This window comes from Colius striatus, chromosome 9 (assembly GCF_028858725.1).
Source record: "Colius striatus isolate bColStr4 chromosome 9, bColStr4.1.hap1, whole genome shotgun sequence".
NCBI classification, from domain to species: Eukaryota; Metazoa; Chordata; class Aves; order Coliiformes; family Coliidae; genus Colius; species Colius striatus.
Genome location: NC_084767.1, coordinates 18,454,313 through 18,525,523, shown reverse-complemented (window position 1 = coordinate 18,525,523; position 71,211 = coordinate 18,454,313). Strand labels below are relative to the sequence as shown.

Genomic DNA, 71,211 nt, shown 5'->3' with positions numbered 1-71,211 from the left:
ATTTGTTCGTTGTTAGTATCTATAGTCAAAGAAAATCTCACCAAATCTTTAAACTTCAAGCTGCAATAGCACTTTGTAAAAACAGTGAGCATCCAGCTGCTGTGCCAACTTTTACAATGTACAAAACTACAGAGCCCTTACAAAATAATGTACAAGTCTGTTCTACGGAACCTGCAAAAGCCCTTTCTAGGAAACAGTGTACCTGTGACAAATTACCAGTATTGACCTATATTGGAGAATGGTGTAGAGGAAGATTCAGGCACAGTCATCGGGGGTGATGACATCAGCCCACGTGCTTTTCTGTACGCTTAGTCAGAGGTGCATGGAGATGTGCAAAGTCGGAGAGGTTCCTTTGGCCATATAGAACAGTGCCAGAAGACATGGGGGAAGGATGGAACTCTATTCCAACATGGCAAAACAAATGACATGTTAATGAGATGAGATTAGTTTCTCTGAATGTTGTGCTAACCTTGTGTTGTTTGTAAATACTGAAAAAATCCAGATGTTTCAGTACGTAGCCCAAGTTGCAAGTGAGCCCACCTCCACAGCTGCCATTGTTGTCCACTATATGCAATCACGTAGGAAAGTGTTTGCTTTTTCTGTAGCGATGAGGTGACTGGAAATTAGGTGGCAAAGTACAGTTGGATCAATGGTCTGCTGTTGTTCTGCAAGTTATTGACTTGCTCTAACACTCAACTTCCCGAGATTTAATTGATTTTTGGGATGCTCAGTCTCTGGAATGAGCTGCAAAACTGTAAATCTCTTCCATGCTCAGTAATATTGATATGTTTACTCTTCTTCCAATGACATTTCAAAATGTGTGTAACTGTAAACGTATGTTTTCTCCTGGAACTACCAAGACTTACTATTGGCCGATCTTGATTTAATAATTACGTTTCATTAACCAGCCTCCTGAGGGAATAAAAGAGTAACAGAATTGTTCACATCAGAAAGTTAGTGGATCTTACACAGGTTGTATTTCCAGTCTCTTACGGAAGATTTGCAGATGCTTTGTCATAAAATCCCCAAATACAGATAACAACTGCTTTTCTGTACTGTTAATAAAACCTTTGCAAGGTCTAATCAAGACATGGAAAATGCAGCAATCTAATGAGTGGTTTAACAATTAACTTTGGGGTGTATCCAAATTCCTGCTGCTGTGAAATGGACCTCTTTATCCAAATTCCTGCTGCTGTGAAATGGACCTCTGAAAAAGTTGCTCTGAGCCATGTAAGACTTGCCTGGACACGTTCTACACAACCTGATGTAGGTGGACCTGCTTCTGCAGGGCGATTGGACTAGATGATCTCTAAAGTCCCTCCAACCCCATAGAATCATTCTATGATTCTGTGTAAGAGTTTCCAGGTTTTAGGCAGATGTAATGTCATGGGTTTTATCAGCTTGTCATGAAAACGCAAAGATCGAATCTGCATTGGCATTATGTCAATAAGAGACATTATCAGTGCACTGGAAGGAGGAAATAAGTCCTTAATCATTGTCAGTTCACACACATAAATCAGGAAAGATCCATGATCTAGACCTGGCAGACAACACAAGACCTGGCAGTACACAAACCAGTTAGGGATATTTCACATAATAAATGCAAAAAAAATCTAATTATTGATGACAATATGACTGACCACTTTCAGCAATGAGTGTAGGAATCAGTCTTTTTCTTCCAAATGCATTGTGACTTGGAAGCAGCCTTGTGCATGCTGGGACAGAGACGGGGAGGAAGGGACTGGAAACTCTTCATTCCCACTGGTGGTGAGCTGATGATGCTGAGCAGATACCAAGTGGCAGCTGGTGGTTTCTGTTTCTAGAGGAGGGATGCCACCTATGCAAAGTATGTGCACAGAGAATGGAACTTCAGTTTTTCACAAGTACATGTGGATTTATATATGAATATCTTTCATGAAATGAACCTTCACACTCCAAGAAAGGAACCACCAGCATAAAATCAGAGGTGCTAAGGGGTTCTGGTAGCCAAGGGCAATTTTATGTTTACCTGGGCAATTTTACAGGTTTATGGTAGTCTGGCATGCAAGTGACCTGATAATGGATTACATAAATATGACCCTCTTCTTTTTTGCTGTCTGTGTAATGAAACCTTTCAGTACTTTTTATACCTTATTGCTAATAAGACCAAAGGTGAACACTCAGAAGCTTACCTTAAGAGTGTTTTCCAACCTAAATTATTCTATGATTCCTAAGCAAGAAAATCCTGAAATGAAGTGCCATAAATTGATCTCGTTACATTGTGCTTTCAAACATTCCATAGATATATTTTGTGCACTTTTTCCCATGAAAAATCCATTCATCCCCTGCTTTACTCAGGACAGACGTTTCTTAGACTGTAGCAGTTGTAGCATCTTCTAGCTTTTATGTAGTGTTTTGTAATTTAAAAATTCTTTCAGACAGTTATTTCTTATGCAGGAGTTTTTATCAAGTAAAACAAGGGAGGTTCTTCTCCCTCTCTACTCTGCCCTGGTGAGGCCTCATCTGGAGTCCTGTGTCCAGTTCTGGGCTGCTCAGCTCAAGAGGGACAGAGAACTTCTTAGAGAGTCCAGCACAGGGCCATCAAGATTATCAGGGGAATGGAACATCTTTCATATGAGGAAAGGATGCAGAACTGAGGCTGTTTAGTCTGGAGAAGAGGAGACTGAGGGGGGATCCCATTAATATTTACAAATATCCAAATGGTGGGTGTCAGGAGGTTGGGACATCCTTTTTTTCTATTGTAGCTAGCAACGGGACAAGGGGTAATGAGATGAAGCTGGAACACAAAAAGTTCCACTTAAATATAAGAAAAAACTATTTCACTGTGAGGGTGAGGGAGCCCTGGCACAGGCTGCCCAGAGGGGTTGTGGAGTCTCCTTCCTTGAGGTCTTCAAGACCCACCTGGACTTGTTGCTGTGTGACCTGATCTAGGTGGACCTGCTTCTGCAGGGGGTTGGACTAGATGATCTCTAAAGGTCCCTTCCAACCCCCTACCATTCTGTGATTCTGTGAATCCCAGCCAAGTTACCTTGTGCAGTACCAGTACAGTTAGAAACTCAGTGACCTGCACCGTCTAAAGTCATAGAGATTTCAAACAAAGGTCAGTTTTATGTTTTCAGTTTTACTAAGCAACTTTTTTTATTTAGTCCTTTTTTCTTTTTTTAGAAACTACAGAACTGACATCTGTAAGGTAAACTTTCAGTCAGTGTGGAAAATTTTGACCTGATGATTGAACACTGACAAATCTGTTGGCAAAAGAAAATATCAGGCTGCCCGGTAAAAGGGAAAAGCTGCATCTTTCAAGAGAGCGTTATGAGAGAGCATCACATCCACTTGATAAAACCACTGAGATTCAGAAGAGGGAAAAAATACTTGTGGCTGTGTGGGAGCTGGTGATGCAGCCCAGGACACTCAGCAGCCAGGAAGCCCCAGCAGAGCTGCCTCCCTACTGATGTCCCAACTGCTCCCTGCTTTCAGCCGTTCTTTTGTATTGCAAATCATATTTACTCTTTATCCATCTTTTCATGGAAATCCCTAGACAAATCAAAATAACTCTCTTACAGGCAATGTTCTCTTTTATAGGCAGTCCTCAGAGGACAAAGGTCTTCCAACCTGTTTTTCCCTGGTTTATTCAAGTTGTGGGCATTTAGCTATCAATTCCCACTTTGTGCACTTGTCAGTGTATGATGAATATCTCTTTTGTTGTAATAGCTTTCGTTTCCTTACTGCTAGGAAAAAGAAATCTCATTTTTCTGTTTCAGGTGGCTGATTGAAAAGCAATGTGAGTGATATTGGAGAAACCACCATGGTTCCACCACTGGTTTGTTTTATAATTGACCAAAACCATGGGTGAAACTGAGAACAGAGATCCTGTGAGGACAGCAAAACCTAACTTTACCCCAGGGACATGTTTCTTCTTCTCATCTGCAGTGAGCAGTGACCAGGCTAGTCACTGAGCATGGCTGCAGGCAGCACTTGCAGACAGGTTTTCCACCATCAGCAATGTCTTAGTGACAAAAAAACCCACAAAAAACCAGGAGCCAGAGGATAAAGAGCCCTGGGTGAAGTTTGTGGAGCAAAGTGTCTCAAAGCACTCTGCGGTTCCTCAGCAGCTGCAAGAGCCATGCCTGGAAGTTAAATCACATCCTTTGGAAGTTTCTGACGTTTCCAAATCAGCTGAGAGGAACATCAATGTTTGTAATTGCTATGCTATTTTTTTAATGAACAAAACAAAAAAGAGATTGTTTACCTCTCACCCATTTCAAACAAACAAGACGTTTTTCTCCCTGTGCCTCCTGGATTGCTTTCCCCACAGAGCTGTGCATAGGTATACGCTGAGCAGGCCAACATGTGTGGTAGCATCCCTTGGCTTCCAGCAAACGGATGGCAACAGCACAGAGATGAGAAATCAGACATATATCTCAGAGTCAGGTTACTCAATGGAGAAAAAAACGGAGAGATTTCAGACTGGTATGAGGATTTCAGCCTCATTTGGGTGCTGAAAAGTAGGTTTCTAGGTCTCATTTTATCGTCTAATAAACTATTGCATTTCAATCCTTCTCAGCCTTGGAAAAAGACAAACAAGTCTGGTGAGTAAGCATGTTAAAGAATGCCTTTATCACTGTTAGCCAGAAGTGGTCACAGGAAGTACAACATCCTTTTTGCTCCAGTGCTGCTGGCTGGCAGCTCCAGCTGCTCCTGCTCTCTCCTCTCTGTAAGGGAGAGGGACACATTGCTCTCCAGGGAATTGCTTGACCTGGCTTAGGGAAGCCCTTGAGGTCTCTTGCGTGCTTAAAGGGAGCTGTTTTAGTATTCAAGAGATGTTTTCAAATACTAATGTAAATGGTAAGTCAAAGCCACCTATGGTTTTTCTTAGACCTTCTGAGTTTTACACCTGTATCATCGGTCCCCAGAACTGCAGCATTCCACTTCAGCCATCAGCTGGATGTGTTTCTGTTTCTTTACTAGGAAATTTTGAAAAATCTAAACCACAATATTGACATGCACTTGTGTAGGTACACAAAAACAGAAATACCGCCTGAAACTCTCAGTACTACAGTGGGGAAAGACCTAAACCAGAATGTACCTGTTTGTGTTTCTGCTTTTCTTTCATAGAAAGTACACCAAAATAATTCATGGGTTTTCCTGATAATTTTACCCGTTTTTCATTTTGTTAACCACTTCCTCCTTTCGGGCCCACGGACGTTCCTTCAAACTCTGCTTGTCAGCCTGAAGCTGTATTGTTAATTCCTCTTTTAAGAGAATCGTCACCAAAACACATGTGAATAAGCACCATCCCATGCAATAATTCAGGTAACTGCTGAAAACAAAGAAATAGGAGGAAATAAAGCTTAATTTTGAGGTTTCTCACTACTCCAGTCACTTCCAGTGGCTCTTAGATGTTGAAATCTGTGTTGATGTTTCAGCACTCTGAGCCCAGTGTTTGCAGAAACAATTACCACTGCTTCTGCAGGAGTCTTCAGTTTGGGGTATATAACCTGAGACAGTCTCTGGAAAATCACTCTTTGTACTAAAATTGACATAAGCAACATTTGAGTGCCTGCAACTTCACTTTCACTGATGACCTGTTTGTGATTATGGATTTTCAGTGGAAGATAGGCTTTGAAAATGTGAGCATGGAATTTGGAGCCCTCTACACAATGCCTTTTTTCTTTTTGTATATCCCAGTCACCTCCAACAATTTAGAATTTTTATTAGCCTTTGACACAGCCTTTCCCACAACCAAGTTGATGGGTGACATTGATCATGGGCTAAGACTCATGTAGAGCCCTTTGCTATTTTTAGTGATATTATGTTCCCATGTGCACATCTGTGCTTACCAACAATGAAATTCTGTGCCGTTTTCTTGCTCAGTCACTCATAATTGCGAGATCCTATCAGGACACATCATAGTTGGCTTCAGAGGGTAATTGGCATCACTCCATGCCCTTCTCACATTACATGCATCTAGAATGTTAAGCAATACATGTCTTGTGTACTGTTAATTCTGGCTTCCAACTCTGCTGTTGATACATTCTTGTGAATAACTCCTCCAAAGTAATTATTTCATGCAATGGCATTTTCCCTTTGACTGCAGCAATCTGAAACCCTTACACTCTGGCTTTATCTCCATCCCCTTTCTGCACATTCAGTTCTGCATCTGTCTAAGATTCACTTCTGTCCCATCCATTTTATTAGCCATACAATGTATTTTACTCCCTTGTCAGATATATTCTTTGATGCAAAATATTAATGAGATATTTACTATTTCACAGACACTTTTGCTGTTATTTTAGTAAACCATGATCTGTTCTTTCCACATGACACAAAGGGGCTCTGCATTGATGCTCCTACAGTACTTCTAAAGTGCTTGCCGCTTACAGGGTCAGCTCTGGTATTCATACCTTTTCTACCTTTAATTTTGAACAGTTTTCTAATTCTTAACCTTGCTATTATAAAAATTCCTTGACCTATCCGTTCTATGATTTTCAATTAAACCAACACAAATCGGCAGCTGGCAAGAACGCAAACGATACCACAAGCCCTTACGGACCGACTTAAATCGCTCATTGTCTGCAACACAAATGCGTCTTTAAATGATCCTCCTCTTTCAAACGCTCAATTTCAATGCAAGCCAAGTATTTAAAATCGTGAACAAATGTATGCGGTAGACAGTAATAAGATGTCATATAAAAAGCATTTCAGCCCGTGCTCTCAATGGGCTCCTTCTGTAGCTCCTGGAGTTTCGTTGCTTCTACCGGGGGCGGCTCCGTCCCAGCGCCGCGTGTCTGTCTGCCCGAGCCTCTGACAGCAGATGGCAGCTTCCTCTAAACCAGAGGCACAAAAAGCATTGCTACAGCAGAAAACAAAGCAGAAAGCTCTCTTGTTGACAAGGTCACATCGTTGATCAACGGCAAAAATCGACCATGAGGGCATCTCTCGCCTAGGTTAAGAAGCGATGTTTGTTCTCTGTGCAGCATTTACAGCTCGAAAGGAGCCTGATTGCTTTTGAAAACGTGCGATCGATACTTTAGTGAATCGCCGGCATGAACGGCCTATCTCTTCAGAGCCACTGCACAACCTCACCGCCGGCACAACGCCACAGTACTACCATTAACAGCTCTGCATTAGCTTCCCGTTCACCTGCCTCCTGGGGGGGCTCGTATCCATGGGCTGGGAAGAAGGGAAAAGGAAGCACCGGTAGTTTGACAGTGTATAACCGTTATGGTCTGGTGAATCCTCCTCCCAACATCGGTGTGTTATCTTTTAAAATGCCACTGAGGAATTCCCATCAAAATACTGTGAAAGCATGGAACTTCCATGTGTGCTAAGGTATTAGATTTGTTACGTATTCACTTTGGAGGTGTGGCTCATTAGCCACCAGCTGAATCACAATACCTGTATTTCTCCAGTACTCAAATCCAAAGATAAGAACTGGTGTCTAAAGAAAGCACAAAGGTCATTACAATGTCTGTTTATATTTACATAAAGGGGTTGATGCTTTACTGCCAGTCTGATAGAGGTATAACATAATTTTCTTCAACAGAATGAATCCTTACTGATCACAAGCATAAGTGTGACCAGAGCTTGCTCCTGTTTGTTAACAATATCTTTTTGGATCAAGCTGAAAGTTTGTCCTCTAAGCCAGAAGAGGTTAAGCTAAATATCGCCTCATGTGACTTCAGCATAGCTGGCATGAAGGGTTGTAAGATTAAATACGTTCTGTCCAGCTCTGACATCTTAATTAGCTCCATAACAACCTGTCGTGGTTTAGGCCCATCAGGGAACAAAAGACCACGATTAGCCTCAAGTACCAAAGACCTGAGGACTGCCAAAGGGCAGGGAGAGCTTAATTGCACTTAAGGTTCAGGACAAAACAGAGCAGGCTACTCGGCTTGGGAAGAAACAGAAAATAATTTAATCCAACACCAACTAAAGCATAACCATAAAACCCCAAAACATAACCAACACAAAGAACAAAGAGTGGTACAACAATGAGAGTCCAACCAGCCCTTTAAGACCACATTCAACCCACTCCTCCCATCTTCCCGGGCTCAGAGCCTTGATCCCAGTGTTTTTACCTCGTCCCTCCCTGAATGGCCCAGGGGGGCAGGGAGTGGGGTCTCTGTCAGTCTATTCCTGATGGCTTCTGCCACTTGTCTCTCTCTCAGGGCAGGTGGGCTCGGCACCAGTCCTCCCTGCACCTCCATCGGGTACCTCACACACACGGCAGCCCTGCACGGGCTGCTCCGATGCGCATTTATCCCAAAGGCTGCAGCTCCTCTCCGCCTCTCATGTGGGGCTGCTCTGTGGTGCACAGGGTCCAGCATGGCCTGTGCCATGGCCGCCTCCTCACACAGTCTCTCACCTGTCCGGGTGCACTCACACGGAGCTGCTGAGGGCTCTCAGTCCTGCCATTGCCCTCCATGGGTTGCAGGGGTACGGCTGCCTTCTTACCATGGCTTGCAGAGGGGTCTCTGGTCTGGTGCTCCTCCTTCCTTCCTCCTTCTCTGACTGTGGGGTCCATGTGGTCACCTCCATCTTGTATCACTCTTACACCTCCTGCCAGCACTTCAAATTCCCATCCCTCAAACACTGATGGCAGAGGCGCCAGATTGGCCCAGCCAGGCCAGACGTGGGTCTGAACCCAGGAGCCGGGGGAGAGTCTGCAAACTCTTTACCAGGTCTTCACTGCAACCCGCTCCCCGTTACCAAGCAAAAACAGCTCCTTGCTAAACTATGACACAATCATACTAGAACTACTTGTTTTCTCATTTTTGACAATGTAGGAATAATAGGACTGGGATTTGTTGTTTTTCAAAAGCTTTCTAAATTCTTGCTTTGTTTTTGCAGCTGGAGCCCCTGACTGAGACAGCACCAGAGCAGCAATGGGACTCACGATCTCCTTGCACAAGCCAGTCAGGAGAATTTTGGAGAGTTCATGATGATGAATTGATGGTAACAGAAACCCAAGGAATAAAGTAAAGCACTATGCCATTTCTAATATAATACCTGCTGTTACTTCTGTATCCTAAAAATTAAATGTTCCATTTTTCCTCATATGCATCAACTGATTTTTCCTGTGAATAGTTGAGCAGAGGTTTTGTCTCCAGCCTTTTCCTTACAGCCATGAAGATTTTTGGCACTAAGGTTGTTCATCTCAGCCAACAGTCACACATAGGTTAAATTTTATTAAGTTACTGAGACATACTTGAAGTTTGCACTTGGTAAATTGCTTGAGACTCCAAGAATTATAATTTGTGTGTATATGTATATATATATATGTATCTTCCAAATTAAATGTCTTTGCTATGGAAGTTTAACAGATAAAAGACAGTTAATTAGTGCTATTACAGTATGTAAGAGCATACAATAGGTACTTTTTATGCCAAGTTTCTTGAGTCAAACATCAAGAGACAGCTCTTGCTGTAGAAAGTTTTTAACTGTCAGAATCCTGAGGGACACCAACAGTCCTGAGGGTATCAACAGCCTTTGATGACCCTGGCAAGCCTCACCTGGGCTCTCACTCTCACCCTTCCCATGGACCCAGAAGCCTGTTTAAGCTCAGTCCCAGGTGCCTTCCTTCCTGTCTATTTTTTAGGAGTGCTGATCTCTAGCTTAGTCGCATTCATCCTTGTACCTGTCCCTAGGTCCTGTTGATTTGGACCCCAGCTTTGTACCCATCTCAACACCACACCTGATGGTCTGGGGCCACTCTGAGGTCTGTCACAGAATTACAGAATGTTTGGGATTGGAAGTGACCTCTGGAGATCATCCAGTCCAAAATTCTGCTAAAGCAGTTTCACCTCAATTAGGTTCACACAGGAACATGTCCAGATGGATTTTGAAAACCTCCAGAGAATGAGACTTCGCACCCTTTCTGAGCAGCCTGTGCCAGGACTTCCTCACCTGAACAAATAAGATTTCTTTGTGTTTAAGTGGAACTTTTTGTGTTCCAGCTTGTGCCCATTACCCCTTGTTCTGTTGCTGGACACTACAGGGAAAAAGTGTCACCCCATCCCCTTGACATACATCTTTTAGGTACTTATAGGTGTTGATGAGAGTCCTCCTCAGTCTTTTCTTTTCTAGCCTAAACAGCCCCACATCTTGCAAACTTTCCCCATAAGAAAGATGGTCCAGTCCCATGATCACCTTTCTAGTCCTGCTTCCTGTACTTGAATACCCTGAGATTGCACCTTGGCTGGTGAGGTCAGTGGTGTTCTTGTCCTTGGCTTCTAGCTCCCTGTACCTTAGGGATCAGTTAGCCCTCACTGCTCCCTGACTGTAACTCCACACTTGCCAGTAAGGTAAGATACATGCTGACAGAGACACAGTTTAGACAAGAGCTGTTAGAAAATCAAAATGCTCTCAAACTAATATGAATAACCCTAAAGTCCAGTAAACTTTATGCATCTTTGTAGTGGTCAGAGGAAGTAACTAGTTCTATTGACTGGAGGGAAGATTTATGCTTTGACTTCAAAAGGTTGACTTTGTCCCTTCATTTAGCCAAATTATCTTTCTCTAAATCTCCAATATCAGACAGATAGGCAGAGTTGGCACCATACAGCATGCTTGTACAGTGTTCAGCAGCCATTATTACTGTTCTCTTGCCTAGGAGCTGCAAAATAGACTTATAGTAATGTCAGTCTTGTCACTTTGTCTTGTCACTTCATCTTTTCTTGGGCTGTCAAATAGCACTGATCTGTAAATATATCTTTTGCTCATCCTGAACACACATGCTGCCATCCAACCCTCAGTCAGAGGCCCATGTGCACAGCATGCACCTAATTTTGTCTTCCACAGGCAGAAAATAATGAAATGGCTAAAGGAGACCGAAGCAGAAGTGGAAGACAGGGACAAGCACAACTTTCAGGGTACCATGTTAGTCAGTGTTGCTGTCTCTAGCATGGGCAAGTAGCAAGGAGCAGAGTGAGGAGCCCAGCGCAGCGGTCGGCGGTTCACTGGGGCGCAGAATCGGGTCGGTAAGTCGCAGCCACCGCCGGGCCGGCCGCTGTCCGTGGTGCTGCAGGCGGCCGAGACGCCGGGTGGGCCGCGCCCGGGCTCCGGCTCCGGCCTCGATCGGCTCCTGAGTTCGTCCTGAAACTGTCCCACAGAAGGTGCCGACACACCGGAAAGGGCTTCGTATGTGCTATCGGGACCGTGAGTCCTCAGGACGAGCTGAGGAAAAAGTGGAAGGCACCCGAGGAGCTTTACAGAAAAATAAATTCTACCTCGGGTGCATTTTTGCATTGTGGGTCTAAAAAAGCTATCAACTTTCATCAAGGGAAAGTACCTTTCCCCTTCCACAGACATTTGGCACATTGTAAGCTACGATTTTAGTAGGTGAAACTTGAAATCAGATTAAATCCCCAGGCAGCCAATTCAGACTCACCTGTATTATGACGTGCCGGAAGAAGGTAAAACCAATACCTCAACTGCAGGAAAAGCCATGAGGTGAAAAAGTTCACATCTTTCTAGCCCTGGGGCAATCCAACCATGAGACGGAAAGCCACAGATGTTGCAAGTTTCACTGTTGCCAAAATTAATTATTTCTAAATTGATGACTCACCAAAACCATATGCTTTTAGACATAGAAATTGGATGACTGTGGTAGATTTCTGTTCTCTGCAATTCACTTTCAGGTACAGATAAAAAGGTATGTGGCTTCTCCCTGCACTCAAACAGCAATGATGCTCGTTGTAATGAGAACTGGTTGACCAATTCACCTCTAAATAAAGGAAGACTCAAGGAGTAAACTCAAGGTGTAAATACAACCTTCAAAGCAAGGTAAATTTAAACAAACAAACAAACAAAAACCTCCATCCCAGGAACAGAAAACAAGAAGCTTTGAATAGCAGCAAAGAGAAGAGAGAAGGGGAGGTTCTGCTCCCTATCAATCACAATGGGACATTTTGGAACAGGGAAGGTTATTTTTCGCTAGCTCACTTGTCAATAGATAACACAGAGATCCAAAGAGACACTGAGAGATGATGGGAAGAGTTAAAATGTCTTTGTCATCAACACAAAAGGAAAGATGAAATAGTATCCTCAATGGGCATGATCTTACTTAGCAGAGCGTTGCATAGATTTCCTCAATAAATGCTGAATTACACAAGAAAAGAATGACCTCCTTAAAATCATAATTCTGCAATGAAATAATAAAGAGAGAGGGCAAGGTTATCATGATAAGCCTCCAGAAGGACAGATAGAGCTGCTGCTGAAATGTGGGGGAATGCTGAGTCACTCTGCATTAAGTGCTACCATAGTAACCATTTACCAGCTGGTTGAGAATAAGAAGAGACTGAAACCCTGAAATAAAAATCAGATAAGTTGCAGCCTGAAATATATTGCATATATTTTTTAAAGATTTCACAGATTGGAACACTTTCTAAGGGTTTTTTTTTATATTACTGTTACTTGGGGCAAACAAATTACATTGGAACAGATGCATAAAAGTATTCAAGAAAGAAATAAGAAGCTCATATTTCTTCTCTGCTAGACTAATGTTATTGCACCTAATTGTGAGAATAAGTAGGAGACACCTTGGATTTGTTTATTCACAGGTATGTGGTATAGAGCATATTCCCTATAACACAGTCCAGGCTGTGAAGGAACACAGAGCAGAGAATTTTTCTGGCAGTAAGAGGTTTCGGGGTGATTTTGAAAACTTAACAGAGTTTAGACAGGGGTATAAGCTCAATTTTTTCTGATGTTGTCCTCTGCTCTGGCTATTAGGAAGATTCCTATTGGCTCGTGGTTGAAATTGATTAAATTGATGAATTGATGGCTGAATGTATGGCTTCTGCAGGGGAGACGGCTCTGTGGAGTAATAGCAATTGGGGGAACTTTTGTGACTCACAAGATTCTGGGTGGTTTTTACTGTGGAAAACTTCATCAGCATCATGACAGATGTCTATCACTGACACCTCCAAAGACAAAAATCTCCACTACTATCATCCTAATCACTCAGTGAGAGATCCTAAAGTGGCTGTTGTTGAGGTGTGAACAACTTCAGAAAATGGAATAACTGGGCCTTTTGATAACCAATTGGGCCAAGTTTGCCTGGGGGTATAGTGTACAGAGAAGCAGAAAGCTATCAAAGGTTTTAAAGTCAAGAATTAGAAAAAGGTTCATGAGAACTTCACAGAAAGGCAGGAAGTTTGTGGTGAAGCACGGGAAGTCACTTGTCTTTCTTTAATCTACATAGAGATTGGAGTAGCTGCTGTGGGAGATGATGAGGTTAGGAAAGTTCCTCTTTGCAGATCAAGGCAGAAGCCTTGCAGCTCCCCAAAGCAAGGACATGGAGGACCACATGACATTTGTTGTGCCAATGCTCTTCATTCCTATGTTAGATGGAGGAAAGGCATTTTCAGGACTCATTATGGAACTGTATGTGCAAATCTGTTTGCTGCAAACTTCTTTAGTAGAGTTTTGAGGCCTCATCCATTTCTCTCAGCTTCCCTAAAGGAGTATTGTTTAAAAAGATCCATCTCCTGAAAGACCAAGAGATCTCACATCACTAGCACAACTTAATTTGATGTGTAAATGAGTTTCAGTATTGTCATCTCAAGCTAACAGAGGTTTTCAGGAGCCCAGAAGCAGGACTCAGGGAATGACACAACTGGTTCAGGGAGAATTCTGTGCTTGCTTTTACGTGGGGACCATAGGATCTGGGTAGCCTGCAGAAGATGACACATGCTAACAGCCTGCCAACACAAAATTTGCTGCTGAGAGGAAGGTAGAAACTGAGGTATCGATAAAGAGAAAGCTGCAGGAATAGGCTAGACAGAAGCTCTTAAGTAAAATAGATTGTGCAGTATTTAATCTACAATCTATTTTACTCTGAAGTAAAATAGATTGTAGCAGAGATTATTTTTCCAAGTCCCGTTTCATAGCTGCTTTATTTGATTTTATGACATTGGGTGTAGCTGAAATCTCAATTACTGTAGAGGCGTTTACCATGAGAAATTGTAGTCTGAGGAACCAGATACAGTTGTCCTTGTTTTTCAGCTCACTTGTTAGCATCCTTAATGTTGGTTTCATGTTTTGAGGCCATGGATTGTGGAAGTCCAATAGCCCTTGAGTAAATTAGATGTGAGAATGTTCCAAAAGCTTTTCAGCATAGTACTGACACTGAAGCAAGTGGCATCAGTTTTAGTCAGCTGCTAGTCCTCTCTATGCAGGAAAAAATTTAATGTCCTTTTCATGGTGAATCAGAATGAAACCACATTGTGAAAAACGTTTGCTATGAAATGGAAATTCTTCACTTACATCAGCTTCATTCTCATCTTAGAAAACCAAAAGCCTTTGTCTTCAAAAGAAATAAGTGCCCTGGACAGTTGTAATCATACCTGAACTAATTCCTGGTATAGACAAGGATTTTTTTGGTGTATCTTGGTCCATACACCTAAGAGTTAAAAGTTGCATATCACAGTTTTGAGCAAGCAGTTCTGCTTGCTATGCAGATCTGCTTTGTTAGTCACTCAAAAAGGCTGGGAAAAAAATTACAATCTGCCACCTCTTGCCACTCCTGTCCTGTTTACTGACACTGTGATGGCAGAGGGATGCAAGATATGAGCTCACTGGTGCAGTCCTCTTAAAGTCTTCTTTTGCAAAGCCCTTGTACTGTGGAGCTCAGGGATCAATTTTCTACAACCAGTATTTTCAAGGAAAGATGGAACTGCTGATAATTAAAACCTGCTATTCCTCCCATGTATTTAATATCACACACAGTGTTTTTCCTTTCTTTAAGTAGCTATTAACTGCATTTTAAGATGTTACAATATGTAGAAGTGATGCCTGTCTTGCAGAATCAGCTGATGAAGCTGTTGGTGTTTCAGCATCTCTGATGGTCAGGGGTTTTAGGACTGCTCCTGAGCAGGTCACGGTCCAGTGTCAATTTCATTTCCCAAAGGCCAGATTAACATCCACTGGGGAGTAAAGTTTCTCCCTTTCTCACACTCTCCCCTGCTGATGCTCTTGGCCGTTCCAAGGGGGAGGGATGCTCTTGCATCTGACCATCACCTCACACCAGCATCGCCCCTTTTCGGAGGGAGTTGGAGGGCTGGGAAGGATGGGGAGAGGAGGAGGAGGGTTGCTAAAAATACCGCCCTGTGTTGTAGAGGCGGGTGGGTGGTGCGGGGGGCGGGGGGGTGGTGCGGCGGGCCGGGCCGCGGCGGTGCACAGGGAGCGCGCCTGGGAGCGCGCCTGGGAGCGCGGCTGCGGGGAGCGGAGCCGAGCGAGCGGGCCGCGCCGCAGGGATGCTCACCCCGCTCCTGGGCTCCGCGGGCTCTGGCTGGTTGCTGCTGGGTGAGTGCAGAGTCCCCCAAAACCGCCTCGGCTCCCCGCCCCGGCCCCCCATCCCCCCCAGCTCTGCTAACGACGGATTCCAAGGAGGGCGAGAGTGGGGAGCGGGCGGATGGTGATGCGGCTGAAAATGCGTTACATAATTTCCCTCAAATCATCTCAGTCCGGTTATCTGCGGTAAATTTGTAAGGGCAGTGCGTTTATAGTGGGTGTGTGAAAGGGCAGCGCGTTTGGGGGAGTGCTCGTGGGTTTCAGCTCCTGGGCCGGGGGTGACCGTGAAGCCATTGTCTTGTGGGCGGGCGGTAGCGGTTCGAAGTGTGTGTGAACTAGAAAATCATTGCAAGTCTGAAGCAGGAGATTCTCTCTCTGGTATTTAAGGATTCGGCTTGAAGCGATGTGCTGCACTGATTAAAATCGAGTCCCTCGCCTCTGTGAGAAGTGCCTTTCGGAAGGAAGGGTAACGTTAGCCGTCTCGCCCTTTATCACACAGCTTTCCTCTAGGCAGGCAGGCAGGCTTCTGCAGGGAAGATGTAAAAAGGGAGAATGATTCCAAAAGACGGTATCTTTGCATTTTTAGGTAAATACGGGGGGAGACACGACCAAGAATGGAAATCATATCATAATTAATTATATCCGTAGATATTTGCTGGTTTTAAGTATAAAAAAGGAATGTTTCACACACAAAAAAAAAAAGGAACCTAACACATCACCAGCCTGAATTTTATCTGTGAAAATACCCTGTTGGCTCCCATTGAAGTCAGTGGGCTTACAGCTGCTTATATCAGCAGCTCGAATCAGCTGCTTTTGAACTGTAGCAAAATTCATGCAGCACAAATACAGCCCAGAGGGAATTACATGGGAGAATCAGAAAGTAGAACTTGGCTCTGAGGTTGCAGGCAAGTGTTTGTTACAGTATTTTGGGCCCTAAGGCCCCAGGGGCTGCTCCGAGCTTCATTTCTGGATGCATCAGGCTTGTTTACGACAACATGAGGGGAACTGAGCCCATTGGTCTCCTGCGTGAGCTCCTTCTCTTCAGGCCCTTCAGCGGGTGATCCCTGTGCCTCCCATCCTCGTGTCTGTTCTGCTGCTGCCAAACCCCTCTCCCCTGCATGTCCATCGCCCCATCCCCCACTGTGTGTCCATTCAGGTGTGGCTCAAACTCATGCTCTTCCTTAATGCCATGCTCATTTTATTTTAGTGTGGACTTTAATGTTTTCATCTACAGAATAGGTGCCCTCAGAAGACAGGTGTGCTGCTAGTGCCCTTTACAGCAGTGCTCTCGGCAGCAGCTGAGATCTCCATTGACACAAGTCACCTGTGGGAGCTGGATCCTGCTGGAGAGGAGGGCCCTGCCTGACCCAGCAATGTGGCCCTGGCTCAGCTCTGAGCTCTCCCACATGATCTTGGTTTTCAGGTGGCCTCATTCCATTAGACACAGCTTCATGTTGCAAAGGAGACAATGGCCTGGGCTGCTTTACCAAGCAAGGGACTCCTTGTCCATTACAGCCCTGTGCAGCACTCCGATTTTAAATTAACTTCTGGCATCATTACAAGGGTTTTGACTAGTTGAGAACAGGTCTGTCCTGTTCACCTCAATGAAATAGCGGTAGACATCAGAGAAAGACAAGCTGTTTCCTAATGGGCAGACTTGGATGGTCTGATGGATGCACAGTGTGGTAGAGTAAAATAAACCAAACAAAATCAATAACAAATGACAGGAGGAAATGGATTCATGTTACACCAGGGGAGGTTTAAATTGGATATTAGGAAATATTTCTTCCCCAAAAGGGGTGTCCAGCCCTGGCACAGACTGCCCAGGACCATGGTGGAGTCCTCTTTGCTGCAGGGGTTTAAAAGCCATGTAGCTGTGGTGCTGAGGGACATGGTTTAGTGGTGGGCTTGGCAGGGCTGGGAGAACAGTTGGGCTCAATGAACTTAAAGATCTTTTCCAACCTCAATGATTCTGTGATTCTGTATCTCTCTAGATCCTTGGGGATCGGGCTGGTTTAGTTGAAGCAGTATGGGGTTAAAATTTACCCCTTGTTCCTCTCCCCTGGAGGAAAAGTAGGAAAACCTAGAAACCCTCTGCTCTTTTCTTCCCTGCCCCCATTTCATGTGCATGCAGCCCCGAGCCACTCGCCCACCCTGTCAGGAAAGAAGACAGCTCTCCAGACTCCTGGCAGCTGCCGGCAGCCCTGGCATGTGCCTGTGCCCATGTGCAGAGGCCTCAGATGGAATTCTGCCACGGCACTGCCCCATTCTCCCCACTGGCACCAGTGCACCTCCAAATATTTCTCAGTGCATGCTTGCAGAGGAAGCAGGAGGTTCTTCTGACGTTGCAATAGACTTCTGCAGTCCTGCTTCTGAACCTGGCTCTCGTGCTGTGACATGAGTCTTTGCTGATGCCCTGAAATTCAGGTCTCTGGATAAGAAATATTTCCTGCTGTGCTTTGTATATGAAACAGAGCAGACGCCCAAGGCTGCTCAGCCCAGCCCAGCCCATGGAGTGCTGGCTGCTCCACAAGCGACAGAGCCTGTGTTATTTGATGAGGTATATTTAGTTGCTTTTATTCTCCATCTCTCTATTACTGTTGCATCTGAACAGTTACTAGATACAATCAAAGGGAAGAGCAAATGTATTTGGGTTTCTCTGCCTGCTTGCAGGAAAACACAGCACATAGCATTTTTTCTTTGCTGCTCTGGACTAATCTAGACATTTTTGATTCTTGTCTCCATGTTACTATGGATATTACAAATACATTCAAGTAATGAAAAGAGGGGAAAAGCCTTGATGACAGATGGTAAATTGAATTAACTGAATATCCAGAGAGATGGGAAACCTGACTTGGGAGCCAGCCAGGAACAAAGAAATACAACATTGCATCAGTAAGCATATAACTGCTGATGTTTCAACGTCACCAAACACTGCAGAGCACCACAGGGTTTAAATCTTTCTTCATTATTACATTTCTAAGAGCTCTTTGAGAGAAATATCAGCATTTTCCTTCTTTATCACTGCAGAGTTGGAACCATCACCTGAATAACTTGTAGCTAACTAGAGGCAAGTCCAGGCGAGACTGAAGAAGCGATGGTAGGTATCGTGACACAGGCATTTACCTCTTGATGGATGCACAGTTGTCCAAAGGCAGCTCTCTTCCCATGGATTTTTCTTGGCTTTGCTAGATTCAAACAGACACAAACAAAATGATTGACTTAATCACCCTCTTTCTGATCAGAAAGGAACAGGAAAGAAGAACATCTATTAATACAACTTTCATTTTAAGTGCTCTGCATGTGTTCTTTGGGGATGGATCAATACAAGTAATGAGATTTTCCCATTGCTGCTATTTATGTCTCTTGTGCTGCCGTGAGGAACCAAAGCCCAGCAAGTCCTTGGCACTGGGGGCCCTCTGTCCCACACCAGGGCTATGGGTGCCAGGGACCGGGGCAGCTCCAAGGAGAGCATCCTGTCATGCTCCTTCTGCTCCTGCAGCTTTCCGGACTTGTCCCCTCTAGGGAAGGTGTCAGTGCCCAAACTTTAGCCTCTCTCCTCCTCTGCCTTTGAAGAGGAAGGCTTGCAGTGCTGGTGAACCCAGACACCCTCTTACACTAGAAACTAGTTAAATGCAGCAAAGCAAGGTGTACAGGAGAGCCCATGGCCTTGACATACAGATGAATATGCCTGAATCTTTTCTGCAAGGTCCCTGAAACTCCAGTGGGAGCCCTCACACTCTTCTCTGTGTGTTCCTGTGGTTTGCTGTGAGCCACACCTGTCTCTCCAGGGGCTTTTCTTCTCAAACATGCTGATTCAGAGTCTGCAAATCCTGTTTTGGGGACTCCGAGGAACTTAGCCTTGATAGTGTACAGTGTTATGCAGGTAAACATTTTGCTGGGCCAGGATTGTGTGTGCTATCAGCACTTACTGATGACAAGTCAGTTTCTGTGTCAAATCCTCCTCAAAAGGTAAACATTGTCACAGAGCCTCCAAGGTGACCTGTGGCTGGTGGGGAGTCTGAGGGAGGGAGGGGAGCAGAAGCTTTGCCTGATTTTGCTCCTTCCTTACACTTTGCATATAGGTAACATTATAAAAATTGTATCGTTCTACTGGAGCCAGTGCTATAGAAAACTTGGTGGCTGGTGCTGAGAAAGGGTAAGACACTGAGATGAGCAGTCAGGAAAGGGTTTCAGAGCCACAGGGGTAGTTCAGCCTCTGGGGCATCCCACAGGGCCTTGGGGTTGGTTCTCTGCTGTAGCCATGCTTCAACCACTCTTCACTCACTGCTTGGGCTTTTACAAGCCATGACATAGCTACAACACATCACAGATGCTTTGGATAAGTATGGCTAGAAACATAACCCCTGCTCGGCCTAGGCTGAGTTCCCATCAGGCTTTGGCAAGACCCTGCAGCGATTCTGCCACAAACCCCAAGTGTAACGCTCCCTCTCCCAGAAACTACACAAGTCCCCATTAACTCCACAAGGTGCTTTTTTCCATCTTTGTCATATACCATTCTCAAAAACGTGGAAAGAGGAGAAATCCAACCACCTCGTCCAAGTCATTTTCATTTGCGCCACAGAAAGAAAGTGTCACTGGTCAAAAAACCCAACCAGTATCATTCAGTGGAAATCGCCATCTCATTAGGAAACCCCCAATTATGGGGAAAGTCTTTATATTTAGACCTGTGTGCTATGGTGTTGCAAGACTGCAGCTCACATTTCCATTTGCTCAACGATGTGGCCGCTGTGGTGTAGATACAATCTCAGAAACACCACATGCAAACTACGGTGAACAGTTTCCACTTCATTACTGCAAAATCAGTGTCAGATGGGTTGGCCTCAGTGAGTGAGGCCAAGAGGCTCCAGAGATATCTGGAGTTTCTTACGTGGCTTTGCTTACTGAGGTCACTCATGTCACTTTGCCCAGGGAGCAGTGGTTCCTGTCCAACGAGAACGCTGCATGTCAGCAGTCAGGGTGATTCAGGAATAAGCACCCCAGAGAAGGATCTTTTCTCCACTGTTTCCTGTGGCATTGGTAGTTACCTGCATAAGCCCATCTTTGAGTGTCCACACTCCATGACAGCCTTCGCTACTCTCATGCTGAGGGCTTTAGTGAGGTAGGAAGGGGAGCAACAGTCCTACACCAGGAATGTACCTGGAGCACCTGGGTGCTCCATCTGGACACCTGGGGCTGTGCCTTTACCACAGATGAAGGATGGTCACCTTCAAGGCTGTCAGCCTGACTGCAGTCATTATACAGCCTTCATTTTTGAGTTGCACTTTTGGATCCAGAAGTTTAAGTTCTGGGGTGACAGGGATGTGGTGGGGGCTGCCACCTTGGCTGGCCCTTCTGCAGAAGTGTGACCCTCCCTGCAGTGAATACTCTCCCATTTTGAAAAGTTGTTCTAGAAACTTTTGCTCCAAAATCTTCCAAGTTTCAGGGCAGATTTGCTTATGACTAATCTAGATCCTGCTTGCTTGGATGCCAGCATGATGTCTCAGCCAAGCTGGTTTGTTTTCTCCTGGTGTTTCCACCCTGACCCACAGCCCAACCTCTTCTCTGAGAGAGTGGCAGCTCTCTGCCCCCATCCTGCCTGCTCCCAGGGCTGAGTGCCCTCTTCAGCCTGGCAGCCTCTGCCTTTGCAAAGGATGGGGCTCTCTTGCTGTGGCAGTGAACAGCTGAATGCAGAGGGCACCATGGCTTGATCTGTCTTTGGATGAAAAGCTATGCAGTCTTCCTTCCCCAGGCTAGGCGAGGCAAGCTGCTGTATTTGTTCATGGCTGAGAAGAAAAGTGGCTAAGGTGACCTTTTCTCCACCCACTAGCCATCGAGAAAGGAGGCTGCCTTGCCCCTGTGCAGAAGCCATAGCAGCCTATGTTCAGCCCAGGGAGCGTTACAGCCGTGGCTGCAATGGCTGTGCTGTCCCAGCCGCTGCTAGATGGCACCAGCTGAGAGAGAGCTGCAGCCAGGCAAGTGATGGCATGCTCAATACACTGAGATTCTTGTTTTCTGTCTCCAAGGGCAAGTATGAGCTGGTTGGCACAGGAATCAGTACTGAGATTGCTTAGATGGTTTAATTTACTTTTTTTTTTCCTTTGAAAAACTATCTAGAGAAAGAGTAAATCATTCTGCTGTTGATTTAAATGACTTGGAAGTGTTCTATGCCAAACTTGCACTGAAATTAAGAAAATATGTAGATGATGCAGATTCAAATGTATTTTCTGCAGATTTCAGCAGAGAACAGTATTTAGGTATAAAAAGTGGAAAGAACGTTCATCAGAGCTTGTTTCCAATTGTGGAGAAAAAAGACAAGTATATTTTAATTCCTCTTGCAATGTTACATGTATTTTTCTCTGTCTGCCCAATACAGGTCAGTTGTAGGTAGAACCATTCTCCGTAACTCCAGATGACCTAATTAAGAATTATTTGCCTTCCACCCAATATTCAGACCACTCCTCCAAGCAGCCCAGAGCCGCCTGCTTGCCAGAGGTTACCCAGTGCCCTCATCTCCCTTCAATCTTGGAGAAGGGATCCATCCCCCCGCGCCGTGCTCCCCGCCCCGCCTCCCCCCCCCCCAAGCCTGCTGAGTTTTTGGGGATGCCGGGGAAGCAATCCCCTGTGACCTCCTTCCTCTGCCCCTGCGCAATGCCCGAGCTTTGCTTTTATTCTGCCTGAAAAGGGTTTGGGTTTTTTTTTTTTGTAGCGGCCAGGCAAATCCTCGCAGCTGAGAGGCTGCCGAGGGTGGTGTGATGCTCTGACCTGCCAACAACAATTCCGGGCTGTGTTTCCTTTCGGAAAATGCATTTGCATAGCCTCTATTCACTTTATTTGGTTAAATACATTTGAAAAGGCTCTGGGTCATTGAGACTGAAGAATGGGCTGTCTGAGGCTCTCTCCCCCCCCCCCCCCCCCCCCCCTTAACTCTTTGAAACCTTGCTCCAGTGCCTTGGAGACACGTCTTGAAATATCCTGAAAGGGGGATTTTGAAGGCTGCTTTTGCAGCAGAGAAGGGAAGGAGGCAGGAGATGGGGAAAAGCCTGACTGATGGCAGAAAGTTGCCATGTACTTCTGAACGGAAAATGTGCTTATGTACTGCCATAGACAGGCTTGGGGGAAGTTTGCAAAGTTTAGCATGGATAGAAATGTCTTTATGAAGACTTGAAAATATCTGTGAAAAGAGAACAGCAAAAGCAAGGTACGGCAGTGTCAGGCACAGACACGTAGGGCATGCTGCAGGGTGTGAAGTGAGAAAGCAGAACTGACTAGAAACAAAAATACAAATAACCTAATTGCTGCTTAAGTTAACAAAATAAAACTGCCTGAAGCAACAGCAAAGATCCCGGAAAACAAACCAAGTGTTTAAAAACATTCAGACGATGTCACCACTTGTTACCGTCAGAAGAAAAGAAACTTTCCGTGTTTATCTTTGAGTATCTAAGGGCATCTCAAGTCACAGCCCAATCACATATTTCTCATAATGATGCCAATCCCCTCTTTCCCCCCATTTTCCAGCCAGGCCTCCATTGCCATGGGTACTGGAGCTGGGGTTATGTTCTGGGGTTGGTGTCTGCAGCCCCGTTGCTGTGCAGGATGCGGGATGGAGCCCCTTGGACCAGGGCAGGACAGGGCCCTCACACCTCACAGTGTGCTACACTCACTGCACTTGGCTGCAAAACAGTGACTGTGTTTCTGGATGCCTGTAAACTGTTTTGAGGATGACAACTGGCAAGAGATGCGTAAGCAATAAAATCATCATCGTGAGTTTATTTTTGTTTCTTTGCCATCCATTGGCATCCCTGCAGTGTAAGGAAATTGAGGGCTAGAGAGAGAGGAGGTAGGAACACTTGCCTGGTAGCTTCACAGTAGTGTTCCTAATTATTGCACTAAGCCTCTGTTCATGCAGTATTCTTCCTTCCTGCTTCTTTTTATAAGTGGTCAAAAATACATGCTGTATAATAAATACAAGCATAGTATCTGAGCAGAAGACACAGAAAGGGGAAAGAGACTGCTAAAAAGAAATAGGAGTAAAGTTCCCCCATCTTTTACACGACCTTCATTATTTTAATTAGTGGCTGGTTTTTATCTCTAGTTGGGCCTCGAGAAGCGTAGAGATGATGTTGGCAGATTTTTGTTCAGTAACTGTTCTGTATTGCCCTGGGTTATGGGAATGTCGTGAAAGAGGTTTTATTGAGTTATCCTCAGAATTGCCATGCGGGACTCTGTGCTGTAGAGCAATGAAAGTCCAAGAAGGAGCTCACGAGCCGTCTCTGAGCCCACCATGGTTTCCTGATAGTACAGCCTGGCTGATGGCCCTGCATCGTCTGGCTACAAGCATAAGTGTTTAAAATTCAGCCTTAATCTGTGTTTCTCATTGATTCTGATAAAGCATAAAAACAGAGAGAAATCCAGTAGGTTACTCTCTCTATTCTTGCGTGTTGTGTTTCACTGTGAGTGTTAGAAGTACTGTGACCTACGGATATAATTGGGTTTTTTTCCCCGTGGACAGGTGAGGTCTCAAAAAAAACCAAAATCCCACAAAAGCCTTTTGAAGTCTTTCCATTGGTTTTACTGGTAGTTGGATCTCACCAGGCTTTAGACTGAGCAATCACCAGCACAAAGGTGAACTCTTTTTTTCTTTTGTATCTGTAGTGGATAAACACCTCTGCTACTTCACACCTGAAGGTGAGGCTCAGTTTGGGGCACTTTTCTAAAGAAGCAGAAGTCACTGAGTCCTGGTTTGAAGCACAAAGGCCTTTGTGGCTGCTCTTGCTTTGATCATGTCTTGGGTGCTCAGCAGCTCCAGGCTCAGCCCTGCCAGCCCTCAGTCTCAAGCTCTGCAGAACACAGCTAAAACTTCTGTAGGAGCAGTGCAGACATACTTGAGCTGCCCTCAGAGTGCTGGTGCCAAAGGCTCCTACAGCAAAACCCTGTTTATAGTGAACTGCACGCTTTCCCTCTGCTGCCTGTCCAAAAAAGGAGGTTGTCTTCCTATCTTCCTATAAAACACTCTCCCAATTGCTCTGCGAATCACCTGGCAGAAAATGCTAGGGCTTTGGGGAACCTTTTATTCTATATATTACTAAGAGTGTGCTCATGTTCATCTTCCCTCAAGGTAGGAAGCCTGAATCCACTTTCCTCCCTTTGTTCTCTCATATTTCTCCTAAGGTTGTCCTAGCAAGTGAGTTGTTACATTGTATCTATGTGCAACAAAAGCAAGAAAAGAGAATGACTGCTCAGGGTATTTACCAAAGAAGTGGAAGGGTCTGAAACTGTCCTGAAACATTCAGTTTACTGGAGCCCTCCAACCATGCTGAGGTGGATGTATGTTGCCCACACAAGCAGTTATAAACATCCCTTATCACTAGGAGCTTGAAAGAAGAGCTCTTATAAATAAGTGCAGCCCAGTATTTTGTTTTTGTTTAAATCAATATTTGTTTCACATCAGTATTCCACATCCCCTTTTAATGGCTCTCCCACAAACACAACACATCATGTCCTGTGGGCTACAGGTGCCCAAAGGCCCAGCCAGCCCAGGGCTGTTCACACACCTGAACTGTCCCCAACTACAGAGGTTCTGTCAAGCTCGGGCTCATAAGGAACAAAGGGGCAAGAATTTGAGCTGTGACTATTGCTGAGGTCCCTTTGAGCCAGCATTGTGATGCTGATGTACACCTGCAGACTATTTAGGCCAGTGCTCCTTGCACTACTCTGGCAATTTTATGAATCAAGCCTGATTGCAGAATACCCACATGTGAGAAAAACGAGTGATTTTTGACAAGCTTGCTTGAAATCTCATTAAATATTCTCTTCATTCTTGAGTACTAAGTATTCTTTGAGAATTCCCTGCTATGCACTCCAAATGCACAATATTGCAAGTAAAATTTGGTTACAGGTCAGACAGAAACTTTACTAACGATGATAATAATGAGGGAGTGCTCAGACAGCATCTTCCCCTTTGCTCTGCCACGGGATTGTGGAGATCCAGGTTATATACAGTGTCATGGAAAAAAACCCCAAACCCAGTACTGTCAATGTTAAGAAAGCCAGGTATCCCTCCCTGTGAGCAATGGACTCCTCAGGTGCCTTGCTAACCATAACACCAGTGTGAATTAACAAAGCCTGGGGCTGGTGCAAATGCCTTCCCCTCTGCCGCATTTAATATGATGTAAGGATGACGTTAGCAATAGTCACTCTCTTGCTGTTTTATTGATTCAAATGATTTACATTCACTCTACTCAAGCCACGAAGTTTCTAATTTAGCAGACTAGGACTGGCAATGCAGACTTTTTCAGTGTCAGAAACGGTATTCTAGAATGGCTTTTCCGGGGGGGGGGGGGGGGGGAATAAGTCCCTATCTTTCATTTTAGATTGAGCATTTGCAGAAAGGCTTTGCAGTTTTACATCCAAAAGCCTTGCCTCGAGTCTGTTAGAAGCCGTAAAGCTTCCAGTATGACAAACAGAGGTGTCAAAATCATGCAATATTCAGGAGCAGCAGCGGGTGAGTTTCGCCCATCTGCCAGGAGGTGGGAGAACACTCCCGCCGCCGAGAACGGGAGTCTCCGGAGCCTCAAGGGTTACACCGGGGCACGGCTGCCGCTGCCCTAATGCCGCTTAAGCTGATATTAGCCCGGCTTAACTTCTTTCAGCAGTTTGCAGATGGGAAGGGGGTGGGACGTTCTGGAGTCAGCAGTTCTTCCCCAAGTCCATGAGCGCCAGCCCTGGCGGTGGGAGCCTCAGCCATGAGCTGACCGCCTGCGGGGCGGGACGCCGGCAGCCCCGGGAGCTGGTAAGGCTGGGTTTTAAGTATTTATTCTCGAAATCTCGGCTCCGGGGGCGCAGCCCCGAGACGGCTGCTGGCTCTGCCAGGCGTGGGGTCCGGGATGGCGAGCAAAACAAAAGGGCAGCCCCCCCACTGCCGAGGCGAGGGGTGCGGGAGGCACCCGCGGGCGCCGGGGCCGCTGCGGGAGGCGGGCTCGGAGCAGCCCCGGTGCTGCGTGCGGCAGAGGCGGCTGCGGGAAGGACCCGCGGGCGCCGGGGCCGCTGCGGGAGGCGGGCTCGGAGCAGCCCCGGTGCTGCGTGCGGTAGAGGCGGCTGCGGGAGGCACCCGCGGGCGCTGGGGCCGCTGCGGGAGGCGGGCTCGGAGCAGCCCCGGTGCTGCGTGCGGTAGAGGCGGCTGCGGGTGGCGGGGACGCGCCGGGCGCGGAGAGGGTTTGTGGCTTTTGCAGTTTCCTGTTGTTTCAGATGTTTCTAACAGCCTTAGGCGAGAGAAAAGCTCCTGGCCGGCTCTGGCTGGAGATTAGAGCGCTGGAGGCGGCCGGGCCTGGGGAGCAGGAGCGGCATTGGCCGCTGCTTCGGGCCCGGGGGCTCCGGCACCCCCGAGGCACTGCTGCGGGCTCACCGAGCGGCAGCTCTGGGACGGGACCAGTGGGCTGCAGGGACAGAGCTGGCTCCTGGGGCTGCACTGGGAGGGCTGTGCCGCTTTGGGCCTCGTGTCCCCAAACTGCTGGCCCCATGCGTCTGGGCTCATTTCTGATAGCAGGAGCTCTGCAGAGACTGGCAAGCTCATGTCCTTGTGGTCGACACCCAGCCGATTTCTAGGCTTTCTATACATCGAGTGTCAACCACCCAAGCCTCGAGGGAGGCGCTTTGTGATGGATGTTGTTGCCTGTAGGATCCCCGAGTTCTGGTGACTGAGGTGCGCGTTGCTGGAACCAGGCATGGTGGGTGACAAGCATTAAATGTACTGTGCAATATGAGTCCTAATCAAATGCTGTGGACTCACACCTCCTTCAAGCATGTAACACGTGTCTGCTCCATCCACGTGGAAAAGCCTGCTGGTGTGTGGGGTGCAGACACTGATGGAGTGTACCCTGGTGTCAGGCACAGAACGTGGGAACCTCATCTGTCGGTGTGAAACACCCACTCAAGCCGATGAGTGTGGTTTCTTGGCTGCGTTGCATTGGTGTGCTCTACGGCATGATGGAGTCAGGTTGAGTTGGGGATGTGAAAAGGATGCTTTTGGGGTTTTGGAGAGGCTCCTGTAGGGAGGAGGATCCCTGTTTCTTCCCAGAGGTGTACAGCATGCCAGGTCAAGCGTAGCCATAACATGGTGACTGTTTCTTCAGTGGTAATCTGGCTTTTACTGGCTTCACATACAAGAGAGAACGGTAAAGTTGTGTTCCTTTAAAAGCACCGTGCTACCCTCACACACAGGAAATATGCAGGGATTACTTTGAGAAGCTCTGGCTGCTTGTGGGCACTGTGTTTCGGTGATGGCCACTGGGTGCTGGCGCAGGGCCTGGGCAGGCAGAGGGCATGGCAGGGCTGTGCAGTGGGTCAGGCTGCTGCTCCTGCTTCCTGAACCGCCTGCCGTCTACCCAGACTGGGAGGATGGCGTTGCTTTCCTTCAGGTCTTCTGGCACATGATTTGCCTCTTTCTTAACCCATGTTTTCTTGCCCCTTGTTGCACTGCAAGTTTGCCAAATAAGCCTTAAGCAATTTTCTAAGCCTTCATTGTATGTTAGTTTGTCTTGGGATGAAGCCTGGACTTGATTCAGGCCGTCATGTTTCATGAGCACAGCGTCTGGATAAAGCCCTGCTCTCTCCAGGTGTACTTATACCCATGAGGTCCCCTCATTCCTTCCCATCTGTATGGACAGTGTCCTTCAGAAAAGCACTGCAACTTACAGGGCACTTGATTAGTAATTCACCTGGTCTAGTTATGGACAGCTTTGGATCATGACACAACTGTTACTTTTTTATACTCCCATCTTTGATGTAATTTTCTAGTTTCAGGTTCCAGCATGACAGTTTCATAGGCTGCCTTCATGGGCATGCATTTGACACACAAGATCCTTTCAGTCTGCTCAGTTTTTACATGGCTCCGCTTTTGCTGTGGTGGCAGGTCAGCAAGTTTTGGAGCTCTTCAGGCTGTGATATTAGCTTAAAGAGAATTGCTCCTCAGCAGGTCTCAGTCTATGTGTGCAGTGGCAGACAGTCTGCAGTGTGATGCAGGGTGGGCAGCATCAGGCCCCATGTCCAGGAGCTCCACATCTGGAGGCAATGCCAGCTGCAGTTTGGCCTGCTTACCCTGCTGCAAACACTTTCTGTTTTTTGCAGAAGTCAGCACGAAATTGAAATTTGCCCAAGGAAGAGTTTCAGTCCAGTCTGAGCTACCAGTGAAGCATTGCAGGCTAAGGTATGGGTGGGAAGTGGTGTACAAAATGTTTCTCTCCTTTCCTGTCCTCTGCAGGACTAGCTCTCAGTATGCCATTGCATTGTCTCCTAAGCATTACGGAAGGTCTTCTGTTACAGACTTGTTTAGGTTTGTGTGTCACTTTAGATGATGCATTCCCAGGGCTGCTGTGTTTGCCTGAATACAATGCAATGGCCATGCGGTATGCTCAGTGTTATTCAGAAACAACTTTATTCTGGCAGTGATGCCAAAAGAAACAGCAACAACAAACCCAAAAAGGTTTGCTGCTGGATCAGTCCCCTCCCACCATTCCCCAGGCCGCTGCACAAATATTTGTGCTGGTGCCTGAGAAAGGCAGGGGCACCAGGGGCAGGATGCAGGCAAGAGGGCTCCTTGCACTGGCAAGAGTTGTTGTGCCATCCTTCCATGGCCAGGGATATGTGAGGCACAGCGGATGTGTGGAGCATCTTGACCTGTGTGGGCTCGGCTGCTGTGTATGCCCAGTGAGTGTGCAGTGGGTTGGGGAGCGGCCCTGCCCCTGCTCCCACCGGCCAGGGATAGGTTATGTGCAGGGTGACCCCTGTGACCAGTCACTGTGACCACAGTTGCAGCATTAAAAGAAACCCCCTGAACCTTGCCAAGGTGTCCAGCTGCCCTCCCTGGCACACTTCGGGCTCTGTCACTGCATGATCCTTGTGATGCCATATGATCACCCCAGGCAGGAATTTGTTTGGAAGCTAACTGTTTTTTCTGTTAGTTTGTAGGACAGTTTGGTGCCAGCTCTGTTCCTCCCTCTGGCCATTCAGCCTTGTGCCCTGAGGTGGGCATAAGGCAGAGGGGAGTATTTTCCTGTTGGGGGGACTGCCATGCAGCAGCAGGGTGGGTTTGGGTTACCCCATCCCATTGTGCAAACAACAAGCAGAAATCAAACCTGGTGCAGTCTGTGCACACAATGGGAGAGCAGCCAGGGCCAGCTCCTGCCTTCTGGTGTCCCTTCAGCCCCCCCGTGTCACTGTGACAGGTCTCGCACATACTGACCATGCAGACACAGGCACAGAGCTGAGCTGGGCTGGGAGCTGGCAGCATAGGGACCGGCCTACCTGTCCTTGCCTAGTAGTGACCTGCTCTGGGGACAGAGCAGAGCCAGCCCATACCAGCCAGGGCAGTGTGTGCTCCTGTACCTGCCCTGTACCTGGGCATGCAAGAGTGGAAAATTTAACTTCAAATCTCCTTTCCTCCACCCAGTCCTGGGTTGGGGGCTTTGCAGACTGAGGTGGCCACAGAGGGCCTGGGTCTGACATGTTCAGCTGGGGTGAATTGAAAATAAGCCTGGCAGAGGGAGTTGCCTGCTACCTGGGTGCACCAAAGGGCAGGATGTAGTCTGCAGGGGTAGAGAAAGTGATGACCAAGGGCTGGGAGTGCAGGTGCAGACAGCATGGTTGCCAGTTGCAGCCTCTGCAGAGCAATAAAAGATGTGCTTTTCATAAAGAAAGAAGGGGGAAATAAAGGGGAAAAAAAGAAACCAATTTACAGTTCATTTTTCTAGTTAAGGTCTTGAGCTGCTTTTTCTCAGCTGGCTGGATGCTGTGGTTGGCCGCAACCTGGGACTTCCTTCCCCCAACACTGCTGGGCCCAGTGCCTCTGCACTGACGCTGCTGCAAAAAACTTCAGGCTTCCTGGGGTTCTTAGCTGGACCGCCGTGGTCCCCTACAGACAAAAGTCGAAGGCAAATATCAAAACTTTGCCTGACAACAAGCCATCAAGCTCTTTGCAGAGCACCTTCAGCTTTCCGCTCTGCAAAACTGTCTGTTGTGGGTGCAGCTGCCTCTTCCCTCTCCATTCAGTGCTTCTCTTTGTACTCTGTCCTAGATAACTATTTTTATGCAATTATTTAAGCTGTTTGTTTGCTGCCTGTCACATGGCATTCAAGAACCATATAGTATATGGGACAATCAACCATCAAAGTCACTCAAAAAAAAAAGGAAAAAACCCTCCAACAAACCCCTTTCTTCACAAGAGCTGAGATTTACAGTCATGAGTACCTCTGGGAAGGGGGGAACTTTGCAGGTGGTCTGTAGCAGCTTCCAGAACTGAACCCCAGCCCTGCTGAGAGGAGCACCAAGGAGTGAGCAGGGATGGAAACCAGCCGCACTGCAAGGTTGCCTGCAGGGTACGGCATCTTAACGTGAGCCCCAACAAATATGCACGGGGTTCACTGCCATCTGTGAATTTGCCATGAGGCTGAGGGACGGCACGTTTTCTCCTGGTTTAGTCACCTCTGTGAGTTGCTCCCATGGGCCATGCTGCTGCAGGCACAAGGATGCAGGCAGGATGTGGTCAGGGAAGGGTCAGGCTGTGGTTTCCCCCTGATGAAGCTCTGGTGCCCCAGAGCTGCTTTTGGCCCAGCTGTGTGAACAGTCCTGGTAGAGCTCCAGGCCAGAAACCAAAGAACCCCAAAACCACACAGATTTGGGGGTTTGCCTTTTCTGAGTTATGTTTTAGCTCAGGGGAACCACCTGAGCCTGCCTTGGGTGGGCATGCAGCAACTGTGGTAGCAGGAGAGGGATGTGCTGAGGGGGCAGTGGGTGCCAAAACATCCCAGGTAGGTTTTGCCATCTGAACTTCATCCTCTGCAACCACAGGCTGAGGTTTTTTGTCTGGTCAGGGGAACTGTGTGACTCTGGTCCATCACATGCTGGGTAACATTTTAAGGACATTTCATCAGTTAGAGGAGCTTTTTTGTCGTTGCGTCTTAGGCAATTGATAGACTTCAGAGACAACAGAGCTCTTGAGCTTTTGAGATTTTTCCCTTCAGGTAGGAAACTTAAAATACTAATGCTTTGTATTCCAGGCAAGTGGCAGATTTGGATGAGGATCCCGGTCTTGGCTTTCCCTTGCACGAGTCACAGTGGCTTCAGATTATTGCTGTGCTGATCTGCTCAGGGGTGCAAAAGGTATTTTTAGCTTGGCTCACATCCGTGAGCTGTGCCTGAGTGAGGTGGGGAGGTGTGGAGAGGGCAAAGCTTTCTGGACACCGGGGTTGGCATCAGCAGCTGAATAGGTGGACCTGATGCAGAGGGCTGAGGATGGGCAGGCAGCATGGCTCCAAACATGGGGCATTTCCAGCCAGTCGGGTGGTGAATTTTACTCTCTGAAACGTTAGAAGTGTGTAAAGTAAGATCTCAGCACAGCTACTGAATTATTTATTGAATAATTTTTCTTGGCAAGGGACTGGTATGCTGTAGATATTTTAGATACTTTAAATACCGCTATTGAAGTGCTATTACTGTGCTCTTTCTGTAAAATTGGACTTCCAGGACATTGAGCTCCTTGTTAGCATTTTCCCCTTTTTAGTGGATGCTTGCAAAGGTCTTGTGTCTTGCAAATGCAGTGCAGAGCAGGAGGTTAAGGAGGCCAGTGCTGCTCCTCGGGTTGCTTGGAGATTCCCATCCTTTGTCAGTCAGCAGGGCCCCTGCACTTTGTGCTGAGTTTGGCTACCAGTTTGGTCCCCAAGAGCCACAGTGGAGTGTGGGGCCATGGTTGTGCTGAGGAGCCCGTGCTGCTTGTGCACAGTGATAAGGTTCTTCAGGACCATGAGATGTCTCTGCAATAATGCCAGTGGTATAAGTTAATCACCCAGAACAAGGGGAAGGTTTTTTTTAACTTATATATATATATATAAAATAAATATGCACACAGAGCATATACATCCACACATGCAGGTGTATTTCTGTGTGTGTATATACGTGCATATAATGGTACCCACTCCTTTGGCAGCCTTTTCTTGGAGGCAAGTTTTTTGCACCCAGAGTGACTCTGACTGCCTCTCTTAACAAAAACTCAGCTTGCATCACTGAGCCAAGTTCATACCACAGCCCCAACCATATGCTCCACTGGTCCCTGTCATTCCTCCCTGCCCTGTCCCTGCTCCGCAACAGTAACTGGGGGTCGTGTGAAAGCATTGCCACCTTCCTTACTGTGAAGTTTATTTGCCTTATTTGCCTCCAGCAGATCAAAGAGGCTTGACCCGACTGTAAAGCCTTTTTCCATGGCAGATAACTCTGCCTTGCTGACAGGAGAGGCACAGTGCTGGGGGAGGAGAGTAAGGTGACAGTGGCATGGGGATGGTCCCCTGACAGCATTGCTGCAGCCCCACATCTGCCTCCTGCACCCCAGATGCCCAACTCGGGGTGCACTGAGCCCCCAGGCACCACATCTGAGCCAAGGAGGCTTACATACCATTGAAACCTCATTCTTTATTAGTCTTGCTGGCGAACAGCCAGATTAACAGATTGGACGGGTCTGATTTGCGAAGGAAAGGGAAAAGGACGTTTTTCATTAGTAAAAAAGAAAACATAAGAATTACAGACTGCCTGTTTTGCATTTCTTTCTCCCCAGAGAGATGCCTCAGCCTTGCAGGCGCTGTCTGCCTCTCCTCCCTTCTTCCCTATAGATGCAAATGGATGTTGAAGAGCAAATCCGTGTTCTGCATCTGTCGCCTCTCTCACCTTCTTATGCTGAGTCCTGGCACAATAATCCAACAAAAGGCAATTTTATTTCTAAATTGTCCCTTTTTCTTTTTTTTTTTCCCTTTCCATCTGTGACTCATTGAGTTATAGTGGAACCATAGTCAATGAGGACTAATGTCGTTGCTTTGATTCTTAAATATACAACTATGATCTGACCCAGCAAAGAATTATGTAATCGAAGTAAAACACAGTAGTTGTGGCTTATGTATTGTTGGACTTGGGAGTCAATTATTTCATTTGCAGGGAGTAAAATTAAGCACCTGCAAGAGTTTGATTTGATCTGATTTTGGTGGGAGAGGGCATTTTTTTAAACAGAAAACACAGTTTTGATGAAAATATACTGTCCCAAAAATCAAAGCAGTGTACATCCCACAGAGTGGAATGTGTGGGAGTTTGCTTCAGTGTTGTCTGACTGAAGGTGTGAGGCATGAAATGGGGAAAAGGGCCATAGTGAAATATATCACGTTATAGGAATGAAAGCAGGTAAAGTTTAAGAAAGTTTTAAACAGTATTGGCATTGTATTGGCCAATAATCCTCGAAATTGCTGAATCCCAAGTAGTTACAGATGACTAATCCTTGCAGAATACAGAGGGTCCCTGTGTACACATCTAAGTAAGTGTGAGATGGGTTAGGGCTGCGGGGTTGCCGGTGTCTGAGCTTCTCGTGGGGGGATGCAGGACAAGAAATTATGTGTTCTAGGTCACTGTGGTGGTGACATGTTTATACCACAATTACCCCTGTAGGACAGAAAGTGGATAGGAGTTGTGCAAAAATACATGAGGCAAGTATTGCTTGGCCAGTGCTTCACTGGGGGCTGTTTACTGTATTTGTGCACATGGATTCTTTCATAGTTTCAGATTCTTTCGGTGCATATTTTCCTTTTATGTTTATCTTCTCAGTCTTTCTCAAGCAGTTTCTAAGGCTTGCAGGTTGTCTGGCTTCCTGTCTCACAGCAGCACACCACTTGTGTAAGGTTTTCAGTAGCTATCCATAGTGATCAATAAGTGTATAATGGCATTTCCTCTTTGGGATTAACAGTCTTCAGATGGCTTTGTGCCAGCTATAAAGTGTGGCATTACCATTTCCATAAGCGCTACAGTGTAAAACTGTTAAACTGGAGAATAAAATTGAGCTAATCCCAAACTAGCTGAAAATGGAAAGGTGGCCAAATTGCCATGAGCATCCCAAATTTCTTCTTCTTTAATGAAAACATGTAAGAAAATCTGCAGGTCCTGAATAAACTGTGTATTGCATTGTATATGGCTGAAGGATAATAAAGGCCTGACTTTGGTTTTTGTGACTGGAATTCTCATAAAATCTTCTGTATGTCTGTCTATGCAAGTGTGAGGCCAGTCTGTTGTGGAATGGCCAGTGGTCCTCCTCTTGGCCAAGCCTAACTGTAGCCCAGACAGGCCTTAGGCTGAGAACTGAAGGTTCATCCAACTCCTCATCTTCTGTGCCCGTACAAGCAAAGCTTGCAGAGTTGCATGGGAGAGTCTGGCTTGACATCACCTCTGGTTTTAATTACAGCAGTGATTAGGAATTCATAGCCTGTGATCTCCCCAGAGCTGCTGCCCTGGCCAAGTTAGAGAAGGGCCATGGTACCTGAGCTGCATTTAATGACAGCAGCTCCTCCCAGAGCTTGCATGAAGCTTGGAAAAAGGAAAGGTAAAAAAATAAGTAAGCAATACACAAAATCCCCAAATGCCCTCTGCCCAAGCAGTTACAGCGGCCTCTGTTGATGTGTTCTCAGAAACATGTGAGTCATTGCAATAGCTTTCATTTAAATTAGCAGCTCAGTTCCAGAGATACAGTCTGGCTGATACCTGCTGGCTTTATGTGTCCCTGTGAATTTGGATGCTCCCTTACCCTCTGTAAATGGAGACTTTCATGTGGTGACCTGGTCATGAGATAATTTGAATCCTTATATTGAAGTCACCAGACCTTTGTGTGCAGAGTACTGTGAGAATGTTTTTCTTATGCTGGGGAAGGTAAAGGAGAAGGGCCCAAACTTTGCTGGGTGCCTCCTTGTGCAAATCTTCTGTCACCAACCCCATTTCAGGAAAGCAACTACAACTCTCAGAGCCTGGGATCTGCAAAGCTGAATGGGAGAAAACACAGCATTAAGAGTTCAAAAAGCTCATGCTGTTTCACTTGAGTGAAATCCTTCTAAATCTACTGCTCTGGATTGAGATGTTTGAGATCCTCTAAGTTCTGTTTCCTCGGTGAAATGAGTGAGCAACCGATGTGGTAGCCAAGGACACGGGCTTGGATAGAAACTGTGGGTCTGCAGGCTCTGAGCCATTGCGTGTCTCTTGGCTGTGGTTTGTAGATCCTCCCTGCAAACAGTTAATTCTCTCAGACAGACTGAAAAACTGTTTATTTGGTTTAGTGCTATAAAGTCAAATGTAAATAGCTTTCCTTTTGGTGCTTGAATATAGGGATAGTAGTGAGACACTTTCCAGTTCCCAACATAAAATGAATTGCACGCCTCTTTCCTACCCTGTGGTGAATGTGTGGTGGGCAGCAAGATAAAGACATCTCAAAATGAATTATTCTTCCCAAGCAGGCACCCAGGCAATGGTAGGAAGGATGTGACTGCACGGCTGCACAGGATAGGTAAAATTGTAATTGCATTATGCATACACCAGTAGTTTGATGCTGTTCCCACACTGGTTTATGTCACTAAAACTGTGTGACTGCCTTAGAGTTACAGAATCACTTCCAGCAGGGAAAGATCAAAACCGTGTCACACAATAGTGCCATTTGTAACTAAAAAAATAAATAAATAAGCATTGTGCCCGTGGTGATTGCCTGTTGCAAAGACTGGTTGGTGACTGAAAGCCCAGTGTCACTGCCAGCTACCCAAAGACAGGCCACGGAAGCCCTGTTCATCCCCAGACCCAGGATGTGGGAGGTTTCAGGCATGCCAGCCCACATGGGCAGCCCAAGCTCCGGCCCGTGACTGTTCCCTCGAAGCAACTTGCCACCACTTCTTCCTTTTCAAAACCAATTTCTTCCGTTCCCCCCTTGCATATGTTTCTCCTTTCTCTGCCGTGGGAATGCTTCAGAAATCCACTGGTAATGTGAAGTCCTGTTGTTAAGGAGTGGAAATGTCAGTGTTGCCATGTGCACAGACACTGTGCTCTGCTTGCTTGCAGGGAGAGCAGGCTACTCCTGCACACACACAGTGAATTCGCTGTCAGGAACAGAAATGGGGAAAAACTGCAGGAGAAGGGATGCAGGAGCATCCTGAGACCCAAGGCAATGGCAGCAGCTGCTTCTGGTGTGCTCTGGGGTATAACATTGCCTTGCTGAAGGGGAATCCAGCCCAACCATACTGGGCTGGATTTAGCATAATGCTAAAAAGTTAGCATTATTTATTTTCTTGATCACATGAGAAATATATTCATGGAGTGTGTGCCCAGGAGGTACTCGTCAGTTCAGCTCCATTCATCAGAGCAGGCTGTCATCCAGGCCCCAGAGGTGAACAAGAAATAGCCTTTTTTTGGGGTAGGAGAGTACTGGGTGTTTCTCCTGCTTAGACCATGCTACTCCTCCCAAACACACCTGGGCCTCTTTCCTGGCCATCTTCCCAAGGCAGGTTTGCTGCCCCAAGCAAATCAAGTATGGGCTCATCACCGAATCACTTTGAGATGCAAAAATTAATCTTAACTGTTGCAAAATCCAGGTGAGCTTTGTAGTACAAAATTCAAATGTGATCAGAAGTGGGGAGGGGTCAGTGGCTGACAGACCTCACTCGTTACAGACCTCAGGTTTCAAGAAGATTCAGAGTCTCTGGGAACTTCCCATGACTGAGTCAATTCACTCTTGAGAACAGGATCTTCTTCTCATTGTGTGTTTAGTCTTCCTTGAACTTGGATTACTAAGTAGGAAAACCTCACCAAATGAATTCATGAACCTTCTTCGTACCACTAGCACATCTACTTAACTCTCCCAGGTATTCCAGCACGCTTGTTGCCTTTGGGCAGAAAAGTGAGGGGATTTCTGCTATCAAGTGTATTTTTGGATACTATTTCCCACTGCTGACATTTCTATCACTGTGGCATCCTCTGAGGTGTCCCACAGTGTACTTAAAGTGAGTCACTAACAAGTACTTACTTTTTTTTTTTCTAAATTTAATCATAAAAGTCCTTGCAGGCTTTGTGGTTGCAGAAATGTCTTAAGTTCTTCATGGAAATGTGTTGACCTCCCTGGGTCAGCAGCTTCCCTTGAGCAGGGAAAAGTCAATTTCTTTCTTCCAGTCATACTTTTTTATTTAATCCACATGATATGGTTACAAATTAAGGATTTGTACACCTGGTTCATGGATATAATCTACTGCTTGACAGAAACTTCAGGTCAGTGGAAAATAATGGCCTGGGCAGGAGTTTAGCAGAAGGCAGCAGATTGTGGCACAAGTGGTCAGGAATAATAAATGTACCACCATTTGATTGAGATGAATGTTCGGATTTCTCCCTGGGAGCGGATGGAATGAATGCAATTCATGCAGTTTCCCTGTAGGTCTTGTGTAACTTTGGCTGCTGCAGCACATTTCACCTCACTGCAGAGGCAGGTTCTGCCAGCCTCATCCTGCTCGTGGCACTCAATGGTCCGTAGTGTCCCTGCCACCACCTCAGTAAGGGCAATATGTTCCATGCAAACCCAAGGAACGCTGTGCCCTGCTCAAGCCAAATTCCTCCCAGCAATTGTAAGTGATTTTAAATTCTGTATTAAAGCCTCCTGTCTTTTCAGCAGATTAAAAGTGTGCATTTTGTGTCTCTAAAGCAAATTTTTCAAAATCCAGGTACTGACATAAATGGCACCTGGCACATGTCAGAGGGATGCAAAGCCAGTAGAGGGTAAGCACACTTTTTTCATTGTCTATATTCTGACAGGAGTGCCTTTGTTCCTGTATTGTGTAGGATCTGGCTTCCAACACTTGTTCTTTTTATTGCAACCCTGACTCTCACGATCCTTTTGATGATGCTATGAACACCTGATGCCTGCAGATACTCTGTACCTGGGCAGATGTACAGAAGGGTCTGGCCCTTGGTGCTCCCCAGGCAATCTCCACAGCTGAGCAGGGCAGAAACACATGGCTATGGCCAAGCTTCCCCCCACAGCCACACTGCTGCTGCTCCCCTGTTTTCCCAGCACCTTCTTGACTTTACAGTTTCAGCTTGGGTGGGTTCAAAACACCACTCAGACTGGTGTTGAAGGAGTCATTCTCAAGATTCCAGTGTCAACAGCAACTGTGGTAGATGGAGCAGCTGCCTTTGGTGGGACAGGCTGTATTTCTGGGAGCAGAGAGTTTGAGTGAGAGTAGCTGAAATACATTTGCACAAGTGGCTAATTCATCAGTCAAGGAGTATCTCTGTCACTGGGCAATCTCACTTTTTGTAGTTTGTTAGTAAAAGTGTGTTTGGCAAGCTGCTTTTCATAGCCTGGCATAGGGAAATATGGAGGGCAGAAATCAGCACTCCACCTTGGTTCATCCTAACATCATTGCAGCCACAAAGTCTGTATTTTGTCAGATGTGGAGTTTCTGGAAAGACTCAACATTCAGGAGGAAATTACCCCCTATTGCCCAGCAACATCATCTGGATGCTGTTTCATTTGCTATGATCACTGCAAATATTCTTGGAGGGGCTGGTTGTGGTCCCAGGAGGTTTGCACAGTTACGAGCTCTTGGTTGAGCAGAGATGACTGCAGGATGCTGGGCTGGCAGCAGGATGCAGCATCTGATCCACAGGATAACTGGGCTAGAGGTCACACGAGAGAGATGGCCCCAAACATGGTCTCTGTGTCAGCTGTCACCATTCCTAGCTGCCCCCCACCTTGTAGCCAAACAACAGGTGAAGGTTGTTTGCCATGTTTTTTTTGCTTGTGCAAACTTAAAACCTTCTTCCTTAAAAGCCCTGTGAGAAGGGTGCTCCCCTGTCTGCAGCCTGTCCAGTGCCAGCCCCCAGAGCACTTGGCACAAATACAGGGAAAAGGCTGTGAGAGGGTAGTCCTGACCTTCAGCGTAACCCAGACACTGTTCCCAGGAGGAAGAAAGCTGGTTTGTGTTAATGTCAGTGGTGCCATTGTGCGGGCAGTCCTGCCCCCTCCATGGGAGCAGAGCCCCTCCATTAATTACCTGGGACCTCTGCAAGCTGGACTGAAGCCAGAGAGCAAGAGGAAAGGGTCTGCCTGGGATCCTGTGGCAGAAAAGTGTTTTCTTTAAGATCTTGATTGCTAGTAAAGCCATAAATAGAGCTGTGAGTCTTAAGAGGAAACTTTAACCTGTTTGGATTCCCTCCTCTGCAGCATCTGCTTGGCTTGTCCCTGGCAGGGCTGACTGTTACTGGAGACTCCCTGGTAGGGAGTTGATACTGGGTTGTAAATGTTATTTAAAATGCTTCTTGTGTACTAGACACCCAAGCAGAAGTCCGCTGAGGACAGCCTCCCCTTGCACCCTAGGAGCAGCGATCTGTGTGCCTGGATCCTCTTGCTGGTGGCTGTTTCTGTATATGCAAAAAGAGAAAAGCAAGGCGAGCAGCAGGGGCTGTGTTTGGAGGGATGCTTGCTCAGCTGCTTGCCCTCTGCTTTCCTAGCGAGTAGCTCTCACTCTGTGGGTCTGGCACAAGCAGGAGCTGCCCTCTCTGTGTCCACAGGAAAGTGATCCTGGCAGGTATAACAGGAATGAGCTGCGGATGGCAGTGTTACTGTCCTGTACCATAAAGCTTGTCTCCTCACCTCTCTCCTCTATCCACAGCCCTCTTTTACAGGAAAGTGGAACTGGTTTCCTCATTTCTTTTAGTTTAAGCACTGTGAGAGCAGTGCAAGGGCAGGGGCCGGAGGGATTCCAACTGTGCCCGAGGAGCCAAGACTCCAGCTCTTCCCTTCTCCTGCCAGGGCTGCATGCTGTGGGCCTGCCCGCTGGGGAATGCCCTGGCACTTCTCCCTCTCGGGGGCTACCCCCTCCCCCGTGCAGCACGCGGAGGCATCGCAGCTGTTGGGACTGCGGGGTGGGGACCCTGCAGTGATGTCTGCTCAGCCTGATACCCCAGCACTCCCTTATCCCCACTCTGCAGTTGCTTGGTTTTTTTTTCTTCCAGGGAGCATTAAAGTGATGAAATGAAACTTTCCTTGGCTTGAATCACCTGTAATTTATGCTGATGTACATTGTAAGGAGCTTGAAGTTGAGCACGTGAAGCTGGGGAATAGGCGGAATGTGGTGTTTCGGAGCATGTCTGCACAGCATTTTGCACAGAGACACGCTGCATATGGCCTTGCTCCACGTGAGCCGAGGGCTTGTGGCCAGAGCTGGTGCCATGCTGCCTGACCCTGCTAGGGGCTGAGGCCACCATGCAGCCCTGGTCCCGCCCAGGGAAGGCAGAGCAAGCTCCTGGCAGCCCTGAGGGTACAGTTGTAGCTGGGTCTCGGAGCTCGACACAGCATCTGTCTGCTACAGATAGCACAGCTGCATGGAGTAATGTACGCTTGTACTTAATTGTGCTTTAGGAATGAGCTGCCTGCTCCTGTTCATCCTTCTAGGGATGCTTCCTCTTTCCTCCTGTCTCTTCCACAGATGCTGTTTTTCTCCAGTTAATGTTGGTAGGCAGCCCCGTGGGCCAGCCAAGCACTGTGTTTGCAATGGCTAACAAGAGGAAGCACATTCTCCTCTCCCCAAGCCACGCAGCGACCAGCACCGCCTGCCCTGCGGCCTGACATGACCGCATCCTTCTGACTCTTGCAGAGTTTGCCGTTTCACTCGTGGAGAAGATGCAGGCTCAGGAAATCCTGCGGAGCTTGCGGCTCCCTGAGTTCGATGACCTCAGCCAGTTTTTCCGCAACCTGCCGGCCACGGCGCTGGTGGGCATCGGTGCCTTCGCAGCCATTGTCGCCTACTGGTTCGCCAGCCGGCCCAGGGCCGTGAAGCCACCCTGCGACCTGCGGATGCAGTCAGAGGAAGTCGAGGTGAGGCCGGGGGCACCCCACCAGGAGAGGCTGGGTTTCACCCGAGGTTTGCAGCGGAGGCCAGGAGATGCTTTTGTTTGTTTGGAGGGCTCCCCAGCCTCATCCTGGAATCAGTCATGTAATGCACTATGCGAGGGATCACTCCACTCCTCCATCTACCTTTTTTCTGTAAACTGGAAAACCAGAATACTTATTTCTCGTAGATTTTTAGTAACATCTCGGTTTTACCTTTGCTTAACTAGCCATAACCAAAAATTACAGGAGCTGCCATTGCATGGGAGAAACCACTGAAAGGCAACAGCTGATAAGATCAAATCAGCTGGTGTTGCTTGTGTCTGTATCCATTACTCAGTTTGCTGTCAAAAAATTTGTAATAATAATAATAAGTAACCTGAATCCATGCTTACAGGCTGAGGAGTTGTTAATTTTCATGCTTGGAAAAGGTTTTAAAGTTTAATGAAGCTGCTTCATTTTAAAGAGCAGAAATATTTCTGAAAATTGTTCCCACTTAATATCTGGAAGTGTGATGAGAATTTTTAAAGCCTTGATGTCTCCTCTAAAATATTATTGTCTTTAATGCCAACAACTTTTTAAAAGAGCGGGAAGAATGTATGCTTTCCAACAGTTTTCCCCCGTGGTTAGGGCTTTAGTGAGAAATATTAACCATTTCCTGGGGCAACAAGCTGCATCAAGTGCTCCCCTCTGGACAGGTGGTTCTCTATGTTACTGGGGTGCTAAGGTGGATGTCCCACCTGTCCCTCCCTTTGGATCTTGGGGCAGGAACAGAGTGGTGGCTACAGAATTGTCTCCAGCATTTGGGGAGCATGCTGCTTTAGGGTTTGGGGTTCCTCCATCTCCCACCCATCAGGCGGTGCTGATGACTGTGCCTCATGTCTCTTCCTATCTCACAGGGCTTGGCCGGGGCACGCCGGTCGGTGATCGGAGACAGCCCACAGCTGCTGACACACTACTACGATGATGCCAGAACTATGTATGAGGTCTTCAGGAGAGGATTCGGCATCTCTGGTGAGAGCATGGTGCCAAGGAGGCTGGGGAGCAGAGGTGTGAGGGGAGGTGAAGGACCAGATGATGTAGAGGCACAAACGATATGGGAGGCTTAAAGGCTTAAGGTAGCTCAGAGAGTATAGGGGCTGAAAGAGTGTGAGGGCCCATAAAAGCATGGGAGACCCAAAACGTGTATAGGCCCATTCAAACTCAAAGGATGGGAGGCTATTGGAGTGTGGGAAGTCACAAAATTGTAGAAATCAAGAGAGAGAAAGGCTGAAAGATGAGGGGAGGCACAAATAGTGGAGAGGGTGAAAAAAATGTAGGCGGCTCAAGAGTGCAGGAGGCACAAAGAGTGTAGGAGCAATAAAAAGAGTGAGGAAAGCTGAAGGAGATATGATTGTTGAAGGAGAGAGGGAGGCTGAAAGAGTATGGGGGGATCAAAAAACTGCAGAGGCCCAGGGAGTGTAGAGCCTAAGAAAGTATGGGAGGCCCAAAAACTATAGAGGACTATTACATGGGAGAGGACCCAAGAAGAGTGGAAGGACCTGCATGTGTTGAGATCCAAGACTGGCAGGCCTACATGTGGAGGTCCAAAAGATGTGGAAGGCTGTAGAGGTTGAAAAGGTGTAGGAGGCCAAAAAAGGTATGGAGGCCAACAAGGTGGAAACGCAAAGAGGTGTGGGAGACCACCGAGGTGTGGAGGCTTATAAAAGTATGGGATTCTGAAGATGTGTATAGGTCAAAGAGATGTAGAGGCTCAAAAGGTGTGAGAGGCCCATTGAGAGTTTAAAAGCCCAAGAAGTGTAGAGTTCCTAAACTTGTAGGAGGGACAAGAGTTGTAGAGGCCTAGAGAGTGTAAGGTGGAAAAGGTCAAAGAAGTATATTAGTCCAAAGTATTGCAGGAGTATTAAAAGGAGTAGGAGACCCATTGAGGATGCGGGAGGACAAAAGTGTGTGGGTGGCTGAAGAAGTGAAGTGGCCTAAAAAATGTGGGAATCCGTAAAAGTTTGGAAGGTGAAATAAATGTAGTGACCTAAAGAGTAGGGGTGCTGAAAAGTTGTGGGAGGGAGAAAGTGAGTGGGAGGTCCTGCTGGTGTGGGATGCCCATCAAGTGGACATCTCATAGAGTTGGGGACCCAAAGAGTGGAGGCCAATAGAGTGGAATCATTGTGAATGGAGACCAAGAGATGGAGGCCCAAATGAAGTGGGAGGCCTGAGAGGCAGAGACCAGGCAAGTGTGAGATGCAGGAAGTGGCGTGTCCAAGGAAGAAAGAGACCCAGCGAGGGGCAGGGCAGGTGCTGCAGCCTGTGTTGCCTGTGGTGGTGTGGGTGCCACTTTTGCAGCTTGGAGGTTCTAATTAGGGTTATTCTTTATAGCATGCATTATTTTGTCCTTAATACCATTGAATTTTACTGCTGGTAGATGGCTTAATGTCCTGAACTTTGCAGTGTCAGCAAATCTCATCATACATTATTAATTTCCAGAACATTTATGACTACATTAATTGGGGCTGATCCAGGTGTAAAACTGTAAAACCCACAGAACTCTTCCCTGTACTGAAAACACTGATACTCATTTCTATTTGTTACTGCCTTTTTATCAGTTACTTATCCAACTTGCCTTTTATTCCACACTAGGGCAGGGTAAGAGACTCTGCCAAAAGCTCTTAAGAAAGCTGAGTGTGGTGTATCTTTTCGTTGCTTTTACTCTTTGATCAATGGTACCATCAAAGAGCTCTCACATTTGTGAGACATCATTTCCCACTCCAAAAAGCCATGATGACTCTTCCTTATTCTATCGTAACTGTCTCTGTGTCTGCTTCTTACAACATCCCACCTTCTTGAACAGTTTCATTGTCAGACTATTATTTCAGTACCCTAAAAAGCTTCACTGGACTTGCAAATATTCTGCTACACAGGACAGGGATAAATAAGTAACTTGGTAAGTGTGTGAAGGGATGGATCTTGTGCAGGTAAGTACAGCTAGCAAATTAATTAAAGTTTTCAAATATCTCTGCTATCACCTAGCGCTGCATGTATTTTTACCCTCCTCCAGAGTACAATGTGATAAAAATACCAGTTTTCACTTTGAAAGGTTTAAATCAAAAGGCAACGAAAGCAGTGAGAGCTGGTTTTTGAGATGAAAGCCCTCATCAGATACTAATGCTCACAGTACATTCGAAGAAATGTCTTTTAATGAGGCTGTTTGGGGGCAAATTGCTTCTGTCCCCTCTGCGGCTCAGGTTAGAGAATTGGCGTGACTGTTTGGGAGACCCCAGAAGCAGGTCTCCCATGAGCTGCACTCGTGTTTCATTTGATTGAGTTTACTGTGAGCTCTGCCTCAGGAGTGACAGCCATCCCCGATAACAATGGATTCACTTTTTGAGGGCTCCACTGTATCCCTGCAGCATGATATTGGGCAGCACATTAACTCTTGGCACTATCGCCATAACTCTGTCATCTCTGCTTGTGTCTTCCAGAAAATGGCCCCTGCCTGGGGTTCCGGAAGCCCAAGCAGCCCTACCAGTGGCTGTCCTACAAGGAGGTGAGCTGGAAATGCCAACCCTACAGGGCCCTCTCCCCCAGTGCTCTCCTCTGCCCAGCTGAACCAGGGTGCTGAGGTGCCCATCAGCAACGGGCATGTGCTGGACTGGGAGGCTGCTGCTGTGCTGTGCCAGGGCTCTGGGTTTCCCCAGTCATGCCTGTCCCAGGGTTATGCCCATGCGTCATGTCCTGGTGACTGGCTTAATGCCATTAGCCTGCTCTTGACAGGGGCATTGACGTGCTCAAAGCTATGGGATGTTGCCAACCAGAGGTCAGCTACTAGTAGCTCATGATAATGTTAAAAATTGGGCTTTTAGGTAGCAAATACAGTAACTTGAGACCTTCCTCATATAAGCCAAGTCTTTGCTTAGTTTGATACGGCTTATTTTCCTCTTTCTAATGTGGCTTTTTGTTTTTTGTCCAAATTCCAGGTAGCTGAAAGAGCAGAAGCTCTGGGTTCAGGGCTTCTTCAGCAGGGCTGCAAGCCATCCACAAAGCAGTTCATTGGGGTCTTTGCTCAAAACCGTCCAGAGGTGAGAATTTAAGTTCAACTCAGTACTGATTAATAACGTTCTTGGCTTGTGAACCTGCTTTATACTTGAAGCTTCATCTCAAGTGTGTTAAACTGTCTTCCATGGCCCCCTTCTCACCTTCATGCTTTGATGTCTTCCTGCAGTGGATCATTTCTGAGCTGGCTTGCTACACCTACTCCATGGTGGTGGTTCCCCTCTATGATACCTTAGGTCCTGGAGCCATTCGTTACATCATCAACACAGGTAAAAACAAAATTGATGTAATCTTCTCAGAAATCAGTTTTGTTGCTCAGAATGGTTCCTTTTCTTCTGCTTTCCAAAAGACAGGTGATTTTACTCATAGAGTATCTTGAAGTCACTTAGTGAGGTTTCCAGGGAGCTATGTGACCCCACGCTGGGTCAGGGCAGCCTCTGCTGCGTTTCCCACGCACACCCAGTCATGCACAGCCATGGATGGGGATCCTCTGGTTGGGAGAATTACTCCATGGCCACCCACTGCTGTGCTGCTTTGTATTTTTCCTCCTAGATTTTTTTTAGCCCATACGATGAGCCATTTTAGTATTTTGAACTGAATCCCAGAATAACTGTAGATGTCAGCTACAGCTTCAGCATTGATTTAGGTTAGCTAGAATTGCAGTAATTTTCAGAGGGAAATGTATGTGTTATTCTGGGATTTCTGAAGTGGATATCAGAACTGATACAATGTTAGCTATGAGCCAGTAACCAGTTTTGCATTGGAAAAAAGGTATACTCTAAACAACCCGTTTGGCTGCTTCTCTTCCAGCTGACATTTCCACAGTCATTTGTGACAAACCTGAAAAAGCCAGAGTACTCCTCGACCACGTGGAGAGGAAAGAAACACCAGGTCTGAGCTCCATCATCCTGATGGACCCATTTGAGAAGGAGCTGATGGAGAGAGGGAGGCACTGTGGAGTTCGCATCCAGACCATGCAGGAGGTAGAAGTAAGTTTCCTCTCCCTGTCTTTTTACTGTGTTTTGTAGTGCCTGTAAAAGATATAGGTACCTGTGAACTGCATAGCAGATTCAGCATCTGGGAGCACAAAAATGCAGCTTGTGGGTGTTAATATTGATGCATGACTCAGTGCAGTTGCCTCTTAAGTGTTATTCCTTGTTGAGAAGAGCCAACGTTTCAATCCTTCCTGCTCAAATAAGATATCAGCTGCTAACTAGCCTAGAAAGAGAGGCTGCTGTTGGAGACACCTTACACTTCTATGAAACAGCTTGAATCTGGCTTAACCAGCCCAAGCACTACTTGAAATCCAAGGATGATATTGTAGTGAACTTTGGATAGGAAAGACAATCTAAGTGTCAGCCACAGCTTTTTCTGCTCTAGCTCACAGTCTTCCCTAGTGATTTGAAGGTTATTAGCAAGTGGGTGACACCACATGAATTAAAGCAAAAACCATTTTTGTTACTTTATTCTCTTTCAGGACTGTGGCCGTGAGAGCCGACATGTGCCTGTGGTGAGTGTTGCCATGCTGTTTTTCCCACTTACAGTTGCAGCTGACTGTTACATTTACTTCACTGATGAGAGAGGGAAGAGTTGCTCTGGGCAGCAGAGAGCCTGTGCGTTTCTGGGACAGTGCATGGTGACCCTTTCTGTGTGGGTGGCAGTGGAGGAACCCAGGGGCTATGGACACCATCCACTGGAGATGTGCAGTGTTTGTTACATAGCCTCCACTTGGGACACTGAGCTGAGATTGTTCATCCTTGCTGAACACATTAATGGAGCAGTAATTAAACACCATGGTTAAGCCACGCTAATTCCACCGCCTTACCCGGGTGGCACTGGGAGAGTGTGTTTGCACCCTTGGCTTTCCAGTGGGGTTTCTGTAGCCCAGAAACACTGCTTGGCAGTATTTCTCTGGGATATTTTTGGAAAGTTTCATTGATAGTTTTCACTGGCTGCTCATCCTTATGCAGAACTGTCAAAAGCAGCCTCTGATTTTCAGGCTGCTCATTTATTTATTTGTGACCCAAAATAGCACATGCATGCAGTGGTGCTAGATGTTACTGAAAATGGGAGCAATCAACAGCTTTGGAGAGTTGTCCCCTGTTCTGGATAACCACACATTTCCAGAATGTATCTGGAAGTCAGGAGATTATCTCAAGTGTTCCCACACGCTTACAGGTAGAGATGGTGCCTTGAAAGTACTAACTACAAGACAGATGTTCCTTCAAAGTCTTCTTAGACTAAAGCATGCCTTTAATGTAGCTGGAGCAAAACATAAGGGAGGAATAGAGTCTGCATCAACTGAAGAAACCTAATAAAATGAGTTTTATGATGGTCTTTTGTATTTGCCAAGGGGAATGAAAGCCTTTTATAGCAGAGCTGAAATACAACTGATTTGAACTTTAAGTTTATACAAGGATAACAGTCTGCCATCGACCCTTCTGTGTGTGATTGATATGATTTTCGTATTCCCCTTCTGTATTTCTAGCCTCCTCGCCCAGAAGATCTATCAATCGTCTGTTTTACTAGTGGCACTACAGGTAACAGAAGAGGAAATTTAATCTCAACATGTTAAATAGTTTATAAAATCAATTATTAATATCACCTCACTATGTGCAAACTTGCTGTTATACTAATATAGCAATGATATATCTACATTTTTAATGTTTAAGATTATCAACATATGTAAATTTCTTAGATTGCAAAGTAAAAACAATGATATATTTATTTTTCACCTGGATTCTGTGACACACACAGTTTGACAGTACAATTTTCCAGTCGTCTGGAAATCAGCCCATGGTTGTACTTCCCATTTTGCAGTGCAGTTGTGATGCGCTTGCTTGGTCGGTATTTACCTTCTGCAGGTGTTGGGGGAAAAAAAAAAGAAATGCAGGCCCACAGCTTTCCATTCTCTGTGTGTTAAGCACACCAATGCCCCCAGCACCACCAGTGTCCTCAGCACTTCCCTCTACAGTGTGCCCCAACTTGCTTGTGTGTATCCCGTTTCCTGGGGTTGGGGTACCACGCGCTGGGGCAGGCTCGGCGACAAGCTTGGGCAGCCCACACTGCCAGTACTCACATGCCACTGGCCTCTCTTTCTTGGAGAAGAACAACATCATTTTCCTCCCTGTTCTTAGCAGGTGCAGGACTTTCTTCACTCTCCAGACTCAGGTTTTCACACAGCTTGTGGGAATTTACTACTCTTGAGAACTCAGTCTCTGTAACGTCTGCCAGAAAGCTATACAAGCAGACAGTGCAGAAGCACAAGGTGTGATTGCTTGGGAGATGCTCTTATACTTACCTGCAGGGAAGGACCATGCTTCAGGGACCTTGGAGCTGCTCTTCTAGGTTCACCTCTGCCCTCAGGATTGCCTAATGCTTGGTCCAACCCCAAAGCATCCTCAATCTGGCCTCCATTCATTTAGGCAAGCAGAAGATGCTGCTTGACACCAAGCTGCCCTCTGAGAGGGGAGCTGTTTGTGCTGCTCAGCCCGCAGAGTGCGAAGTCTGCAGATTAGGCTGAGCAAGAGAGGACATCTTCATCTTTTATCTCCTGGAGAAGACTTATACTGCAGATCCAGGTAGGCAACGGCTTTACCAACTCCAAGTACCAACTCAAAATGTATTAACAAGCTTTGAGAGTTTTTACCTTTGTGTGTCTTGGTTTGGAGACCTGTGCACTTGAGGACCTATGGCACTGTGTGAAAGGGGCCTGTAACTCTGCTCTGTCTCAGCAGTGGGACTTGCTGAAAGGCAAAGGTTGGACCCAGTGCAGGATACAGATGTCACAGCCGTGTGTGCCGTGAGCATTGGCTGTGCCACTGCAAAGTGGCTGGGCACAAATGGCAATGGTAGGAAACCAAGAGATCCATGCCCACAGATACAGCCGGGCACAATTTGTTTGTGTGGATTTTAAAGTGCAGAGCAATTTTTTTCAACATTTTTGTTGACATTTTTACTTTTAAATAAGAAATTCTGAGTAGAGAAAGGGTTTTAATTGCTTTTTTCAATTATTATTTGCAAATGCAATCATGGGCCGGTTTCTGATTTTGTGCTTTTCTTAGGAACACACCTGAAGAAATAGAACAACCAGGGAACTCCTTTGCTTTCTCCCATCCAAACCAGAGATTTCAAATTCTGCAAGAGCAAACTAAACTCTCGCAGAGCAAAGCCTTGTGAATCACCAGCCCATCCTCTGCTGCTGGAGGACCTGGCATATTACTTTTCTGGCTTTTCTAGGGTTGCATCTGTTTTCCACATTGTATTTTGAAGTGGAAGGCTTGGCTTTTTTTTCTTTTTGGAGCCCACACCAGGATATTTTTAATGATAACATTTGGAAATCAATGGATTTTTTCTCGAGGGCTTTTTCAGTTCTGAAGGGCTCTAAGTATTTTTGCATGGCTATAGATCTTAGCTAGAATTTGTAACCTGAAAGTTGTAGAATTGGAAGCTCTTTTAGCTGCTAAAAAAAACAAACCTGGAGGCAGACATTAATGTGTGCTTTTCTTTGACAGGATCAGATGTCCAGATGTCTCCCTGGGGAGACGGGAGAGGCTGAGGTTGCTGAGCTCAGATAAGACCAACTTTTATTGTTTTACCAAGAAATCATCAGCACCCAGAGATGGGCTAAAAACACACAGATGTCCCAAAACTATCAGGATATGATTTTTCATGCTGGCTACTCAAGAGAAGCAAGCTGTCATTTCCTCAAGGATCCACTTGTAACCAATTGGATAAAAATTGCTTCCCAGCAGTTTCCCACAACCCGACCTTGCACGTCCCTGACTTCTGGAGCTCATGGGAAGGAGGAAAGTACTTGCATCCCAAAATGGCGACAGACTGCACTACTGAGTTTTCTGTTGGAGCTTTGACTTGAAAGACGGACCCATTTAGCTATTTGGAAAGGGTTGTTCCATTGCTTATGGAACTGTCAAACCATCCTGGCATCAGCATATTAGAAATAGCCATGCCAGGGCTATTCACTACCCCGGGATCACAGAGCACCCGTTTCCGTAAGGGGACACTCAAGGTGTGTCTTTACGAGGAAATTCAAACTTCAGAGCAGTACTGCAGATCTGGCATTGATTCCTTTAAAAAGAAAAGCAGTGTCTCTGCCAACGTTTTTATCTAGGGGTAATTCTGAGAAAGGGCTCATAGCCAGAGGCTACTTGTTTTGCTACTTTTTTAACTCTTAAAACAGAAGAACTCAAGACAATAAAAATTTAGAGGGATCTGCCCACCCAAAAAGCTGCATCTCCCCTGTGGCAGCCTGGCTTGTTATGGGTTTCTCCCAGTAAAGGCTGTTCTGGCTGCAATGTTGTTGCTCTGCTTTGACTCCATTACTACCACAGCCCATCCAGGATGCTGAACCTGCTGAGGACGTGGCACCGGGGAAGGAGACAGGATGTTCATGTGCCTCCTGGTATGTCAGGGTGATTTGAGCAGAGATAATGAATCTCCACAGAAGTTGGAGGTGGATTAAGTAAATACATCTGAGGTCTCAAAGCATCTGATCAATCTTCCAGAGAGATCTTCCAAAGAAATCTGAGGAGCTGTGTTAAGGTGCAGGAACCAGATCTGCCACTGGTACTGTCAGAGGGCTGAGGTTTGAACTTCCAAACCAGTACTGATGATGTCCTCCCCGCCAGCCTGCAAACTGGGACACGGAGAACCTTGCGCAACGCTGGAGGGGTACAGCTGCTTGTAGAATTGCAAGGGCTGAGTATGCATATTTGTCTAGACACAGCTAAACTAACATGAGGATTTCTGGGTCATTGGCATACATGTACAATGGACATTGATTCATAGAGTTCTCTTGAGGTCTGGATTCCCATGTGCACCCAGCTGCAAAAATAAGCACCTTGAAAAAAACCCCTACCTGTCTGAGCTGGTGCCCACAAGCCTATCTGTAGAGCAAGTTAGGACAGGAGCAGTTGTGATTGGCAAAGATTTCAGTCCTAGCTTCACCTCTGAGCTTTGGAGGAGGACAAATGTAAGTGAGACCGAAGTAGCCTCCTGTGCACTGTGTTGATCTGCAAGGATTTGGGACTGAGTTACTCGAAGGCACTTGGAACACTAAATATGGACTTTCAGTAGAATACAAAATGTCCATCTGTTCTGTTTTAGCACAATAAATGTGTGCAATAATTCCTACTTTTGTTTTAGCCTTTATTTAATTGAGAGGCTGAGTAGAAGCAAAGGCAGTAGAGCTGGCAGGGCACAGGGCTCTGCACCGCAGCTCCTGGAGCATGATGTGAGCTGAGCTGTGCCATGTGGGCATGTGCCCTCACCAAAAGACTGCCAGCACCCTAGCCTGCAAACTGCACTGAAACTGTGTGGGTTAAGCATGTTTTCCTGTGCTGAAACTGATTCACAAAACACCATTACCCCTTCCTAATCTGAGGAAAGCAGAATGAGATTCTGGCTGATACACAATTTTCCAAGGCTGTTGCCTCCACCATTAACTATAACAGCATTGCAAATCTCCTGGGGGCATCTGTGTGCCTGCTGTGCCAGGGCCGTGCAGGGTACCTGCAGGTAAAGCTCCTCCGATCTGCTTCCACAGGGCGTAGCAGGAGCTGTACTGCAGTGGTGTGATTGAATTAAAACAATCTGCTTAAAAACACTGTGGAGGGAGAGGCTGGCTCTGTAATCTTTATTCAAGCTGAGCTACACCTTTTGGGAAATAAACCCTTTTGAGGATGATGAAATGGGACAGTGTTGTGATAGGAGGACATGCAAGGTCCTGCAGGCCAGTGGAATGGACAGGGCATTTGGAACAGGCCCCTCTGCTCTGGTTTGTGTGCTTGGGGCTTCAGCCGCGCAGCTGTTGTGTAACAGACACCCTGTTTTGGCGACCGAACAGACACGACACCTACAAATTGCATTATGCTGTGAAGGGGGATTCTTAGAAGATTTGAAAAAGGGTGAAAAAGCAAATACTGACAGCATAGAGCTGCCTGCACAGGTGGCAGGTGAAACTGGGCACTGGGGTCACAGGTTCAGGCTTTGCCAGCTCCTTGTCTTCGGGGCACCTCTGCTCTGCTGCTGGCAGTATCGATGATTTCTCTTAATTGCAGTCTCAGAGTTGTCTTGCAGCCTCCTTTTTACTAGGTATTACTTGTTTTCTGCATTGTTCAGGTTACCCAGTGCACTGGCTAAGTAAGAGCTTAACAGCCTTTACAATTAGGTTTGTCGGTGTTCAAGATCATTCTTAATCAAAATCTGTATGAAAAAAATCCTGCTTGGAGAGGCTGGAAACAGCCAGCTGGGTCTGCTGGCCATGCTTGTCAAGAGGCTCCTCTTATAAATTGCAGTTGGGCTATTTCTGGTGGAAACTGATGTTCAGAGTCTTCGCTAGAAATATTTGTGTTCACAGTATCATTTATTAAATTTTATGTACTGCAATAATCACTTTTGGTGCATGTTACTGCACAGAATTGACTACCAAAATTATGTACGTTTGACAATTCAGAGAGAGAAATGAATGGTTTATTTCCTGATTTGATTTTTGTTAAGCTTTTGACAATTACCTACTGGCTCCTCTTTTAAAATCACTCTCTGTTCCCTTTCAGGAAACCCCAAAGGTGCTATGCTGACTCACGGGAACGTGGTTGCTGATTTTTCAGGCTTTTTGAAAGTAACGGAGGTGAATACCCTGATCTAGAAAATATTGCCATGTGCAGAGTGTGTGGATTAAGCTGTGCCCCTGCATGGGCTGGAAATGTGCTGCTGCGGATAAGGGTGAAATTTCTCTTATTCAGGGGGCCAAATCCATGAAAATGGGAGCAAGTCTGAGTTCACAGTGCTGGAGGGCATTAAATCTCCTTTCCAGCGCTGGCTTCCTGGCTCTGCAGGGCACAAAATGCTTCTGAGGAGCAATGTTGGCTGCTGTAAATCAGTTAATTCTTTCTGAAGAATTAGGAGGGCAACCAAGGTGCAACTGGTGCTTGCAAAAGAGTACAGGGTCCACTTGTACTCTTTGGATCCCGTTGTGCCCACACAATGTCCTCATTTATTTGAATTCTCTCTGCATATATAGTGTGTTGATATATAAGAACACACACAGTTTTTACAAGAATGGTTTATTTCACTGATATTAAAAGTATATCTGGGTTTGTTTTATGTATTTTTAAAAAGCATAGCACTGGCCAAGTACATGTGCAACGTGTCTCACGCAATGTGTAAACTTGTGTTTAGAAACAATATAGGAAGCAGAATTGCTTTAGCACAACATATTAAGGATTTTATGCAGCTTGTACCTAACAAATATATAGAGATTCTATGTTTTTTTGTAAGCAGACAGTTCTATAAAGTAGTCATGTGCATGTGGGATGGATAGTTTGTTATCTTACACCCCTTGTTACTGTTGATGCTGAAAACACTGTAGTCTTGTTAACTTAATACTGGAGTTTTCTGAGATTTCCAGAGTACTGTTGTAAAGAAAAGTGGACCCGTGATGTAAGAAATCCCACTGAACTCACGTGTTTAAGTATTTGGTGGGTTGAGACTCCAGCAATTGGCAGTTTGTGAAATGCCAAGATGGCAGCTTGCTGCAGTGAGCCCTTGGGCTGTGTGGCACGGGGCTGTTGCTGAGTTCAGGGACAGCGAGGTGCACAAATGAAAGCTGACACATAGATATGTCTTCAAAGGGCAGAAGTGTTTATTTGTGAAGAGGACTAATTTAGAGGGAGCTGAGGAGCTTGGCATCTTCCAGGACTGGCCCACAGAAATGGGTATAGTTTTCACTGATGGGAATGGGATTCCTTGATTAGTTTCAAAGGTATCAGATTGAGACATAAGTCTGGTGTGAGTGGTTGTAAATTCGATAGCTTCGGTCACCAGAGTACTGCTAGCAAGAGTGGAAATTCCCATAGCTGGTCCACATGACTGGGACCAATAGTAATAAAACTCAGCAAAGTGCAAAATACTTGAAAGTAGTATCAGTTAATAAAATAAAAATACCTAAAGCTGGGAAGTACTCTAGGTTTGCTGTTTACATGTTCTGCTGCCAGTTTTGCTTGATTCAGTGATTTTTACACATGAAACGGTTTTTTATTGAAGCTAGAGCTTTATTATAAGGTTGTTCTCAAATGCCAAGAAGCTGTTTTCATTTTTACATTTAACTAAACAACTGTGAAATACTATTCAATGTCATGATTTTAGTCTGATTTAAAACCAAATCATTTCTCATCTAGGCACTTAAAGCAGTGTGGGAAGAAAAAGAAAGCAGCATAGCTAGTGAGGCTAATAGTTTTACATTTCTCTGCTTGCAGAAGATGAGGCCAATTTGAAATAATGTATAAATAGATCTTCAGGCCCTAATGGCTTAAATCAGACTGAGACATAAATCAATACAAAACAGGATGCTGAAAACACCCACCTGGTCAATCTTGTTTGACTTCACTAGGTAATGGTTGGAAGGGCATACCCAAATCTGACTTGCCCACATTTAACTTCAATAAAATATTCACCGAGGGAGAAACTCTTGTGCCTTCATCCACTGCCGTGTCCCAAGTCACAGGCTATTGATTCTGTCACAGCAGTGGAGATGCAAAGTGGGTATAAACTGCTAAATACTGTGAGCTAATAGATTTTTTTATACCCAATTTCCACTAACCACTGGCCTTGGTGCAAGTTACTGGGTAATCATGCTTTGAAATTTTCTAATCCATAATATTATGGCAAACCTTACTCTTGGAAATGCAGGTAGAAAGGCTGCTTTTCTTTTGGGGCATGGATCAGGTAAGGCTCTCAGGGCCTTGGCTTAGTCCAGCCCATGACACAGAATTAAAACTTTGGCAATCTGAAGACCTTGGTCACTTCTACTTTTTGCATAATTTATCCAGCCTTCTTTTTCCCCACTGCACCTGTCTGTGGGATCATGCCCTTAAAATCACATCTTAATCACTTAAATTATGAGAAACACTAACAGAACACATTAATTTTTGCAGCTGTAAAAAAATCATTATTTTTTTACAAGATTTTCTGACTCAAATCAATGATTCAGGAAAAGAAAAAAATCTATAGGTTTGTCTCTAGTAGTGATGAAAAATGATATGCCTGTAGAGCCCCACTCTCTCCTCTGAGGAGGCTCTCGTAGGTCTGCACACAGCTGAGTGCGCAAATCCTTGGCCACAGCGCCAGTGGTAGACAGCAGAGAGTAAAGATTGGGTTTTCTGTCAGGGTGAGCCTCTGTTTGCAGCGTGAGCAGTGTGGATGGGATGAGCCTTCCGCCGTGGAGAGCCCTCTCCATTGCCCTCTGTGTACATCTCCGTGCTCTTTACTCTTCCTGCTAACTGAGCTTCATTGACGCTGTGGCTTAACGCTTCACTTCGTACGCTGCTCCCTTCCTCTCTTGACAATCTTTCCCCTTTTGCTCCTCTGGTGCCATTTTTCTTTTTATTGTTTTATGACTTTCTTGTTGTCTTCCTGTCAGTGTTTCTTTCCTTTCTGTCTCCCATGCCCTTCACCTGCAGAAAGTGATCTTTCCGAGACAGGACGATGTGCTCATCTCCTTCCTGCCTCTGGCTCACATGTTTGAAAGAGTTATACAGGTAAGAAAACTGCCTGAACTGATGAGGCCTCGTGGGGCTCCTTGTGTTTTCTTCCAGAGTCAGTGGTCTCCTACTTGTGAGGATGTACACATTTCCTATTTGCCTTTAGCACACATGTTTGAGAGAATGGTACAGGTAAGGTCCTGGTGTCAGTGGAAATAATCTTTTTCCACGACAATAAAAATATAAAATGAATAAAATACTAAATAACCAGCAATATCTTGTAGCACTAAAAAAACTTGTACTCCAGAAGTGCCACGTGCATAACACCAGGGCCCGGCATCTGATCTCAGTGACACGGCCGTGAGTCCAGAGTGATTCCAGGAGAGTTTCCCAAGCTCTCCAGCTCACACTGATGGTTCAGAGATTGGAAAACAGCCCTTCACCAATGAGCAGAAACTGCTGCCTGTACAATTTGGGGACAGCTGTTCAGAGCACTCTAGGGTCAGGTATGACGGGAGTAAAAAGAATTTCATGCCATTTTCTACATCAGCTAAAATTCTTTCATTTCATAAATTAACCAGATCTGCAGAAAAACTTGCAGACACTGAAAAACAGGAAACTAAGATCATGGTGTGACACGCGTGATGCTCCTGGCAGGGCAGCATATGGTGGGCATTAACTGGAGGCCAGTGTCCCCTGGAAACAATGGCCAAGAGAAGTGCTGGCTCATGCCAGCCTGCAGAGCTGACCTGTTGCCTCCCTTTCTGAGGAGACAGGTGATCATTTGTGTTGCAGTCGGTGCATTAAGCATCTGTTCTCCTGGCCTGGGAAGTTGTGAACTAAAAACTGATCCAGTATGTCAAGACTAGATCTGGATTCAGTTGCAGCTCTCTATTGTCTCAGGGAGGACTGTTTCGGTCTGAAAGAATACTTTTTGAGTCAGACAAGTACCCAAATATGTTTCACACTTCTCACAAACATCTCTGCCAGAAATAATATATTCTACCCCATCAAAAAACTTTCAAATTGGAAGTGAAGATCCGTGAAAGATTTGGAGAATGCCAGCCCTGCCTTTCCTTCCTTGTAAGACAAGTTCATCAGTATGCCATCACTATTCAGGCAAACTGTTTTGCCAGCAAAGAAGAATGTAATTATTAAAAAGTCATCTAATAGGGGAAAAAAATAGAAACGTTTGAAATAACTCACGTCACAGGATGTTGCTATATTGAAAGAACAGGTCTCCAAAGGACGCTCAGGTTTATCCTCCCCACTAAAAAAGCTCATTAATATCAAGATTTTTTTCAAAAGGGAAAAAAAAGTCATTTTCAAAAGCAGTCTGAGCAGTAAGCACTGCATCAACTTCCCTAGTTTTGGCCAACATGATTTGTTCCTGGAACTTATAGCCATGATAGAGATACATTCTTTAAAGCTAAAACTTTCCAGTAGTTTTTTGTAATTCCTAGTAAGCACACTGAATATATTTTCCCCATTTTTAAAACAAATAAACAACACAAAACACGTGCCTACTCAGTGTAAAACAGAATCTGCAGTGTGATGTTCATTAAACCCACATCACGTGTATAAAATTCCCGTGATCTCAGTTGAAGGAGAGAGTCTCCAACTGGTTGACAGAGCAGTGAGAGCACTCTGGCTTGTATCACAGATTTTTTTAGGAGTAGCACAAAAAGGCTCTTTTAGAATTTTAAACTGTTGTAGTTATTTGGAGGAGACAAATCCATTAAAGGGAGCTGGTGTTTTCCACCTGCCTTGTGCAGGACGCAGAGAAGTGAGTGCGCTGCTTTGGGCTTGGGAAGGCTGGGCTCAGCTCCTGGCATCGTGGATGCCTTGCTGGGAATGTCTTCTCCTGCTCACAGTCTGCAAATGCTCTCTGGTGATAAAAGGCCAGTTTTACCAAGTGACTTGGTCAGTAACCTCTGTGTGGTTACTGACTCCCAGAGCTGCTGCTTCAGCTGCCAGTAAGCTCATCGCAGGCAGCCACACATCCATCTCTATTCTGATCTGATTCCAATCACCCGTTTCCTTGCCAAGCACAAAACTTCTGAATCTGTAGTTTACAAGTAAAGCGCCTTTTATGAAGTGGGCTTCTAATTCTGGGATACAGGATCAGGCACTGTATTGCTAACGTAGTCTATATTGTTGTATTTAAACAAAACTAAAGTATTAACACCTAAAAATTGGCTACTGCTCAGTGTATTTTACGTTTCTTAATATGCGTGTCTTTATTGACAGTAGGTCCTCATGCTGTGAGCTGCTATAGTCGGTCTGGGCTTCAGAAGAGAAGTTCAGACCTGTAACTCATGACTTCTTTGTCCCTGTATGCACGGGATGAAGGGAAATCCCTTCCAAAAGCTTTGGCTCCTTGTTCTTCCAGTGGCAAATTTGGTGGTTGCTGAATTGCTGGGACTGAAAAGTGCCCAGAACTATCCGTATGTTTCTATTTAGTGCAAAACTTACGGTTACATTTATATGAGCTTCTGAAGCCCCATTTTTGCCTTACTGAGAGCAGAACTTCAGGAAAAGCCCTTCTGCACTTGGGAGGGATCTGCCATGCAAAATGCAAAGCAGTTACATGGGTTCCTTTTTCTTCCCATCAGTCTGTAGTGTACTGCCATGGAGGACGAATTGGCTTCTTCCAAGGAGATATTCGTCTCTTGTCTGACGATATGAAGGCGTTGCGTCCGACCATCTTCCCCGTCGTGCCACGGCTCTTAAACAGAATGTACGATAAGGTGAGTTTAACTTTGCTCTTTTTGTAATAGTCAAGTCTATGTCCCTGTAGTACTTATGTGAAGGAATTCCCTTAGCTATGGAGATTTCCTGAGCAGATATACTGTTTCTGCCTTGCTGCAAACTTTCCTTACCTTCTGTAACTGACAGGGCTGCTCCAATCCATAACTATTATGGTGATTTACAGACTGTGGACATTGCTATTGCATGTTTACATGAAAATCCTTCTGTATTAGCCCCTTATCTTACTCTCCCTGAGGTTACTAGTGATATTTCCAGAGATGAGAGACTTTTTTCCATCACAGAAATAACAGTCAAAGCTGAGTGCACTAGGTTTTAGAACTTGAATCTCTCTTTCTGCTGGCAATGATAGCTAAAAATCAGGAGGTGCAAAAAGACTATGAGGATTTAGGCAATGTAGATGTTTGGTTTTGGGTCTAGAAATCTTTTAAGACATGGTCTGCAAAGGTACTTAAGACAAGTGTGTCTGGTCATCATGTTAAATCTGTTTGACCAGCTGGGTATATTTATTCCTTGGAAGACTTATCCTCTAAAGAAGAGCTTAAGTACAAGGTACTGATTTAATTTTTTCACAAGGTCAGGACTGTGGAATCAGGGGTTCTGATGCCTCATTAGAGAGATTGGCACTGAGAGCTTCTCGTTTGTGGACACATAGTTCATGCTGGCGTCTGATTAAGCTTAGGTCAGTGCAGCCCCCACCACTCAACAGCCAGCACTGACAGCTGCTCTAGTATTGAAGTTGCCCAACCCCAGTTGCTCAGACTGCATGATTTCACTGAATCCTATCCCAGAATTCATGTAGAAATAGCCCTAGTCTGGTGTAGTTAAACTTATTTAACTTCCTTAATGTGGCTATACCCTGCCTGACACCGGCAGAAACTGCGAAGCTGTAATTGTAAGAGGAGCTGTTGATGTGTTCTCTGTCCTGGGTGCCATGCTGCCCTGCAGATCTTCAGCCAGGCAGACACATCCCTCAAGCGCTGGGTTCTGGAATTTGCTGCGAGACGGAAAAAGGCTGAAGTTCGAAATGGGATCATCAGAAACGACAGTTTGTGGGATAAACTCTTCTTTAACAAAATTCAGGTAAGCCATTTAAGAAGTTAGTCTAAAGTCAAAGAAGTGTCATGTCTTTTAGCAGTGACCGGTTTTCCTGGTCTGATTGCCTGATGATGAGCTGTGGGCACTTGCTACTCGCTAGCAAATGGCAGACTGAAGAAGTGTATAGAAAGAGGAAATGGAGCACAGCTTGTTGTTCCATCAATTTTTCCCCCATTTATTTTTATTTATGTGTTTCTTTTTAAACACCATACATAAGGTGCCAAAATTTCAGTTCTGCTAAGGGATAGTTTTCTGGAGAGGAAGGGAGAAACACAAGGCAGACTAAGATGGCTTTTGCCACATCTCTCCTTTAGCAGCACTGAGAAATCAACTGTTTACACAGTAGTGCCCTTGGATTTTTGCAGCCCTGCAGGCACCAAGGAGGGATGTGGGTGCAGCATGGTGGCATTTGTCCTCTGCCAAGTGAAGTTGCTCAGCAGCAGGATCACAGCCTCTGACAGCAGGGCTTTATTATTTGGATGGTCTGCCTCATGGGGATGGAGCTCCTGACATGGGGAAATGATTTCTCCTTGCTCACACTCAGTGACAAGGAGAGGAGAGGATTGCATCAAGCCCATTCCTTTCTCCTCCCCATGGGGATGAAATTCAGGAAGGTGGGCAGGAAAAGAGTTAACTGATCAAAGATATGTTGCTTCAAAGTTTTCTGCAAATTCGCTGCAGATGTGATTGGATTTAGGGTTGGGTTTCAATTGGGCTTATTCAAAACTGCTCCTTTTCCTAGAAAACAAGAAGAAGGGTGTAGAGAAAAATGCCTATGTAAATCATGGTTTAACAAGAGAGGAAAGAAATCAGAATGCCTTGCTGTGTGCCACGCGTCTCCTCATTAAAAAATAAATAAATAAACAAATAAATTGGCTTTAAACCTGGTTTTTCAGGCTCTGTACTACTCCAGGAGGCTCTGATTACTTCAATTTTTTAATTGGATCACTTCTCTGGAGACATGCCACTTTATTTTTAACTAAAGAAACTGACTGTACTTTTGGTCTGTGGATTAGTTGTCCTCAGCATGCAAAGGCAGCAGAGTGCACACGATGCTGATGGGAGTGCAGCCATGGGCAAGCTGGGCTGCATATTGATTCAGGACCTGGCCAGACTGGCAGACTCGGTCAGGAGTTGTTTTCTTTTATGCTAGGTTTTCTTTTCACTTTTAGAAGAAGAAAAAGGAAATGAAAGGGGAGAGAAAGAAGTGAAATACGACACAGGAATTGTTGTAGTACCCTCCAGAAATATTTGAAGGTCATCTGCCTTAAAAAAAGGACAGCATTATTTTAGATGGCTTGAGAGCTGGTTCATTAAAAAAGATGAGCTGCAAATAAGTAAAGCAAACTGGAGGGGGGAAGAGCCTGGTTTTTGCCCAGCAATTCCACAGAGCCAGAAGTGATTCCTTAAGCCCAGGGCTGCCTCCTCGCTGTCCTGCATCCTGCCCAGGCATGGAGTTGAGATTGGAGAAGCTCATCCTGCCAGAGACATAGGACTCTTGCCTCCATAGGCTGAATGGTTTTTAATTTGGGCACTGTATCAACCTGCACGGGGAACAGTTATTGCATTTAAGATTTAGCTGGCATTTTATACCTAAAGAAAGATTCAGGGCCGGTTCATATTTCCATAGCATGGCTGCATCTGTTCCAGAGAGAGCATTTTGTGAAAGCCCTGTATCAGCAAGCCTCGTGGCCGCTGCTGGCTTTGCCATCTGTAGTAATTTATGATGCTTTCTTTTGTTTCCTCTTGCTGTCTGACAGGCCAGTCTCGGTGGGTGTGTTCGTATGATAGTCACAGGTGCTGCGCCCGCGTCGCCGACCGTCCTGGGCTTCCTCCGAGCGGCCCTCGGCTGCCAGGTGGGCTCACGCTGCTCTTCGGAGGACTTGCTGCTAGCTGGGAAATGCACTGCGTTCAAGAAAGGACATGGGTTAGGAACTCAGAACTGCACTGGGGATAGCTTCACCAGGATGGATCCAACGGCAACTTCAGGGCTTGGGGCAGATGCAGTACCCTGGTGTCTCCACGGTGCTGCTTCTGCAGCCAGGAGACTGTAGAGGGAGCGACCAGCAGCCCTGGGAAGGGAGCAGCAGGCAAAAGCTGCTTTTGCTGCAGGCAGCTGCCCAAAAAAAGCATAGACTTATCCCACCTTCCTCTCAGCACTTGATTATGTGCAATTAAATGTGCTTATGTTAGGAAGTTTGTTACATGAAGTTTATTCTATATATATAAATTGAGAATCTTCAGATGGCTGTTCAATCTACGTAAGACCTTCACTGCATTGTTTTTCTTTGACTATGAAGTTGTGGGCATCTCAAAGTCCTCATTCAAGAGTGTAAAATAGGTGATAAAAATATTAGAAGGTGCATTTTCAGAATGTCCCACAAAAACACCTTTTTTCCCCTATGAGTGACATACAGCTTGACTCAAAAGCTAATTGCTGCACCTGGCTTCTCATTATTTTCTGCTCTACACAGCCATAGTAATTCATAGTCAATGGAGTTTGGCACACAGTGAGAGCCAGGGCAAGAGTCCCTGGATTAGATGTGTAGCTGAGCATCACAGCTGGTTGCACAGGGCTCTGCAACAAGAGGCAACTCTTAGAATTGTATACAGTAATAGTGAAATCATATATGCTGTTTTAAAGATATCTGTTTCTCTGTCAGGTTTATGAAGGTTATGGCCAAACAGAATGCACAGCTGGATGCACCTTTACCACCCCAGGTGACTGGACGTCAGGTAATGATTCTCTTCCACCATATCCAGAAAGAAAAGAAATTAACATCTCTTTAGAAAATTCTGGACTGTAACATCGCAGGGAGTTATGCAACATTCATCAATGTGTGAATAATTTTCAGCAAATGTAATGTTTTTGAAAGTATCACTATCTAGAACAAATACACAGAGATCAGATGTTGGCCATGTTTTCCCTGTGAGATTTGGAATGACCCCTTGAGATGTTATTTCGATTCTCTCATCTGCGCTCCCAGTCCTGTGAGTCCTCCCTAGAGGGCTGGAGCTGAATTTAAAACAATGTTTGTTATAATGAAACGCTGGAACAAAGAAAAGATTAATACATTCATGTACTTAGTGAGCAAATTCAGGCTTGGAATACAGATCTGCCATGGCTCAATGCTTTATGTATTTCAGGCTTTCGAAACTTTAAAATCTTGATGAAATCAGATAAAAATTAGCACTAAGCAAGATTCAGCTAATACATGAAAGTACTGTTGCTTAATTTCTTCTTAATATAATTCATCAGGATTTATAAAAATGTTTTGAAATTGATGTCATACTCATTCAAATGAATACTAGTAGGAAACCTGGATACTAGATATTAATGGGTCTGGCCAGTTAAACAATTCCTTCTTTCCAACCCAGATTTTCCATGGCTAGAGAAAGAGCATGCGCGTTCTTCTCCTAGAACAAATGTTCCATCTGTTTGGTTTTCTTTAAACCAACCCCAGCCTCTTGCACATACTGGTAGGTCCTGGGGCTTGCAGCCCACTGGCCCCGTGCCCCAGCCAGCACTGGCCAAACTGCTGCTCACCCACCAGCTGCCTGTCCTCATCCTCAGTGCACTTGGGTCTGGCTTTTGACATGCTTGAAAACAGGGTTCATATGTTTCCAAGGAGGAGATTTGGGTAGTTAGAATTAATAGTTCAGAACCTTAAATGAGGAAGATGTTCATGCACACAGACACAGCTCATACAAGAACATCCAGCGTATCTACAACTATGCAAGCTTCTAATAATAAAATGCCAGTTGTTGTTTTATTGGAGAGATGACGTGTGACTCGATAACTTTGATTTCTAGGTCACGTAGGAGCCCCTTTGCCCTGTAACTTAATCAGATTGAAGGACGTGGAAGAGCTGAATTATTTTGCTTCCAAAGGAGAAGGAGAGGTAGCAAATCACATTTTTCTATCAAATTCTCATTAGTTAACACTGTACCAAGTAGTTGCAGAATGATTTTACTTTTGTAAGGTGCATGGTTGGAGGTACATTACATATTACAATCAGGAAAGGAAAATGTCAATTCAGCAATCGAACAGCAAAGCATCAATTAACAAGGGGCTGTGGCAGTACTTTCAGCCAATGCCATGCTTGATTATTTTAACAGCTAAGACTGAATTAATTAGTTCAGCTAAGAAGAGCTGAACTGCTGTGATTTCTACATTGCTGTTATTTCTCTGTTGCACATAAATTAAACTTACTGAAATAATTTTGCTTTTTTTATCTGCAAGCTGAATGCAAATCAACTTCAAGCAAATCACTTTTGCAGCCCCTACTTTCATATTTCCATTAGTTAGAAAAAAATCCATAGGAAATTAACAATATATTTTAGTTTAATGGAGCACAGTCATTAAATCAGCCTTTAAAATATTTCCATTTAGGGAAATACTATATAGCTTGTTAGTATTTACAGCAGAATAATAAAATAATTTCTCAGCAATACTGACTGTTTTGCAGATATGTGTGAAAGGACCAAATGTTTTCAAAGGGTATCTGAAAGATGAAGAGAAGACGGCTGAAGCGCTGGACCAGGAGGGCTGGCTTCACACTGGAGACATTGGGAAATGGTTACCTGTGCGTACTGGTCAGACGCTTAGTTCTGTATGATCCCACGCACATTTTCAAGTACATCCTTTACAAAGGATTCAGTTTATATTTTTGCAGAATCACACAGAATCTTAAGGCTTGGAAGGGACCTCTAAAGATCAGCTAGTCCAACCCCCCTGCCAGAACAGGACCACCTAGAGTAGGTCACACAGGAACTCATCCAGGTGGGTTTTTAATTTCCCCAGAGAAGGAGACTCAGCAACCCATCTGTGCAGCCCATTCCAGTGCTCCATCACCCTCACAGTGAAGAAATTCTTCCTTGTGTTTCTTTGGAACCTCTTGTGTTGCAGCTTGTACCTGTTGCACCTTGTCCTTGATATGTCAGTGAAGAATTTTCTGGCAATTTAGAGGGCTCTGTTAAAAGCAGACTGCGTACCGAGTCTCTGTGGTTAAGTAACTTCTCTGGGAACTCTCCTTTCTTTCTCCTAACAGAATGGGACTCTTAAAATTATTGATCGGAAAAAGCACATCTTTAAACTTGCTCAGGGAGAATATATTGCACCGGAGAAGATTGAGAATATCTATATCCGCAGTGACCCTGTTGCCCAGATCTATGTCCATGGAGATAGCCTGCAGGTAAGAACTAAGTTTTCATAAAATCTTACTTCTTTCTTTGTAAACAGCTGGGCAGGATCGAGGGGAAGGCATGAATTGATCATGCCATGTTTTTGCCCTGCTGTCTCCCTCCTGCTCTGGAGCTGGCTGCATTCATGCAAGAGCTGAGCTGCTGCTGTGATCCTAAGCAGCTTGAAGGATGTTGGGGCCAAAAATCAAGACTCTAAATTTGCTTCAGTGTCACCCTTTGGGTCCCTAACTTTCTCCTTTACCTTTTTGCCTGTGGTAAGCCAGATGAAGGCAAAGGCATCACTGCTTCATGACCACTGCCCACCCATTTTAGCCAATCTTATCCCATTTATTTGCATATTTATACAAACATGTACAGATTCTGAAGCCATTGCAATTCATCCCTCTACATTCATTGGCTACAAGTGCAAGGCTTCCCTTGGCACTGGACTTTGCCTGAGACGCACAGGCCCATGGACTGCGTGTGTATAAATGTTACGGGCTATGTTCTGCTCCACCTTTACACCTGTGAAAAAAGTAAGTAATGTTAACAAACGTCCAAGCAGAACACAAAGTTGAAGGTGTTAACATTGGCAAGCGCAGGAGTAGTCTCAGGACCATTTTATCTGAGGAAAAGGCACAGACACCAAAAGATACTTCACTATGACATGTTAGCAAAGTTATTGACATAATTAAACAAGATGTGATAAACACATAGTAAATTCAACCAACTTATTTGTTCCCTTCAATGTAGGGCCTTAATTGTTGTTCAGCCATTGCCTGCAGCTGTCTTTGTCCTTCCTTTCTTTTTGTCCAGGCCTTTCTGGTGGGAATTGTGGTGCCCGATTCTGAAGTTATGCCAGGCTGGGCAAAGAAAAGAGGCTTTGATGGAACGTACGCAGAACTCTGTAAAAATAAGGTTTGTCTTTGTATCTGTCTGCGGTACTGGCATTTTTTCACCTTAGCATAATCTAGTTAAGAGTTGGTGTCTATGATTAATGATCTGAGTGACAAGAATTATTTATTCACTGAAAATTAAGCAGGGTTGGTCTGGATACAGTGATGTGTGCTGAGTCATGATAGAGACACCTGCAAGCTCCTGCGTGGGGAACACCAAGAGTCTGTCTCACACAGAACAGTATAGCAGTAGGAAAGGTGGCGTTTGTTTAGATGTCTGGAATAAGGATCTCAGCCTTACTTGCACACTCCCTCTAATGCTGAGTAACAGAGTTGCATCACATCAATGAGAACCAATGTCACTGAGTCATCCTGCTGGTGTCTGTGGGAAATGATTATAATCACAGAATCATAGAATGGTAGGGGTTGGAAGAGACCTTTAGAGATCATCCAGTCCAACCCCCCTGCAGAAGCAGGGTCACCTAGATCAGGTCACATAGGAACATGTCCAGGTGGGTCTTGAAGACCTCCAAGGAAGGAGACTCCACAACCCCTCTAGGCAGCCTGTGCCAGGGCTCCCTCACCTGAACAGTGAAATAGTTTTTTCTTATGTTTAAGTGGAACTTTTTGTGTTCCAGCTTCATCCCATTACCCCTTGTCCTGTTGCTATCTACTATAGAAAAAAGGGATGTTCCAACCTCCTGACACCCACCCTTTAGATATTTATAAATGTTAATAAGATCCCCCCTCAATCTCCTCTTCTCCAGACTAAACAGCCCCAGTTCCCGCAGCCTTTCCTCAATCAGGACTCCCAGGTGTCTCTCTGCAGAGCTGCTCTTCAGCAGTTTGACCCCCAGCCTGTACTGGTGCAGGGGGTTGTTCCTTCCCAGATGCAGGACTCTGCACTTGTCCTTGTTGAACCTCGTGAGGTTCCTCTCTGCCCAACTCTCAAGCCGGTCGAGATCCCGCTGAATGGCAGCACAGCCTCTGGGGAATCAGCCAGTCCTCCCAGTTTGGTGTCATCAGGGAACTTGCTGAGGGCACACTCTGTCCCCTCATCCAGGTCGTTGATGAAGATGTTGAACAAGACTGGCCCCAGAACCGATCCCTGTGGAACTCCACTGGCCACAGGCCTCCAACTCGATTCTGTGCCATTGATCACCACCCTCTGGGCTCTGTCATTCAGCCAGCTCTCGATCCACCTCACCATTCACTCATCCAAGCCACACTGCCTGAGATTTCTGATGGGGATGTTGTGGGAGACAGTGTCAAAAGCCTTGCTGAAGTCAAGGTAGATGACATCTGCTGCTCTCCCCTAGATTCTACATCTAAATCTGACATACAGTTGAAGGATTGCCAATTTAAGCATCTATCTCATAAATATTTGAAAAGAAAACCTTACATTTATACTGAGGAGTTAACATCACCACACCTATGTTTAACGTTTCTACATTTCTTAATTAGAATGTTTGCTAATTATGTATTAATTATCAGTAAGACACTTGAACTTTACTCACCAAGAAACGTGTTTTCTTGGTGAACAACGAAGTTAAGTGCATGTAAGCTTGACTGAATGAGGAATTCATGTCTTTTAACCCAGGAACTGCAGCAAGCGATAATGGAAGACATGGTACGGTTAGGTAAGGAGAGTGGACTCCATTCCTTTGAGCAGGTAAGATAAAGCAATTAATACATTATTCAATGTGGTCAGACAGTCAGTTTTGAGTGGGGATTTTTCAGGGTTTGTTATGGCACGACATATCCGCACTGCAGCTGCACACATGCTTGTGGAAAGAGAGCTTTGTTGCTGGCTAGTTGTACTTGTTCCTTTGAAAAGCATATTCTGCCTTCCACTCATGCTTGAAATTTGAATTCAATTTACTGAAAGTTTTGGCTGCAGAGGTAAAATTCCAATCCAGGGAGACAGAATCTCCAATCTGAAAACCAGGGGTCAAGATAAATATCTGTAGGACTCTGATGCTTCAGCCGCTGAAAGCACTGTTGAGAAACTGGGTCACTAATTACCATGCTTATAACTGACCTAGGAAATGCTGCTGGTTTATTTATTTTCAGCCTGTGCACTAATTCTCTTCTGATAGCTTGTGTAAATATTTCTGCTACAGAGCTACAAACACTTCAGAAGAAGAAATCTGAAACCAGCCATGATCACGTAGCATTAAAAACACAGTAAAAAAAGAAATCGACCACATTTTAAAATGTCAAAATACTTATTTATGGTTGAAATAATAAACATCTTAATTGTTACATGTAATTACCAAGAGTCTTTTTGCTTTTGTTTAGGCTGTTTCTGGGTGGTAATTCTAATGAGTGAGCCACCATATCTAAGAGCAGCAGAAGCACCATTAAATAGAAACGAGTTCTTTTTCATTTCTCAGTTATGTATGCAAATGAAATGATAGTAAAAATCATTTGTAAATTAATCCTCAAGTAATCTATTCTGTCAGCAGTTTGCAATTGTTAAACAACGAAGCAGAGAGGAAAGCCTTGCCAGCTTTCTTAAAAGTTAAGAAGAAATGTGTTGCACATCGAAACTAAACAGCTTCACAATTAACATCTCTGTTGGCAATACGAAATCTTAAATCAGAACTTTGAGCTGGATATTATGGCTAGTGTTCCTATGGACGGATTCCCTGGATATGGGAGAGCCAGTCTTTCTCATCCTTGTCTGCAGTGCCAAAGGCCTGAGCTTGGACCTCTGGCTTGGCACTGACCATGCTGGCTTCTCTGCCCAACACCTTTCAGGGTGCTGGCTCCAAAAGGCAGTGCGGCAAGCGGGGGAAGCATTAACAGCACAGACACCAGGGAAAGAAACTGGACCGCAAGGATTGCAGGGGAAAAATGAATCACATATCTAGTGGCAATTTAAAAATGGGTTCTTGGTCTATATTCCTGTAACTCCCAGTCTAAGAAAATACAAACCAGTCTGGTTTGGGGAATCGTGAAAGTGACAGATGGCTGGGGAATTTTCTCTTAAATCAGTGGACTACAACCAGTCATGCAGCAGTTTTCTGCTTTCCCCCAGACCAGCACTCCCATAAATGCACCGGGAAGAAAAGCTCACTCCCATCTGTGCTGCCAGGCTCCCCACTGTGCTCAGCTCCGCTGCCACTAACAAGGACAGCCTTGTAAAATCCCGTCTGCCTAGACTGAATGATTGTATATCATTTTAATTAGCTTGCAAACCACCATCAGTTCTTCTTTAAAGATGATGGTCATGTACACTCTTTGTGCCTGCAAAGCTTCACAACGATTTTGCAAGACCAAATTAGCACTGCTTACTTTCTTTTGCCATTTGGTTAAGATGATGTTTCGCAGCATGACTCCCTGCCCACCCTCCCTTCCTCTCTCTCTCCCGCTGTCTTTCAACTGTGTGAAACTGCAGTAACCATATCACACATGGTGACAACTGTCTCACCGCGTTTTGGCCTTGGTTTTGTATGGAAAAGAGGTTGATGTGCTCACTTTCTTGGAGAGTTCGCTTCTGCACTGGCTGGCTGGCAGGTCAGCAGAGACATGGGAGACCAGAGAGAGGTGATGGAGGGATTTAGTATCACGTTGGAAAATGGGCAAGTGAGGGAAGTCTTGGGGACCTGGTGGTAATTGCAGCAAGGCTGGCATTAAGAAGTTACACTGACTGAGTGTGATGCCTGTCATTTTTGCAATAAATATATCCCTCTTTTATTTTAGGTCAAAGCCATTTACATTCACTCTGATATGTTCTCAGTACAAAATGGTTTGTTGACGCCAACATTAAAGGCTAAGAGGCCAGAACTAAGAGATTACTTCAAAAAACAAATAGAAGAACTATACTCAAGCATCTCCATCTGAAATCATGGGAAGAATCTTCTGAATAATGGACTTTGTAGCAATATTAGAATAATACTATAAGTGCAGAGCCAGAATGACACAGCTGAAATGGATAAGCATCTGAATCTTACATTTGAGCATTTCATTTGTTCTAGGATTTCACCACTAACCATAATTTTCCTTCTTTTTTCCATCAGGTGTGATACAATTTATTTTTCACTCTATGTAAGCAGGGTCCTACTAAGAATTATGATAAATTGCCACAAAATATACAGAAATTTCAGTCTATGGTCAAGTAAATTATGGAAACTTACCTTATTAATAGCTACAAGCATTTCTAATTAAAATAGAGAAAAAATCAGATATGCTTGTTGATATTTGATTGTAAATAACCTAACACATTAGAAACTGAAATTGTGGATAATTCAATAATGTGGTCTACCTCAAACAATCAGTGATTGGTGGTGAAAGTCTGTTTTCCTTGCTCTGGAACTTCAAGTTGGATATCAATTTATATATTAAGTGATAGTTTTTATATTTTCCAGGACATAAATTACATTGATTTAATCATGAATGACCTAACAACCAGAATAGAAGCAGGAATGAATCTCTTGCTATTTGCACTTAACAGTCCTATTAGTGTGCTACATCTAAGGGATTAGTGTGACAAGAACAGGTTAGGGAGTGGTAGGATAGTATTTGCTCCATTTCCTTTTCATCCAAACTCGGTTCATACATAGCATGCTGGTTCTACGTTACGGCCTCCTTCAGCACAGTACGCTCATGGACATCTGAACTACTCAAACTGAGAAGGTTGCAAAAGCATAGCTGGCTCTGTGGTGGCTCTGGTCCCTCATTTACTACTTTACAAGCTGCTAATACCATGTAGTCCAGGTGGACTAACTCCCTTTTAGAAGCAGTGCTAAAGAAACGGAGCACAAGGTATAAGCTGCAATTCCAAATGCAGCTTAGCAAAACAGTTGGTTTGGGAGAATGGCCAGCCTGAGATGCAGCGGTGGAGAACATCCTTCAGCTGGCCGTGAAGAAGGGGAAGCGCTGCTCCAAAAAAGGCCCCCGGGGATGGGCAAAAGGCTGCGTTCAGGCAGCGCTGCAGTAAGGTGTTGTGGTACAGTAAAGCACTGGACGTGTTTGCAGAAAGGCCTGCTAAGGAAACAGCTATGCATTCGGACATTGGGAAGCCTCGGTTCCCGCCGTCCTTGCTTCCACTGGCCTCTGGAATAAACAGCCAGTCATCTGGATGAGTCTTTTGATTGCACAACCAGTGGCAGCCATCAGAAAAGGCCCGAGTCCTGTGCAACAGGAGCAGACTCTGGAGCTCTCTCCTGGGACAATGCACAGTACAAAACAATGAAAAAACTGTAACCTCGAGTCGCTTGAATGCTCAGACTGTTGGTGGCTTCCTTCTGCTAAACAGGGTCCTCAATATGTCCGTGTATTTTAGTAGCTGCTGTTTGCTGCATCAGTGCACACTAGCATGGAGCTGTGCCTGCTAGATCTTCTTTGCTAGGACAGTGAAAGCACACTTCTTTTCTTTCTTAAACTGGAATCCACTGTAGACTTTCTAAGCCAAAAGCTTAAATTTTTAATCTAAATGATCTCCTACTTTCCCTTTGAAATTCTATTGCATGCTTCAGAATGAAATAAATTGAATTAATGGGTTTGCGTTACACAAAGACTGATTTATTGCAGTAACTTCAGAACAAACTGATAAAAAGGAAGCCCTATCAACTAACATAATCACTCAGATAACGAACCTGTACAGATGTACAAGTATTTGTCTGATTCCCTTTTTGCGCCCAATTCCTCATCTGATTCCAGTGCAGTGACTCATACCAGTCCACAGTGAGTACAAAGCTGCTGCTGC

General features: G+C 45.4%; 1 protein-coding gene across 12 annotated transcripts; it reads left to right on the top strand.

Moving 5' to 3' along the window:
* The first annotated feature begins 25,998 nt into the window (after positions 1-25,998).
* On the top strand, positions 25,999-71,006 carry ACSL6 (acyl-CoA synthetase long chain family member 6). Of its 12 annotated transcripts, XM_062002994.1 has the most exons (22): positions 26,056-26,089; positions 40,605-40,630; positions 40,773-40,993; positions 41,905-42,019; positions 44,482-44,546; positions 44,977-45,078; positions 45,222-45,321; positions 45,863-46,041; positions 46,530-46,562; positions 47,541-47,592; positions 52,627-52,700; positions 55,666-55,743; positions 58,167-58,301; positions 59,269-59,403; positions 61,179-61,274; positions 62,082-62,154; positions 63,232-63,320; positions 63,888-64,004; positions 64,470-64,613; positions 65,419-65,520; positions 67,099-67,170; positions 69,207-71,006. In XM_062002994.1, the coding sequence occupies exons 3-22, from the start codon at positions 40,799-40,801 to the stop codon at positions 69,345-69,347; spliced, it is 2,097 nt and encodes a 698-aa protein (XP_061858978.1). In that variant the 5' UTR covers positions 26,056-26,089; positions 40,605-40,630; positions 40,773-40,798; the 3' UTR covers positions 69,348-71,006. The 12 variants fall into 12 exon arrangements, with proteins under 12 accessions (XP_061858975.1, XP_061858978.1, XP_061858974.1 ...); XM_062002991.1 differs by lacking the exon at positions 40,605-40,630 and having other exon boundaries at positions 25,999-26,089; XM_062002990.1 differs by lacking the exon at positions 26,056-26,089 and adding an exon at positions 31,374-31,452 and having other exon boundaries at positions 40,605-40,993.
* Positions 71,007-71,211: the final 205 nt, after the last annotated feature.

Excerpts from the sequence above, each read along its gene's own strand:
- ACSL6 (XM_062002985.1), top strand. The coding sequence starts at position 40,540 with ATGAGCTGCCTGCTCCTGTTCATCCTTCTAGGGATGCTTCCTCTTTCC. Across the intron at positions 45,322-45,862 it reads TCGTTACATCATCAACACAG|CTGACATTTCCACAGTCATT; the intron begins GTAAAAACAAAA and ends CTTCTCTTCCAG. Across the intron at positions 64,614-65,418 it reads TCCATGGAGATAGCCTGCAG|GCCTTTCTGGTGGGAATTGT; the intron begins GTAAGAACTAAG and ends CTTTTTGTCCAG.